A 72089-nucleotide genomic window follows, 5' to 3' on the forward strand; every position below is an offset into this window, starting at 1 on the left:
TTTGCAATTTAACATTAAGTATTTGCAAATATGATCCGTCCCTTTTAGATCACTTTAGGACCAGTTGAAATGAAAATTGATATGTATTAATCACATTTCATGTAATTTTCATACTATACATCCGCATCTTGATCTATATTATTAATGACATTCGTATTATGATTACTGTTGGCATATATAGTAGTTATGACCTCTTTACTCCTATACCAATGAAGTTGATGGACCTGATTGTTTGAAGGTATTTTGTACCCATAAAGTTTGATATCAACTAAAGTTATATTCGTATATAATATAAACATCACATGTAACCAAAATAGGAGATTGTTGAATTTAATCTTTTAAGGTGGGCTTAGTTATAATTTGTATAAGCGAATACGATTTGAACCCATTAAAGTGTTCTAATTTATGTTTATTGGGTTTCGGGTTATTGAATGCGGGTTTAATGTATAGAATATTTTAGCACGATCCATTATTATCTCTGGTCTGATAACAGATCATATTGCCTATATAAGGGGAGGTCCCCGAGAGTTTAGGGCATCTAGACATCTTCCTTCGTTCCCCATTAACGAAGGTTTGGGGCGCCATCATCCTAATTCTCTGGGAAGACTTTCCTCTAGCTTCCGTTTCTTCTCCTTCCTTAGGGATCGGATCATTCAGACGACTACTGGATAAGGACAATGGCTCTTTAATCAAGTTCTGGTCATCTTTAGTTTATGCTTCATGTTGTTATGTCATGTGTTCTGTTTAAACAAGATACACGCTTACTATTGTATTTCTTATGTCGAGTTCTAATTCGGTTTCCGCTTAGGTTTTACAACTTCCATCATTGTGATGTATTTATACTGTTATTTTTTTCCTAAATCAGATTCGTCCATTATCAAGGTGGGAAAGCCACTTAGGCATTGTAAAAGAAATGAATCATAAAACAAAAACCTCAGTTTTGATGGAGGAAGCGCTTCCATGATCGAGCATCGGAAAGTCACTTCCCGCTGTATCAATCATCACGGAGATGCAGAATCCTTTCTCCTCATTCAGCCTTCTGATTGCTTGTATCGCATTCCTGTGCCACTCGCGGGTGCTGTGGCACATGTTGAGCCTCGCAATGTTCATTCCCTCCATGGCAAGCCTCTCCAGCTGTTCCTCCGAGCAGCACGCAGGGCCGATCGTGCATACCAGCTTCGTCTTCCTCATCCCCATGAACCCCCTCGCCTTCAGCTGCATCTCAGAAGCCACATCGAAGGAGAATCTCCCCGTCTGCAAAGCGCACTTCGCTCGGATGTCAGTGCAACGCCCACCGACGTAGGATGCCCGATGGCCGGGAAACGGAATGGGAGTGCGGCGTGACTTGGAACGAGCGACGGGGTTCCTCGGCGAGAAGTGGGGATAGAACGCAAAGGCGGCAGCCGCCATGGATGCGGAGGGAGAAGGGTATGGGAGTTGAATAGGGTTTCAGAAGGCGAAGATGGCGATAGAGTCGTCTTCCGAACTCCCATTTCCATTTGGGTTCGGAGAGATCGATAAGACTTCAGCAAGGCGGACGGAACGAGGCCGCGCGCCTGCATTTCTATTCGTAAGAACCGACATAAGTCACGACTGAAGCAGCTCCAACTAGCCCATTGCCATTATTCATCTTTTATGTTGATATTTTGATTGCTGAAAAAATGAATTTGTTTGGATATTCTTTAAAATAATTTTTTAATGTTTTTTTCGTTGGGTATTATCAAACTAACTGTAAGACCACTAGTGGCACCACTGCTGCTCGCCCGTTCTTTCCCACGTGTTGATTCCTCCTCGTCGTTCTCGAGCGCCAGGCTGTCAACAACTACAAAAGCCGCAACACAATCGCCGTGCTCGAGAATTTGGCCGGAGCTATCGAGATTCGTCGCCATGGACCCCTGTCCCTTCGGCCGGGTCCTAGTGGGCAATCTCGCCCTCAAGATCCCCGTCTCCACCCGCCCTGCTGGCGCCGAAGTTCACAATTCCTCCTTCCCCTGCTTCGCCAAGCTCCACCTTGACAAATTCCACTCCTAGACGGCCACTGTTCCGCTCGTCTCCCCTGAAGAATCTCCCTCCACGCTTCCCACCTCCCTTGCCGCCCGGTTCAACCTCTCCAAGGCCGATCTCAACCGGATTGCTAACAAATCTTCGATCTTTACCGTGGCCGCCGGCAGCGCCAAACTAAGGGTCGCTGTGTATACTGGACGGAGGGGAACTACATGCGGAATCAGCTCCGGCCGTCTCCTCGGCGAGGTCACGGTGACGCTGGACCTGAAGCGCGCGTACTACAGAGGACGGAGGGAGCAGGGCCGTTGCGTTCCACAGCGGGTGGGTCGACATGAGCAAGAAGAAGGCGGAGAAGGGATCGTCGTCGCCTGCGCAGTTGTATCTCATGGTGAGAGCGGATCCGGATCCACGGTTCGTATTTGAGTTCGACGGCGAACCGGAGTGCAGCCCTCAGGTGTTCCAGGTGCAAGGAAACATGAGGCAGCCTGTGTTCTCTTGCAAATTCTGGTGCCGCAGTGCTGGCGACCGCAAATCGAGTGCCAGGTTTTAACCTATTCCCTCTGCTTTTGGTGCTTCTGTCTTCTACAATACGTGTTCGAAGTACATATTTCCGCAACCATTTGTTTTCTACCTCTCGCCTCCTTGAAATCGAGTTATTTGTAAAGATTTTGCAGCAATTCTTTTTCTGTCGATAAAAATATTGATTTTGTTCGATTTGAGGAAGTATTTTCTCCTGCGTTGACGGGAAATTGTCTTTTTGTGGTTCAGACTGATGAATTTGGAGCGAATGAACTCTAAAAGTTGGCTTCCATCGTTCGGATCTGAACAGGCGAGGACGGTGAAGTAGCGCAAAGGATGGTCCGTAACAGTGCATGACCTTTCCGGTTCGCCGGTGGCCCTCGCCTCCATGCTGACCCCCTTCGTTGCCTCCCCCGGCACTGATAGGGTCAGTCGCTCAAACCCCGGCGCATGGCTCGTGCTCCGACCTGGATACGGCGTCTGGAAGCCATGGGGGCGCCCCGAGGCCTGGCGCGAGCGCGGCGGCAGTGGCTCCGGAGACGGCCTAGGTTACCGTTTCGAGCTCCTCGCCAAAACCGCCATGGGCGCTGGCATAAACCTCGCCGAGTCCACCCTGAGCGCCACCAAGGGCAGAAAGTTCACCATCGACCTGACAGCCGCTGCCGGCACGCCTTTAAGCCGGTCGATTTCGCCGGGTTGCAGCCCTAGGGGAAGCAGGGACTTCGGGTACGCGAAATGGCCCTTCTCCAGCTACCGCGGTTTTGTGATGTCCTCAACGGTGGCAGGCGAGGGACGTGGCGGCCGGTCCACCCTCGAGGTTGTTGTGGAGCACGTCGGCTGCACCGAGGACGCCGCTGCCTTGGTGGCACTGGCCGCCGCCATCGACCTTAGCATGGACGCCTGCCGCCTATTCAGCCACAAGCTCAGGAGGGAGCTGAGCTGGCCGGATTTGCTGGGTTGGTAGCCGCCTACCGACTGAGGGGTCCACTTTTTGTTCCTTTCTGGTAGAAGTGTGAGAGATGTCTCATCCACAATTTTTTTGTTTTTTTTTGTATGCTTCCCCGTCTTCCTCGGCTACGAATGTTATTTAGAATCCACTCGCATTGTAATATTTTAATGCCTTTGACAATCTTTTACTAAATCCAATAAATAATTTTATAAAATTATCAAACTACGTTTGTAAGTAAAAAATGACGAAATTATATTCTACTGATTTTACCTCTGTTATAATTTCTAGTTAAATCGATATTTTTTAACAGTTGAATTATTATTTTCATTAGTTGATTTAAATTAAAATCAATTGATAATTAATTTTGAGATCTAGAAATTTAAGAAATATATAAAATCAATTTTTATATGTTCATCTACTTGACCTAATATATTAGGAAATGATTTTTTTTAACATGCAAATAGGTTTGAAAATTAATTTATATTTAAAAAATTATTGTTCTTAATATATTAGATCAAATTAATATTTCAGAGTATGAATATAATCATGAGAACTAGACGAATATATGAAAATTGATTTCATATCAATCATGGATCGTTTGTCTATCAAATGATTTTTCTCAAAATAGATTTTTCAAAAATCGATTTCGAAATCCATTATGAACTATAATATTTTAAAAAAAAATTGATTCGTGTTCAAATGAACAACGTGCTCAATAAATTATGTCAAATTGATATTTAAGGGTATTTATATAATCAGGAGAAATAAATGAATACATAAAGACCTAGTTTCATATTATTCCGAGGTCTCTAGGTCCATCAACCGATTTCGGATAATTTTGGCAAAAAACGACTGATAGACCTAGAGACATTGAAATGACATGAAATCAAATTCTATGTGTTCATCTAGTTCTTTTTATTGTAAAAATATCCTCAAACATCAATTTGACTCAATATATTAATAGCAATAATTTTTTGAACCTAAAAATATGTTCGAAAAACTAATTGATTTTAAAAAATCATTGCTCTCAATATATCGGGTCAAATTGATATTTAAAGGTATGAATATAATCAAGAGAACTAGACGAACACATAAGAATTGATTTCATGTCATTATGAGGTCTCTAGGTCCATCATCCCGTCTATCAACCGATTTTAGTCAAAATCAGTCATTACCACCCTTGCATCTGATCCAATGATCAGTTTGGGGTTCCACCTCTCACCAAGAATCTAGTTGTCGACCTTCTTGGACTTTCTCTACCTTGCATTCGACCTTACGACCTGCAAGAACTTTGTCTTGTCTAGTATTCGATTGACTTCAACTTACTCGGACTTCTTTTGCTTAGCATCTAGTCCATCTTGACTTGCTAAGACTTCCATCATCACCAAGTCTCCAGTCCTCTATGACACACCTGAACTTTCCATCTTATGCTAAGTGTCTGATTTATGACCCATTTGGACTTTCTTTCTCATGCAACGTGTTAGTTCTTCATTACCTACTCCTACTTTCCTTTCTGCACTAATTCCTTATTCGACTTTCAATCACCAAGTATTCGGTTAATCTTGACCCCACTTAGACTTTTCATCTCATGCTAACTCTATGTTGAACTTCCGACTGCCAAGTGTTCAGTTAACCATGATTCACTTGGACTTTTTCTTACAAACTATCTGTTGGACTTTCGATCACTAAGTGTTCAGTCAATCGTACTTAGACTTTCCTATAAGTACTCTAGGTTGGTTTTGATGTGATCAACCAAGTTAAGTTAGGTCCTATTGTGTTTGAACCTTGTGTCTATGTATGCAGGAGTTTAGGAACACAAGAAGTAGAACGGAAGATGCAACTAGCGAAAAGGATGACATGGGAAAGGAGTCGACGAGCTCAGTGCATCCGAGGGATGAGGTGCTACAAAAGAGTACATCGATAGATGAAAAGAATGTGCACGACGTTCAAGGGATAAGAAGCTGGGAAGAAAGCCTACTCAAGGAAAAGGTCGGAGTTAGATTCGAGTGAGCTCAACTCTGGTTAGCCGAAGCATCATCCACATAAAGAGATCAGCTAAGGAGATGATCTGCCTAATGGAAGGTGCCTCATGGCTTGGAAGACTGATGAACAATGTCGAAAGCGTCTTCCAGCCTATAAAAGGTGTCTTCCAGTGACCATTAGTCTAAGATAAAATTTTATCTTTGGCGATAAAATTTCTTTGATTGAAGGTGCCTTGAACCCTATTGAAGACGCCTTCCAACTTCAGATAGAGTTTTCCAGGGGCTATAGACACCTGAAAGTAGGAAATATTCAGCAACTTTTGTATTAATCTCCTAGCAATTTTCTAAATTTTTAAAAAAGTGTAAGAGGCTTTTCCACCTTCATCAAAGGAGATATTTTTGTTGGTTAGTCCTAGGAAAACCGTACCGGCTCCACTGTACAAAAATTTTGTACAAGTGTCGAACATTTCCTTAAATAACCTATTGTGTTCTTTAGAAGTTAAATTAGGAATCTCTGACGGAACTTAACATCATTGATTCCAAATTTAACTTATCTGTTGTTAATGGTTTAGATTTGAATCGCAAGTGGAAATTAACACTATTGATTCAAATCCACCTATGTTATTAATTCATTAAATATTAATTTCCAAAATTGGCTTCCAGGACTGCATGGCGAGGCACATGGCCTTCTTGGATATGGGAGCAACCACCACCGCCTAGACAAAGCCTTTTAAGGAAAGCTAATATTTAATTTCCTTAAATAACTCTAGGTTAACCAAAAAGAACAATCGAATCACAAATTCGACAAAGTAAAAAAAAACACAAACTCGAAAACAAATTTGAAAACTCTAGAATCTTATGCCTCTTGTGTTTGATATTTCCAAAAATAACTATACAAAGAAAACTAGTATGATGCGGAAAACAATTACTAGTTATACCTTTCTTTGTAAGCAAATAACCTCTTGATCTTCTACTGTATTCCTCTTCTAATCTCGGACGTTGTGTGGGCAACGATCTTCCGAGATGAGAACCACCAAGCACCTTCTTCTTCCTTCTAGGTTTCGGCCACAAAAATCTCTTCCAAGGATGAAGAGGTTCGGCCACCACCAAGCTCCAAGGGATGCTAGAAATATCGCCTCCTTTTCTCTCCTTCTTCTCCAAGCAAGATTCGGCCATCACAAGGACTCCAAGGATGAGATGAGGTTCGGCCACAAGATGGAGAAGAGAGAAAGAGGAGGGGCCGACCACACCCAAGGAGAAAAAGAGAGGAGAAAAATAATAGAGTCGTTAGCCATGAAGACACCTCTACCCCCTCTTTTATAATCCTTGATCTTGACAAATAAGGAAATTTTAATAAAAACTTCCTTAATTATTTTGCCATGAAAAAGAAATTTATTTTAATTTAAAAACAATTTTCTTCTCATTAAAATAATGGTCGGCCACTTATTTCCCTAAAACAAGGAGAGTTTTAATTAAAACAAGAATTAAAACTTCCTAATTTGTTTCCGAAAATTTATAAAAAATTTCTCCAATAATTTTTCCCTTCATGGTGGGTTATAAAAAGAAAATTTTATAAATTAAAATATTTCTTTTAAACATGTGGATAATTTTCAAAAGAAAAGTTATCTCAAAAAATTAAAATATCTTTTTAATCGAAAGATATCAAATCTTTTCTTAATCTTTTGTAGAAACTAATAAAAGAGAATATTTAATTTTTAAACTCGCTTTTAAATTATGATCATGGTTAAAAAGGAAAGTTTTCTCAAAATTAAAATCTCCTTTCAATCTACAAATAAGGAGAGATTTCAAATCTTTTCTTAATCTTTTGTAGAAAACTATAAAAGAAAATATTTAAATTTTAAACTCTCTTTTAAAACCATGAAATCTACATAAGAAAAATTTATAAATAAAATCCTTTTTAATATGATGTGGCCGACCACCTAAGCTTGTGCTCCAAGCAATTGGCCGGCCACCTTAAGGCTCAACCTTTAGGCTTGGCCGACCCTAAGCTTGAGCTTCAAGCTTAGCTTGGCCGACCCCTATAGGTTGGGTAAGAAGGTGGGTATGTTGTGGATATAAATTTCTATATACAAGAGGCTACGATAGGGACCGAGAGGAGGAATTGGTTTGGTCTCTCGATGAAATTAAGCATCCCGTGCTCGCCCCGAACACACAACTTAATTTCATCAATAATAATTCATTCCACTAAAGAATTATTATTGAACTACCGCACCAATCTCAAATTACATTTTGGGCTCCTTCTTATTATGAGTATGTTAGTCTCCCTGTGTTTAAGATGTCGAATGTCCATTAATTAAATGAGTTACTGACAACTCACTTAATTAATATCTTAGTCCAAGAGTAGTACCACTCAACCTTATCGTCATGTCGGACTAAGTCCACCTGCAGGGTTTAACATGACAATCCTTATGAGCTCCTCTTGGAAACATTATCAACCTAGATCACTAGGACACAGTTTCCTTCTATAATCAATAATACACACTATAAGTGATATCATTTCCCAACTTATCGGGCTTATTGATTTATCGAACTAAATCTCACCCATTGATAAATTAAAGAAATAAATATCAAATATATGTGCTTGTTATTATATTAGGATTAAGAGCACACACTTCCATAATAACTGAAGTCTTTTTTCCTTTATAAAGTCAGTATAAAAGAAACGACCTCTAATGGTCCTACTCAATATACTCTAAGTGTACTAGTGTAATTATATAATTAAGATAAACTAATATCTAATTGCACTACGACCTTCCAATGGTTTGTTCCTTTCCATCTTAGTCGTGAGCTACTGTTTATAATTTATATGGTACTGATAACATGATCCTCTGTGTGTGGCACCACACACCATATTATCTACAATATAAATTAATTGAACAACTATATTTATCATAAATGTAGACATTTGACCAATGTGATTCTTATTTCTAGATAAATGTTTATACCAAAAGCTAGACTTTTAGTATGCACTCTAACAATATTTAATAGAGTTTTGAAATTACCTTGGATTAATAACTATCTAGATTGCAACAAGTAAAAATCATAGTCTCTTACTTAATTCTTTTTTAAGTTATTATTTATTATGTTATATTTGGTTAACTAATATTGTATCCCTGTTAAAACTAGCTCGAGAATATTCTAATTTATTTTCAAGGTAATTCACCCTTTTCTTGTCGGTCCAACAACACCAACATTTTCATATCATGTTAACTCCATGTTGGACTTTTAATCATAAAGTGTTTAGTCAATCGTGATCCGCTTATACTTTTCATAACTTGTCAAGTATCATTCAACATTGATCTACTTGACTTTTTGCTCAAATTACTTAAAATATTGATTGACTATCAAATATATGGTCAACCATGGCCTATTGAATATTTCAACCAACTAACATATTGATTAAATATTAAAACTCCAACTCGAGCTTGGTTATCTTAGTCAACCTTGACCAGGGAACGATTATACTATACCTCCTTTGTTCTTGTCATGGGGGTGACCTCTTTTAATTTCTCCTTTACCTTAGATGTTATTTTAACTTAATTCTTGACCAATTTTAGACACTTGCTCTTATAGTATCCTTTCTCCTTATACTCAAAGTATATTATATGATCTTTATCTTTATGAATTGAGTTTATTATACCTTCTTTAATCGTTGGAGTCATACATAATTTTTCTTTATTGGTTCTAGATGTCAAGATTTCTTCTCATTCCGGTGTCAATAACCCATACTCTCCCTCAATTCTTAAGGTAGATACTTCTTCAATTTCTTCCTCAGATTTGAATACTTTTCAACTTTTGAATCCTCTTGTTCTTGATCCAAAGAGTCTTCCTCTTTGTATTTGCCTTCAATTTGTATTGAGGTTGGATCTTTATGGAGTTTGGCTAACTTACTCCATAACTCCTTGGTATCTTGATAGATACCTATCTTACACAAAATTTCATTAAGCAGAATATTAACTAGTAATTTAATTATTTTTTCATTGCCATAAACTTTTGAACTTGTTCTTCACTCCATTTGTTCCTTTGAAGAAATTTTCCTATTTGTATTTATCAGAGTTTGAAATTCTTCAATTAGAGCAAATCATTACTCTATATCCATTATCAACAAATTTTCCATTCTTGATGTTGGGTTTTTTGGGCCGTAAAAATTATTTTTTGCGTTGTGGAAACCCCGAAATTCTCATGTCACGGATCCGTGAGAAGATTAAAATTTTGTAAAAACTTTCACGTACGAGTTTTCTAAGCTTAGATATACTAGATAAGAATTTACCCTTGATGCGAAGCCCTTCGCAATTCCGCTCGTCCAAGGTTTGTCGCCGGATCTCGAGAGTATCAAAGTAGATACTCCTCTATGTATATCCACACGAACAACTCGATGGAGAGAACCTCTAAGGATGTGCTAGCAACCTTAGAATATCAGTAATGGTGGAGGAGAGGGAGAGAAGAGAGGAGCTTGAGGAAGAAGAAGGAGTTACTCACCAAGCACACAAATGCACTAACTCCCTCATCTAAAGTGACCAGCCACTTTAAGAGAGATTGTAACCTCCATGGGATGCCAAGAGTCACAACTCTTGGTAACTCCCATAAGGTGACATCTCACTTAAGCAACCATGATGATGTGGAGCATCATCATTGGTCCACTTCTTGCCAACTCACCAATGAGGTGGCAAATGGTCAAGTCAAACTTGACTCTTCATCTTCCTCTCAAGTCAAGTCAAACTTGACCACTTCTCTCCCATGATTGATCAAATCTAACCATTGGTTCAAGTCAATTTTAATTTAATGAATCCCTATTTATTGAATTAAATTGATTCAATGAGTCTAAGTCCAAATTAGACTCATTTAATACATGAACCAAATTGAGTCAAACTCAATTAGCTTAATTTGAATTACTCTTAATCTAATTTGGTTCATCACATGAACCTAATTATTTAGGTTCATCAAATGAACCTAATCTCCATCTAATTGTCCTTTGTGTGTGACTCTATAGGTTCTTGTAATGTTGGCAATGCTCCTAAACCCATTTAGAAGTATAATTAATGAGCGGTATCTAGCAACACATCATTACTACCCAAGTTACAAGAATGTTGAGATCCAACATCACCTTGTGACTACTAGTTGTGACCCTTCACAATATATGACAAATGTTCTTCTATCCTTGACACCTAGATTGATCAATATGAGGCATAGACCGTGTCATCCTCTAATCAATCTAAATCTTGAATCCCAAGTAGACTCACTCAATCAAATGAGCTCAACATCTCATATTGACTCATTTGGGCATGACCATGCACTTAGTGGTCTCACTCTATCAAGAATAATGATGTCATTCCCGTCATATAGGAGGGATAGATCCCATCTACATCACTCACATCTCTCCGCATAATTTGTTACATACCCAGTAATCGCCTTTATAGTCCACCCAATTACGGGTGACGTTTGACGAAGCCAAAGTATGTAACTCCTTATGTAGGGAACCATGGTGACTTCAGGTTCAAGGACTAATAGTCATACTAATAGCCATATGAGAAAGTATATGACACTCATATAACGATCTATGATACTTTCTCATGGCGGGTCATTCAGTATACATTTTCCAATGCATACCCATGTGTCAGCTTGATATCTCCATATCCATGACTTGTGAGATCAAGTAATCGAGTTGACCTACATGCTAGTCTCGTTGCATTAACATTGTCCCTGAATGTTAATACTTGATTAGGAATGATTAAGAGTAGTTTTCTCTATATCATCTCACTATCGATTCACCCAATCGATTGATATAGGTAAGAACCTTCTACTCAAGGACGCTATTATACTTAGTTATTTGGCACCAATACAAGTAAGCATAATAACCATAAACAAATGTCTTTATATATACATAAGAATATGATACAACGAGTCCATACAACAATCATCAAATGATTGGCTCTAGGGCTCTAACTAACAATCTCCCACTAGCACTAGTGTCAATCAGTATAGGCTCTAAGGCCCAATGACCTAGTATGACCATCATGCTTTCTTTGTGACAAAGCCTTGGTCAAGGGATCTGCGATGTTAGCCTCAGTGGGTACTCTGCAAATCTTCACATCTCCTCTATCGATGATCTCTCGAATGAGATGGAAGCGCCGTAGTATGTGTTTGGTCCGTTGGTGTGAGCGAGGTTCCTTAGCCTATGCAATTGCTCCATTGTTGTCACAATAGAGCTCAATTGGATCAGCTATGCTAGGAACCACCCCAAGCTCAGTAATGAACTTGCGGATCCAAACTGCCTCCTTTGCTACTTCTGATGCAGCAATATACTCGGCTTCTGTTGTAGAATCAGTGACTATGTCCTGCTTCGAACTATTCCAGCTCATAACACCACCATTTATGCAAAACACGAACCCAGACTGCAATCGATAATCATCCTGGTCAGTTTGGAAGCTAGCATCACTGTAACCCTTTACAGCTAGCTCGTCATCGCCTCCATATATCAAGAAATATTCTTTACTTCTTCTCAAGTACTTAAGAATATTCTTGACCGCTATCTAGTGACTTTCATCTGGATCTGACTGGTATCTGCTCGTTATGCTCAAAACATACGAGACATCAGGACGAGTACATAGCATGGCGTATATGATAGATCCTATGGCTGAGGCATAAGGGATCTGATCCATGCGATCTCTCTCCTCTCTAAAAGAGGGACATTGAGTCTTCGAAAGACTCACACCATGTGACATAGGCAGAAATCCCTTCTTGGAGTTCTGCATGGCAAACCGAAGGAGTACCTTGTCAATATATGTACTCTGACTTAGGCCAAGAAACCTCTTAGATCTATCTCTATAGATCTGTATGCCTAGAATGCGGGATGCTTCACCTAAGTCCTTCATTGAGAAACAAGTCCCTAGCTAAGTCTTGACAAACTGCAGCAAAGGGATGTCTTTCTTAATAAGTAGTATGTCATCCACATACAATATAAGGAAGACAACTGTGCTCCCAACAACCTTCTTGTAGACACAAGGTTCATCTTCATTCTTGATGAAACCAAACTGTTTGATTGCATCATCGAATTAAAGATTCCAGTTCCGAGAAGCTTGCTTTAGTCCATAAATGGACCTATGCAGCTTGCATACTCTGCTAGTATGCTGTGGATCTACAAAACCCTCAGGTTGTGTCATGTACACATCCTCGAGTAGGATTCCATTCAGAAATACGGTTTTGACATCCATCTGCCAGATCTCATAATCGTGGTACGCTGTAATAGCAAGCATGATCCGAATGGATTTAAACATCGCTACTGGAGAAAAGGTTTCATCATAGTCAATACCATGAATTTGCTTGAACCCTTTAACTACCAAGCGACCCTTATAAATAAGTCCATCCATGTCAGTCTTTCTCTTAAAGGCCCACTTACACCCAATGAGTTTGTCTCCTACAGGTGGATCAACCAAAGTCCATACTTGGTTAGTGTACATGGATTCCATCTCGGATCTCATGGCCTCTAGCCATTTCTCGGAATCTGGACTCATCACAGCTTCCTGATAGGAGGTAGACTCATCCTCAATGAGCACAAAGTCATCATGGTTAGACAAGAGAAATGAGTATCTCTCAGGCTGACGACGTACCCTATCAGATCTGCGAAGAGGTAGGTCTACTTGAACTGGTTGTGGTTCCTCAACTCCTTGTGGAACAACATCATCCACAACACTTTGTGGTTCCAGTTCAACTTCCATCGAGGCTTCAGTGCTATGGTCCATATCTTGAACTTCTTCAAGATCGAATGTACTCCCACTAGTCTTTCTAGAAACAAAGTCCCTTTCTATAAATACCCTAGTCTTAGCCACAACTAGCTTGTGTTGACTGGGAATGTAGAAGTAATATCCCTTTGTTTCCTTGGGATATCCAATGAAATAACACTTGTCGGATTTAGGTCCCAATTTGTCCAAGACTTGACGTCGAACGTAAGCCCCACAACCCCAAATCCTCATAAAAGACACCTGGGCATCTCTCCCAGTCCATATCCTATATAGTGTCTTTATTACAGCCTTAGATGGAACTCGGTTGAGAATGAAGGTTGCTGTGTCTAAAGCATAGCCCCAAAGATACATAGGAAGATCTGTGTGACTCATTATAGATCGTACCATATCTAATAAGGTACGATTCCTCCTTTCGGATACACGATTCCACAGTAGTGTTCCAGGAGGAGTGAGTTGAGATAGAATCTCACACTCAACTAGATAGTCACGAAACTCATGGCTAAGGTATTCACCACCTCGATCTGATCGAAGTATCTTAATACTTTTGCCAAGCTGGTTTTGTACTTCATTCTTGAATTCTTTGAACTTTTCAAAGGATTCTGACTTATGTGTCATCAGGTACACATAACCATATCTACTAAAGTCATCAGTAAATGTAATGAAGTACCTATAACCACCTCTAGCAGTAACATTGAAAGGGCTACATACATCACTATGTATAAGACCTAACAAGTCAGTCGCTCTCTCACTGTGTCCACTAAAGGGAGTTTTGGTCATCTTGCCTAGAAGACATGACTCACATGTCTCATATGATTCAAAATCAAATGAGTCCAGTAAACCATCTTTATGGAGCTGGGATAAGCGTTTGTCATTTATATGACCTAAGCGACAGTGCCAAAGATAGGTTTGGTTCATGTCATTTGACTTGAACCTCTTGGTACTAATGTTATAGATAGGGTTCTCAAGGTCTAGAATATAAAGTCCGTTTATCAAAGGTGCACTACAATAGAATATTTCATTTAAATAAACTGAACAACATTTGTTTTTTATAATAAATGAAAAACCTTTCTTGTCCAAACAAGAAACTGATATAATGTTCTTAGTTAAAGCAAGCACATAACAACAATAATCCAACTCTAGTACAAGCCCAGAGGGCAGAGATAGAGAATAAGTTCCTACAGCAACAGCAGCAACCCGTACTCCATTGCCTACTCGTAGGTCTATCTCGTCCTTCGTCAATGCTCTGCTATTTCTCAGTGCTTGTACATTAGTACAAATGTGAGAAGTACATCCGATATCTAATACCCACGATGAAGAAATAGAGAGGTTGACTTCTATAACATGTATACCTGAAGTAGAAATCTTATTTCTCTTCTTCTTAAGATCTTCCAGGTATCCTGTGCAGTTCCTCTTCCAGTGCCCTGCTTGTCCTTGATACAGTTGACGAAGATGTTCAACCATATCATAAGCAGTCATCAACTCATGTTGCTTCTGAAGCTCAGAGTTCATGGTTGCGAGCATAAGACATGACACATCTAATGCGTCATCTTGATGTTTCTTGTAAGCATCAGGATCAGCTCGCGTGGCAGTGACAGGAGGTGCCTCGGGAATGGCCTGCTCCAGGACGTACAGTTTTCTTTCCTGAGTGAGAACTATTCTCAGATTTCGGTACCAGTCCAGGAAATTAGCTCCGTTGAGCTTGTCCTTCTTAAGGACGGAACGTAGGGAGAAAGAGTTTGTATTTGACGTCATGGTTATCTACAACAGAAAATGTAGAAAAATAAATATCATATTCTATTAATCATCTAATTAGGCATTTAATTAAATGATGCTCCCAATGAATTATAGAATTTTTGTAGAATCAAGTGAGTGATGTGGTCAAACCACACTAACTAGATTCTAACCAACTATCTATAATTCGTGTGGAAAAGATCCATATCATACTACACCTTGAGTTAGCTTTGGCTAAATAGCCCAAGACTCAGTATGATCGATAGGTAACTAATTACCAATTACATCTCTATACAATTCTTGTTTATAGGATCAAGATCCGCATTTATATTAAAACTCGAGTTAGCGTTGGCTAATACGCCCAAGAGTTAATATAAACGTGATTTTGACCTATCTACCAACCATTGGAAAATGCCTATAGCTAAACTCGATCTAATTGAGTTAACTAGTTACTCAATCTAATTGAGTTGTACTCACCCATGCGTTGATAGGCGGGACCAAAATTGTCCCTCCGTACCCTACCAAGATAGTATGCGTTGCTCTGCTTTGGCAAATTCAACAACAACATGCGATCGAGGTAGTGATAGGTATCACGACATGGTAGACATTACGAGTTGACGCGATTGAGATCTAATCTAATCGATGAGGTGTATCATATACACGATTTAGATCTAATCTAATCATTAGGGTGCATCATGTACGCAATTTAGATCTAATATAATCGTTAAGACGCTAATTAATTACTATTCTAGCATGCATCACATATACACACACAAGCAATTAATTAAATATTTTTGTAATTAGTCATGGCCCTACTACGATCTTCTCAAGCCAATGAGAAGATCGGATGGTCAACCTAAGGTCAACAACTTCTCAAACTCCTTCCTTTGACTACCTTGTGTTGCTCGCGCCCTCTTCGTAACTTCGTCTCGAGTTGACCTTCTATCGCTCCATTTTGTACATTACAAAAGTGAAACTCGAGTTACATTCAAGTCTAAACTATTTACAATAGAAATAAATAAATAAATAGAAAGGCACGACGCGTAGGTCGCGTATCAAATATACAACACGCACAATTATATGACGGCACGCAGTCCGTATTATGAATTACAACACACAATATCCAAGCAAATTGGGTCTTTTGGACTATGACCATCACAAAATAATACATAATTCTAAATTATGTAATTTCTATAAATTTATGTAATTTTTCTTACAAGTTTTACAATTTTTATGAGTAAAAATTCCTGACGGTCCCGTTTAGCGATTTTCGGGCGCAATCGCGGAACGAAGCCCCTTGCGGGGTCAGGAGCAGCACCCCTACCCGTGATATAACCATCGCGAGTGTTCCTAAGCGATCCTACAGTGCCTTAGTCCGCTATCCCAAAATGATTTGGGGCGAAACCTTGCTATTTCGGAAATATTTTCTCGGTAGTCGAAGCCTACAAGTGTCTAAACACTTGTGCTTCGCTTCTACGAGAAAATTACCCATAAAATCTATAAAAATCATAAAAACACAAAAACTTATAGATCTGTAGAATTTCATAAAATTCAAAATAAAACTCGTACACGCTTCGCATGTGGCTCTTATACCACTGTTGGGTTTTTCGGGCCGCAAAAACCACTTTTTGCGTTGCGGAAACCCTGAAATTCCCATGCCACGGATCCGTGTGAAGATTAAAATTTCATAAAAACTTTCACGTACGAGTTTTCTAAGCCTAGATCTACTAGATAAGAATTTACCCTTGATGCGAAGCCCTTCGCAATCCCGCTCGTCCAAGGTTCGTCGCCGGATCTCGAGAGTATCAAAGTAGATACTCCTCTATGTGTATCCACACGAACAACTCGATGGAGAGAACCTCTAAAGATGTGCTAGCAACCTTAGAAGATTAGTAATGGTGGAGGAGAGAGAGAGAAGAGAAGAGCTTGAGGAAGAAGAAGAAGTTACTCACCAAGCACACAAATGCACTAACTCCCTCATCTAAAGTGGCCGACCACTTTAAGAGAGATTGTAACCTCCATGGGATGCCAAGAGTCACAACTCTTGGTAACTCCCATGAGGTGACATCTCACTTAAGCAACCATGATGATGTGGAGCATCATCATTGGTCCACTTCTTGCCAACTCACCAATGAGGTGGCAAATGGTCAAGTCAAACTTGACTCTTCATCTTCCTCTCAAGTCAAGTCAAACTTGACCACTTCTCTCCCATGGTTGATCAAATCTAACCATTGGTTCAAGTTAATTTTAATTTAATGAATCCCTATTCATTGAATTAAATTGATTTAATGAGTCTAAGTCAAAATTAGACTCATTTAATACATGAACCAAATTGAGTCAAACTCAATTAGCCTAATTTGGATTACTCTTAATCTAATTTAGTTCATCACATGAACCTAATCCTTTAGGTTCATCAAATGAACCAAATCTCCATCTAATTGTCCTTTGTGTGTGACCCTATAGGTTCTTGTAACGTTGGCAATGCTCCTAAACCCATTTAGAAGCATAAGTAATGAACGGTATCTAGCAACACGTCATTACTACCCAAGTTACAAGAATGTTGAGATCCAACATCACCTTGTGACTACTAATTGTGACCCTTCACAATATATGACAAGTGCCCTTCTATCCTTGACACCTAGATTGATCAATATGAGGCATAGACCGTGTCATCCTCTAATCAATCTAAATCTTGAATCCCAAGTAGACTCACTCAATCAAATGAGCTCAACATCTCATATTGACTCATTTGGGCATGACCATGCACTTAGTGGTATCACTCTATCATGAAAAATGATGTCACTCCCGTCATATAGGAGGGATAGATCCCATCTACATCACTCACATCTCTCCGCATAATTTGTTACATACCAGTAATCGCCTTTATAGTCCACTCAGTTACGGGTGACGTTTGACGAAGCCAAAGTATGTAACTCCTTATGTAGGGAATCATGGTGACTTCAGGTCCAAGGATTAATAGTCATACTAATAGCCACATGAGAAAGTATATGACACTTATATAACGATCCATGATACTTTCTCATGGCGGGTCATTCAGTATACATTTTCTAATGCATACCCATGTGTCAACTTGATATCTCCATATCCATGACTTTTGAGATCAAGTCATCGAGTTGACCTACATGCTAGTCTCGTTGCATTAACATTGTCCCTGAATGTTAATACTTGACTAGGAATGATTAAGAGTAGTGTTCCCTATATCATCTCACTATCGATTCAACCAATCGATTGATATAGGTAAGAACCTTCTACTCAAAGACGCTATTATATTTAGTTATTTGACACCAATACAAGTAAACATAATAACCATAAACAAATGCCTTTATATATACATAAGAATATGATACAACGAGTCCATACAACAATCATCAAATGATTGGCTCTAGGGCTTTAACTAACACTTGATTCCCAATACTCGAAGTTTTCTATTTCGAATGACGGAGGTACTCGGATGTTATATTTGAATCCATCTCAAGGATCCATTTGCAAACTTTATCTTCTTCAATAATCAATTCAATGACTTATTGATATTGGAGAGCCCCAAGAATGTAACTACTTTTTCTCCCTCTGAGATTTTATTTGGTATCCACCTCTTAAAGTGACTAGTTCAAAACATGCTTCTAGTGATCTCCCTCCATTATAATAATCTCCTTCTTGGACATCTTCCGGAGACGGAGAAATCTTTACAAGCTGTTCTACAAGAAAATTAGAAATGAATGTAAATGTAATGAGTACAAACAATTTTATATGAATCTTGCTTTGAATGTTTCTTGTTGCTTGAAATTATCTTTTGTTGGTCTGAAAATGCAGCAACACTTTGCTCCAACCCCCCCCCCCCAAAGAACAGGCACCATCTTCCTCCAAACGAAACCCTCTTATACAATTGTTGTTTGGGATGTTTTCCACCTACCAATCTATTGGCCTTACTCACTAATCAATTGTCACATCAAATACGACCGTTTAAACTTACAAAATGACTATTTTTACTTGAATAATCTATTAGTGAGCCACACAAATCGATTTCTTGCCTTTAGTCGAACTAGTCAGTCGATTCCTAAGTCTTTTGTTCGCTGGCCACAGTCGAGCAATCTGTCAACTCGAAATAGACTTCCAATTGATTGCCAGTAATTGCAACAATCGATTGGTCAAGCAGTTAACCTGGAGTTTTAGGTTTAGGATTTGTCAACCGATTGTTAATTGATAATCCTGATTTCAGCTTTTTTTAAACTGAATTTGCGTCTTTCTTAGTATTAGGTTGACCTTAGCCTACTAAGATTTTCTTTGCTCAACATATGGTGATCCTTGACTCGTCGAGACTTTCCGTTGCCTAATATCCAATTAACCTTGATCTGTTGAGATTTTATCGTTACCTAGAATCCGGTTGACCTCAATCTACCAGGACTTTGCTGTTGTCTAACATTGGATCAACTTTGACCTACCAGAACTTCCTCACTCATACCAAGTGTCCGGTCCTCCATGACCCACTTGAACTTTTCTCTTACTAATTTTATATTGAACTTCCAATTATCAAGTGTCCTGTCAACTTTGACTCACTTGGACTTTCCCCTTGTCAACTTCCCGTTGGACTTCTGATCACTAAGTGTTTGGTCAAACTTGACCCACTTGGACTTTCCTTTTGCTAATTTTCTTGTTAGATTTTCTACTTTTAGTCAAGTATCCGGTCAACCTTAACGTACTTGACTTCTTGTGCCAACTTCCTATTTGACTTCTGATCCGGTTATGTAAGGGGCAGAAAAGGAGATAGGAGAAAGTAGAGGAGCATTTAGGTCTTTTAGGGGGAAGCTAGGGCTTTGAAAGGGAAAAAAGGCTCGGGTTTGAGGGGGGAGGGAGGCGGTGGTAGAGATGAGGGAGAGAAAGAAGAGGCCGCCGCCAGCAGAGATGAAGGGAGGTCTTCTTCCTCCCCATCGGGTACTGTTCGCCGGGGCCATCGCCGGCCGCCACCGCCTAGCCTCTTCTCCTCCTCGCGTTGCCGGCTTTCAGCTTCCCTCGCCTGTAGAGATCTTCGGCCGCTGCTTCCCATCTCACGCACAACCTCCATGTGACGTCGCCTCCGCCGCCGGCGGGCCTCCTGTCGCCATCTCCACACGCTACAGCCACTTCCGGCGGACGCCGTAGTTAGCAGGCGTCGCCGACTTCGAGTCCAGCGGGCGAAGCCGCCTCAGGCAGACGCCAAGGCTTCCTTTAGAGGCTTCCAGCGCCTCCCGCCGGCCATGTGCCTCCTCCAGAGGCTGCCGTTATCGGCATCTCATGCTGTAGCCACCGCCGCAGCCGTCTTTGGCGGCCAGCACCTCCGGTTTCTCGACCGCCGATTCCGACGGCGGTACAGCCGCTGTCCTTGCCGCGTGCGGCACAGATCTGATCCAGTGCAGTGTTTCCGGCCATCGAGCCGTGTGGTGTTTCGTTATTCGGATTGTTATCATGTAGTCGGACCGTGCTCCGTCCTGCGGATCTATATCGCGTCCGGCTTCGAGCTACTGGAGCCAGCTACGCGTTTGGTGGACATTTATCTACTATTCGGGATCGCGACGACTCTGTCAGCTCACTGATCCATCCGAGGGCGCCCCCCTGGGCCAGGTACGTTCTCGTACTCGATATCTGTTTATTTTACTACTATTCTGTTATTATCTGGATATTTATGCATTTGTGGGATTCGCCTCGAGCACCGAGGTACCAGAGACCGGGGGAACCCGGTCACTGGATACAGGTACAGTTGACCGGAGGAGGACTTCTGACGATCTGGTCAACGTAGCGGACAGCTCATCGACCGGGTCATGAGGATGCGGTCAACCTTCCAGACACGTCACACCGGCAGGTTGGTCTTCTCAGCTTCCAGACAGGATCAAATTGGCGCCGTCTGTGGGAACGCGCCTGATCTGGAACGTGAAGATGGATGACGCCGGATAGTTCTGCCATCCTCATGATCACGGTCAGTTTTTCTGGTATTTATCCTATACGATCTCGATAGTCCCGAAGGCCCCAAGCCGATCGGCCGGGTATGGTATTCGAGCCATTGATGTGAAGACCCGAGCTGCCTCGGCGAGATATGGCATCCGAGCCCATGTGAAGACCCGAGCTGCCAGATATGGTATCGAGCCCGGCCGATGTGAAGGCCCGAGCTGCTCGGCCGGTATATGGTATCCGAGCCCGGCGATGGGCCCGAGCCGTTCGGCCGGGAGTATGGTATCCGAGCCCGCTCGATGTGAAGACCCGAGCTGCCTACCGGGTATATGTATCCGAGCCATGTGAAGGCCCGAGCTGCGGTATCCGAGCCAGCCGATGTGAAGGCCCGAGCTGCGATATGGTATTCGAGCCCGCTGATGTGAAGACCCGAGCCGCTCGGTATGGTATTCGAGCCCAGATGTGAAGACCCGAGCTGCTCGGTATGGTATCCGAGCCCGCTCGATGTGAAGGCCCGAGCTGTTCGGCCGGGTATATCGAGCCCGGCCGATGTGAAGGCCGGGTATATGGTATTCGAGCCCACGCCGATGTGAAGGCCCGAGCCGCTCGACCGGGTATATGGTATCCGAGCCCGGCGCTCGATGTGAGCCGTTCGGGCGGGTATATGGTATCCGAGCCCAGTCCGAGCCGCTCGGCCCGGTATATGGTATCCGAGCCTGGCCGATGTGAAGACCCGAGCTGCTCGGCCGAGATGGTATCCGAGCCCAGGCTGATGTGAAGGCCCGAGCTGCCTGCCGAGATGGTATCCGAGCCGGCCGATGTGAAGGCCCGAGCTGCCTCCGGTGATATGGTATCCGAGCCCGGCGCTCGATGTGAAGGCCCGAGCCGTTCGGCCGGGTATATGGTATCCGAGCCCAGGCTCGATGTGACGAGCCGCTCGGCCGAGTATATGGTATCCGAGCCCGCGCTCGATGTGAAGGCTCGGCCGGGTATATAGTCTCACTTGAAGACCGACGAGCACCGTCCGTAAAAGAGAGCCGCCCGACCGGCTATAAATATCCGCTGCCGACGAGCACCGCCGTTAAAATCGAGAGCCGCGCCGACCGGCTATAAATATCCGCGCCGACGAGCACCGTCGTTAAAAATCGAGAGCCGCGCCGACCGGCTATAAATATCCGCGCCGACGAGCACCGTCGTTAAAAATCGAAAGTCGGACCGGCGACTATAAACCTCCCGGGCGACCGACCAAGAGTCGGGACGCAGTCGGGCCAGCGACTATAAACCTCCCGGGCTGAAGACCTCTGCACGGACCAGCATATCATATATTCTATCTCCCCTGTTCAGGGTCGAGTTATCACCGAAGGCCCCCTAGCTGATCGGCCGGGAGGTTTATAGTCGCTGGCCCGACTGCGTCCCGACTCTTGGTCGGTCGCCCGGGAGGTTTATAGTCGCCGGTCCGACTTTCGATTTTTAACGACGGCACGCCGGACATCGTCGCCTATCCGATCGATCGTCGCGGGTGGGGGCGGCTGACCCGGTTGCTCACTCCGGCTGGCCGGCACTCATCTCGAGCGCGCTCGGCGGCTGGCCGGCGGCCTCGCCGGGCGGCGGTCGATCCGCGGCGCGGGGCCGCCCGCTTGCCGCCGCGCCGGCCGCCGGTACAGGCGGCCCGCCTCGAACCGAGCCCGGCCGCTGTGAAGGCCCGAGCCGCCGGCCGATATGGTATCCGAGCCCGGCCGATGTGAAGGCCCGAGCTTCGGCCGATATGGTATTCGAGCCCGCCGATGTGAAGGCCCGAGCTGCTCGGCCGGTATATGGTATCCGAGCCCGGCGCTCGATGTGAAGCCGATCTGCCGGGGATATGGTATCCGAGCCCGGCCTCGATGTGAAGGCCGAGCGGTCGGGTATATGGTATCCGAGCCCGGCGCTCGAAGCCGTTCCGCCGGGTATATGGTATCCGAGCCCGGCGCTCGATGTGAAGCCGATCGGCCGGGGATATGGTATCCGAGCCCCGCTGATGTGAAGGCCGAGCGGTCGGGTATATGGTATCCGAGCCCGCTCGATAGCCGATCGGCGGGGTTTATGGTGTCCGAGCGCCGCGCGCGATGTGAAGGCCCGAGCCGTTCGGCCGGGTATATGGTATCCGAGCCCAGCGCTCGATGTGAAGGCCCGAGCCGTTCGGCCGGGTATATGGTATCCGAGCCCAGCGCTCGATGTGAAGGCCCGAGCCGTTCGGCCGGGTATATAGTCTCACTTGAAGACCGACGAGCACCGTCGTTAAAAATCGAGAGCCGCGCCGACCGGCTATAAATATCCGCGCCGACGAGCACCGTCGTTAAAAATCGAGAGCCGCGCCGACCGGCTATAAATATCCGCGCCGACGAGCACCGTCGTTAAAAATCGAAAGTCGGACCGGCGACTATAAACCTCCCGGGCGACCGACCAAGAGTCGGGACGCAGTCGGGCCAGCGACTATAAACCTCCCGGGCTGAAGACCTCTGCACGGACCAGCATATCATATATTCTATCTCCCCTGTTCAGGGTCGAGTTATCACCGAAGGCCCCCTAGCTGATCGGCCGGGAGGTTTATATCCGAGCCACAGGCTCGAAGAGGTTTATATCCGAGCCACAGGCTCGAAGAGGTTTATATCCGAGCCACAGGCTCGAAGAGGTTTATATTCGAGCCACAGGCTCGAAGAGGTTTATATTCGAGCCACAGGCTCGAAGAGGTTTATATCCGAGCCACAGGCTCGAAGCCGAAGGCCCCCGAGCCGTTCGGCCGGGAGGACCAGTATATCGGACCAGTATATCATACATCTATCTCCCCCGTTCGGGGTCGAGCAGTCCTCGCGGCCCAGCATCTATTTGACCGATCGACGTCACCACGGTCGCACTAGCAGTCCTCGCGGCCCAGCATCTATTTGACCGATCGACGTCACCACGGTCGCACGAGCAGTCCTCGCGGCCCAGCATCTATTTGACCGATCGACGTCACCACGGTCGCACGAGCGGCATCGTCCGCCCAGCATCTATCCATCCGATCGACAGCACTTCGATCGTCCGGTCGGTATTTTCGCGGCTGCGCACTTGGCATTGGTCCAGTTTCCGACTTAGTTTGCTCGGTATCGTGACCATCTCCTGCGACACCATTATTATCGCGACCGCTCGAGGGACATTATATTATTGGTTCAGCGTTTTGGCTTTGACATCGAGAGTGGTTTAATTCTTTGCAATAGACTGTCCAGTCAGTCGGACTCACGCCTCCTTCGACTAGACTTGAAGGGGAGGCTTGTGATCCGGTTGTGTAAGGGGCAGAAAAGGAGATAGGAGAAAGTAGAGGGGCATTTAGGTCTTTTAGGGGGAAGCTAGGGCTTTGAAAGGGAAAAAAGGCTCGGGTTTGAGGGGGGAGGGAGGCGGTAGAGATGAGGGAGAGAAAGAAGAGGCCGCCGCCAGCAGAGATGAAGGGAGGTCTTCTTCCTCCCCATCGGGTACTGTTCACGGGGCCATCGCCGGCCGCCACCGCCTAGCCTCTTCTCCTCCTCGCGTTGCCGGCTTTCAGCTTCCCTCGCCTGTAGAGATCTTCGGCCGCTGCTTCCCATCTCACGCACAACCTCCATGTGACGTCGCCTCCGCCGCCGGCGGGCCTCCTGTCGCCATCTCCACACGCTACAGCCACTTCCGGCGGACGCCGTAGTTAGCAGGCGTCGCCGACTTCGAGTCCAGCCGCGTCCAGCGAGTCTCGACGCCTCTCCCATACTGCCGGCAGCGAATGTCTCCGCCGGCCGCGACTTCCGGTGGCGGTCAGCGCCTCCCGCCGGCCATGTGCCTCCTCCAGAGGCTGCCGTTATCGGCATCTCATGCTGTAGCCACCGCCGCAGCCGTCTTTGGCGGCCAGCACCTCCGGTTTCTCGACCGCCGATTCCGACGGCGGTACAGCCGCTGTCCTTGCCGCGTGCGGCACAGATCTGATCCAGTGCAGTGTTTCCGGCCATCGAGCCGTGTGGTGTTTCGTTATTCGGATTGTTATCATGTAGTCGGACCGTGCTCCGTCCTGCGGATCTATATCGCGTCCGGCTTCGAGCTATTGGAGCCAGCTACGCGTTTGGTGGACATTTATCTACTATTCGGGATCGCGACGACTCCGTCAGCTCACTGATCCATCCGAGGGCGCCCCCTGGGCCAGGGTACGTTCTCGTACTCGATATCTGTTTATTTTACTACTATTCTGTTATTATCTGGATATTTATGTATTTGTGGGATTCGCCTCGAGCACCGAGGTACCAGAGACCGGGGGAACCCGGTCACTGGATACAGGTACAGTTGACCGGAGGAGGACTTCTGACGATCTGGTCAACGTAGCGGACAGCTCATCGACCGGGTCATGAGGATGCGGTCAACCTTCCAGACACGTCACACCGGCAGGTTCGTCTTCTCAGCTTCCAGACAGGATCAACTTCTAATATCGTCAAGTATCCGGTTAACTTTGACCTATTTGACTTATTTATCCTTAAGTATTTGGTTAATTTTGACCTATTTAACTATTTTTTATCATCAAATATCCAGTTAATATGGACTTATTTGACATTTTACTGGTATATTAATTAAATATCGAAGTCCAACTCGAGTCAAACTTGAACTTAATGAACCAATCTGGACCTGAAGTTGATTTTACCAAAAGGGGGTTCTTTTTCATATAAGTAAATTTAACAATAATTTTATTACAAATATGATTCCTTTTCGTTATATCACATTAGATATACAATCAGTCCTTATTGTTGGCCAAAAATTCTTAAAATCTCGCTTATTTTATTATTACAATCAAAGAAATTGACAAACTATTTGGCCATAATTCATGTAGATCAGTAGATGCATGCACACTACAGATGCAACGAACCAGTGAACAGCCCTCGCTGGCTGTGGCCTGTGGCTGTGGGGATTCTCTTTTCTGCCCACCAAACAGCATACATGCATCGGTCTCCTCAACGCAAGGACCAGCAAATTAAACCTGTAATACATAAGCATCTTTACTTTGCATATAATCTTTAGGGTATGTTTCGTCAAATTATTATATATAATCTTAATTATATAATTATTAAATAATCATATAATTAAAATTATGAAGAATAAAATATAACTAAATATTATTTGGTTTAATCTAATTAATAAATAAAAACATATTTATTTAAAAATTTTAATGAATAACCTAATTTAATATTTTACTAGATTATTCTTAGTTACAAAATTAACTATACATCATAATAATAATATTATTATTATTATTAGTATTATTATTATTATTTAAACTCTATTCTTATTTTACTATATTTTCACCTTTTTTTGTTTTTATATATATATATTTTATTTTGTTTTTTAATATTTTTTTTACCTTTTTATTTTTTATTTTTTAGGATTTTTTTACATTCTTCTATTTTTAAATTTTTTAATGTTTTTAACATTTTTTATTTTTTTTACTTTTTTACTTTTTTACGTTTTATCTATTTTTTCCTTTTTTTAATTTTTTTTTAATTTTTATTTTTTTTAATGTTTTTCCTATTTTTTATGTTTTTTGTATTTTTTTTATTTTAAATGTTTTTTCTATTTTTTAAATTTTTTTATTTTTTAAAGATTTTTACCATTTTTTTAATTTTTTTTTTAAAAATTACGTTTTCTTTTATTTTTTTTCTTTTTCATTTTTTTTTTACATTTTACTCTTTTTTTTTTCATATTTTTCTTTTATCCGAGATATTTTGGATAAAAAAAAATCGATAATCCCGGAATCAAGAACAGTTTTTTCCGAAGTTTTTCGATTCCTGATTATATGCCTCACGTGTCAAGTAATGAACATTACTTAGGAATCATCGATTACCTAAATTGATAATCTTAAATAAATAATCAAGATTATTAAAAATAACCCTCAACCAAACACACTCTTACCGTTAAACTATTAATTATTCTTTCCCTTTAGTTTTCCTCCTAAACCAAACAGAAGCAGAAGCAGAAGCAGAAGCAGAAACAGGAACATCCTCTATTTGATTGCCATCTTTTTTTACGATGTTGAAATAATGCATGCGGTATAAACCATAGTTTATAGAATCTGATTCTACGAAGGTTTTGGAGGACATGACATTTCGAGGAAAAGAAATGACTTGCAGATAAAGTAGTAATTTGTAAAGTTCGTGGTGTCTGGTCTTTCACTGGCGATTTCTCAACGTAGTCTTATACTATTTAACTCTGCATCATCTGCAAAAGTTGCTCATTTTATCCCTTGCTCGACCTCGTACTCAAACCGAACAAGCACTAAGGACAAAGAACACCGCGATCATCATCAAATCAAACACATTGAACCTGACGCACAGCGACAAAATGTAAAGGAAAAGATAACAAAAATGAAGGAAAACAACAGCTTCGTTCTCTAAGTGTATTTTTTTATTATCCACAATTCAGCTGGTATTGATTCAGGCTTTGCTTCAGGGATCAAAGACGATGCTTCCACACTTGCATTTCCAACTCAGGGGCTTGTAGTTGGAGTTGAAGTCTCCACTCAAGTTAGAGGCCAAGTCCAGGGATTCCTTCTTAGTTCGAGTCTTGGTCTTTTGTGTGATCACTGGCACCTGTATTGCTTCGCAATGGCTGCATGCCCTGCACCTCTTCTCACACGTCGGCGGCCTTGATCCAATCAAAGCCCTCACCTTTCCCTCTCCCCTCCCCTGCAATATTCGTTATGTTAATCGAAATAGCAGCCAAACGTGACTTTACAGTTTCTGAACGAGAAAAGCTACAAACTTACACTTGCAATTTCCGGAAGGATGGATAACGACCTGCCTGCCAATAAGAACGCAAAGCTTTCAGCTTTACCAATAAAAACAAAAAATGGATTTCGATGAGTTACCTTACCGGCCTCCACTGAGTTGTAGAGTGATGTGGAGCTGCAGAGGAGAAGCAATAAAAGGAGATGGTTGGTAGAGTGGAGAAGTCCCATTTAATTTGTTGAGAAGGAATTGGTGTGTCCAGTGTTGAGATTGTTCTTGGTTTTATAGCACCAAGAGAGGAGGAAGATGGAATTAAATAGAAGTGGAGCCCGCCAAAAGAGTGTCAGCCAGACTAGCTTAAGAAGGACAGGAGTCGGAGAAGAAGAAATGTTGATCCGATGAAAAGGTCACATGGAATCTCTGAGCAGTGCAAGGAAGGAAGAAAAGAGATCTAGGGATGAGGAGGAAGGAAAAGGGGAGAGGGATGCGGCGTGCGTGGGGATTCTAATTTCCAGAAGAAGACACTAGTTAACTATTTTTACGGGATGTGTTTTCACTATGCCATTTGATCGATCGAGCAGTTTGGAGTCAAAATTTGTTACTGCAAGCTCGTGTTGCTCTCTCAGTGGAGACCTGGAATGTGGACGCTTGTGCTTGTTCTGCAAAAAGGTTGGAACCGCCAACCTAGCGGCCCCCTCAACCCGGCCCCACAAATATGAGAGGGAGTAAATCACGGTGAATACGGGCCCAGTTATGACATGGCGGTCTCAGGTATTTAGCACGGACAGATATTGATGTTATCGCATTTGCTGCCGCAGACCCTCGACCTCTTGACTCATTCTGCAAGAATCCATGTCATAACCAGCTGATCCCGCCCGTGGGGGCGGTGCTTGTGTTCTTGCGGTGGCAGGTTTGATCCTCCACCGTAAAAGTAGAAAGCTAGCTGCAGCAGAGGGCATTTAGTGCTGCTTTATACAGTTCTACTATAGAAGATTCGTTGTGATTTATTATGATTTTGTTTTTTTTACCGCGACGTGTAAAATAATTTTTTTATTCGGAACTTATTTATAGTCATAATCACAATGATTGAGTTTCTAGTCATCGCTTTATTTATTTTTTATTATTCTTTTTTTTGGGGTCAATGTCATTACGATAGGCTTGCATATTATAACACAGATCGATAAGAGTTAAATTTTATTTTTAATTTTGATCATGAACTGTCTTTATATTAAAATATTAAACAATATTAAATGATTTTTTAAATAATAATAATAATAATAATAATAATAATAATAATAATATGAGAAGGAGTAGACATGACACACATATATATATATATACAGAATTGTTATCCTACGGACCTTTTTCTACGGAATCATACGGACAAACTCACGTGGCATATCTTTCTCGTTATTTTTTTATCGCGTCCTACTTATTTTCCTTTCCTCTCGTCGCCGAAGCCCCGATCCTCTCCTCCTCCTCTCGCCGAAGCCCCCAAAGCCCCGATCCTCTCCTCTCGCCGAAGCCCCGATCTTCGGCGAGAGGAGGAGGAGAGGATCGGGGCTTTGGGGGCTTCGGCGAGGAGTGGATCGGGGCTTCGACGACGAGAGGAAAGGAAAATAAGTAGGACGCGATAAAAAAATAACGAGAAAGATATGCCACGTGAGTTTGTCCGTATGGTTCCGTAGAAAAAGGTCCGTAGGATAATAATTCTGTATATATATATATATATATATATATATATATATATATATATATATATATATAAAAACTAAAACTGAGCCCCCAAAATGTTTGATAATAAAATTATATGAAAGAATCCAAATGTCTCAAATGAATCAGTTCTTGAGTTGAAATGGACCGTGGAAGAGCTTTAATTTATAAGATCAAATAATGTTAAATCGATGCTAAATAGAAATATAAGAAATGTATCACATAAATGAAATTGAGTTAAAAATTAATTCACTACAAATTAGCTACAAAATATTAATTCAATTATTAAATTAGTGACAAAATATTAAGTTGATCATTAATTATCGATGAAATTAAATATTCATTGTTAATTAACAACAAAATATTAAGTCTGTTGCAAATTATTGACAGAATTAAATATCCACTGCTAACTAGTGATCGAATATTATTTTGGTAGCTAATTTAGCGACAGAATTAATATTTCATCCCAATATTGGTCACCATTAATAAAAAAATCATAGTTAACTATTTAATTAATGACAGAATTAAATTATCATAGCTATGGAATTAAATTTCCATAGCTATTTAGTAATAAAATTATATCTCCGTCGCTAATTTTGTAATGTCATAGTTAATTAACGTGTAATTTAATCCCGCCTCAAAATAAACAATGAATATTTAATTCAAATGCTAAATTAGCAATGGAATTAAATTTTTGTTACTAATTTAGCTAGGAAAAAGAAAATCGTTGCTAACTTAGAATCATTAGGGTTTTCTGATCGTAAATTTTTTCTCTCTAATCTCTCTCTCCTCTCCCTCTTCGATCCCCGTAATTGTAGTTTTGCCGAGGTTGCAAGATCTGCCGCAACCTTGCGTTGTGCTCACAAGGTGGGCCGCAGGCTCTGCCCCGACCTCTCAGCTTAAGAGGTTGCTAGTTTGGCGATAACCTCACGCTTGGCCAGCCTGGCAGTGCAATGTTGGCCATGCGGCCGATTGTGCAGCTCTGGCCTGTCAATGGCAGAGCCACGTTCATGGCTACCCAGGCTACCGCCTGAGTAGCCAATGACAGTACAAGAAAGAAAATTATAGTTGAAGAAAGGAAAAAAAAATGAGAAAAATGGGCGGCTAGCCTTGGGCGATGACAATGACATCGGCGGCTAGCCCAGAGCGACGATGTTGGCATTGATGCTTGTGGCTCACATCCTGAGATTAGCTCGGGTAGTTCACCCAGGTTGGCTCCACCACTATGGTTGGTCAACCAAGCACGCGTACAACCCTAGTCGAACACACAAGAACATGTGTAGCCCTAGCCGAGCGATAGAGTGTGCAACAGTCCTAGCCAAGTAGCCCAGTGTCCAAGCGCAAGTGTGGCTTGGGTGACCGGGTGGTCATGCATGCATGTATGTAGTTTTTGGATAAATATTATCAAAAATTTTATGTTGTTTGTGCACCCCTCTATTTGATTATTGACTTAATAATATTTTGTGTGGAGGTTTCTTTATTTGACGTATTCTTACATTTTTTGAAGATATTCTATAATGAATGTTATTTTAAAAAACTAACAACGACACAGTAAAATTATATGAGAGATTGAAAGAATTAATTAGCAGATTTGAGTTGCATCAGAATAAAATCACCAATAAATTTTCAAAAGCTTTTTATACATTGAATAAAAAAGATAAACATGTTTTATATAGTTGGTTGAAAGAAAATCAAATTCCCTGATGGGTATACCTTGAATATGACTCGACGTGTGAATATGAACAAATTAAAAATATTTGGAATGAAAAGTCATGACTATCACGTGTTCATACAAAGACTTATTGCTATAGCTTCTAATGACCTACTTTCTAATAATGTTTGGTAAGAACTTACAAAATTGAGTATGTTTTTCATGGATTATATGATGATCAATATGTTTTGACTAGAAATAAACATTCCTCTTATACTATGTAAACTTGAGTGCATATTTTTTATCTATTTTTTATTCAATAGAACATTTACTAGTTTATTTACCTTACAAGACACAGCTAACTGGTCTTGTGTATTACAGATGGATATATCCATTTGAATTATTTTTTAGAAGATGAAAGAATAATATTTGTAACAAAGCAAAAGTTGAGAGGTTAACATGTAATGTTTATCTGGTTGAAGAAGTATATTATTTCTGCTCATATTATTTTGCTGATAATATGAAAATCATACAAAGCAAGTGTCTTTAAAATTCTAATTATACTCAACCGATAGACCTAGAGATACTTTCTATTTTCAAGTCTTCTAGTAAGTTAATGGGTGTATTTGTTTGTAGATGATTAAATCGAAAAGAATATCATGCAGCAAAAATATATATACACTTGAACTTTGATGAGGTTAAACATTACGTAAAGCGAGTTAACTTCTATATTCAAACATTTATCCCTTTATATTTATTTCTTTGTTAAATCATATATCTTAAAATTATCTTCCTAGACAATTTTATGAACAATTATAACTAAAAAATTCATTAATAGATACAAGTGAAGTAGAAAAAATTAGAGACAAATTTAAATTTATATTATGATTTGAAATCTATATAAGTTAAAGACTAAGGGGCTGCTTGTTTGGGGGGGGGGGGGTTTGGAATGAGAATGAAACTAAACTTGTGCTTGGTTTGGGGAAATGAAGGTGGGACCCACGGATTCATTCCTCTAAATAGAGGAATGAGTCATTCCCCACTAATATGAGGGGTATGGGTATTATTCCCATTTCAATAATATTTGCAATCATTCCCATATCCTTTCCCATTCCCTTACCCGAACCAAGCACCCCCTAAATTATGTTTCTTCAAGTGTATTATTAGCGAGCAATAATTTATATTATAACTACTTCTGTAGGTGAATGATCGTAGAATATTAAATGTGCAAGATGAAAAGATAATGAATCTTGCATCAGGATTTCTCCGTAATCTAAGAGTCTAGTCTAGTTGCTATATTAATGACTATAAATTTCACGTGGCACAATCCAATTCACACACACTGATCTATAATTCATGTTTGCATAAAAGGATCAGATCTTTTCATAACACTACTATTAAATTTGATTATTATAGTAGACTTGACGAAATCATTGACATTGAATATCATATTTTAACCATAAAAAAGTGTGTGTTATTCAAATATTTATGGTATGATTTAACTCTAAGAATAGGTACCAGAATACATTTAAGCTATAATTTAATTGAGGTTCATGTAAATAAAAAAATTCAACAAGTTTGAACCTTTTATTTTTTTAAATACAAGCTAATCAAGTTTTTTATTTTGAATATTTTAAGAAGAGAAAAAAAATCTAATAAATAGTTAGTAGTTTGTCGAATAAAGTCTCGCTCGACCATAGAAATGTCGAATTCCATCACGACTCAACTATGATGCATTGCAAAATGAGAAAATGTAAATACATTCATTGATTCACAAAATCAATTCACATCCCAATTACTAGTAGATGTAAATATTTCTTATGAGGAAATAAATAATGGAAAGATGTCTAATAGTGAGGGGTTTGATGTACATTTTAGAGTCTAAAAATGAAGATTTAGAAATTATTAATGTTAATGATTCATATTGTAATGATAATTAAAGTTTAAGATATATTTATTTTTTAGTACATATCAATCTCACTAGTTCTACAAGTAAGAAATTATTATTTTGACTTTATTATTATTTGACATGTGTATGTGTATACGTGTTATAATATTATTTTATAAACATGTCAAATATTACAATAGTAGATTATGACCACATTATTTTAAGGATAGTTAGGGATCCATAAATATGGATGCTATTATAAATATTCAAATAGGGGAGGTGATGTATCATAAATTATATGAATTTTGAAGTGGACTGGTGCACTGGTTCGTCTCTGGATGAAACGCCTGGGGAAGGTCTGATTTTTTATCTTGGAACATCCAATCGAACTTTGCTGTTTATAACGTGGTGTTGGGGATTTCTAGTAGGTGTACGTCCTGGTCCGCGGTTGACGTTTGGGGACAATAATCATAATCATCCCTCTAAACCGCCTGGCCTTTGATTTATTTCCAGTTCGTGGGATAAAAATACTTTAATAATAACATGAGAAGCATCCTTGGAAGTTCAACCAAAAGCTGTAGATAACTGATAAGAAACATATGTTAGGATTAAATAGCTGGAGTCGCTTGTAGATTCATTCACACAAGCTTTACATATAGTAGGATACTGGTTCTGTTTGATCATCTTATAATAAATTTCATTGGCAACTCTGTTTTTCCTTTTTTCTTTTATTTCACTGATGAACAAAAGGTGCTTCGATTTTAGTTAGCAAGGTCCATAACATTCCTGTAACATATAAAAATCACAATTCAACAGCTGCCAATGCAGAAAAACTTGAAACAGGAGGAGCTCTTACAGCTCCCCCTTAAATTTATCAAGTACATTTTGTGACGTCAGAAAACTTTCAAGCTATTAGTTACAATAGGCATAATCATATTCCAGGGGCAGTCAAAGAACACTACTGTAGTAGTCATTTACTGCATAATTCAGTGCTTATATATGCATCTCTGCAGACGACAAACCTTTGATAAATTAAATTAGCTAGGGACCAAGGCGGTAAAGGCCATCGCTTCCCATGAATTGCCCTTCCATGTACAAGGGCAAACCAGCAGCGTTATGTGGATGAAAGCTATCCATCACCATGAGTTGCATGTCCTCTGATGGTTTCCAATGCCGCTTCCTTTGGTTGATAAACCAGTTGTTGATTTGCTTCTGATTGAGGCCTGTTGACTCCGCTAGAGCAATCTTTTCAGATTCCTGATTTTTGTTATATATGCACAAATTTTTTTTACTTGTTTTAGAATGTTAGTTAATTAACAAGTTAAAACAAAAGACAATAAATTAAAGAGACTATTAACTCATAATGCAAACACCACATGCCACAGGTGCACCTTTAATTTAATTAATTTATCTATCAACTTGTCAAAGCTAAATGACACAATATTCCATGTTTTTGATAATGTTAATTATCGAGAGGTAATTGCATAACAAAAAGGTTAGTTCACCTGAATTATTTTTCCCTGCAAACAAAAAGTGATATTACAATATATGCGAGGAAGGGACTGCACATAACATACTGTCTTTTCATCTGGATCTATTTGGATTGCTTTGAGGATTATGCATCGACTAAGTTACTGATCATCATAAGGAAAAAAAGATTGAACTCATACCGATGGATATGGCCATTTGTAGTGCAGCTCCCACCACTTGAGTAGTTTTTGCCGGGCTTCCTTTGGCAGCTTTCCTTTCTTTTTCTTCTTGGAGAGCTCCTGCCTGAGGCTGCTCAAGTAGCCACTATATTTCTTTAGAAGATGGTGCTTCAGCTCTTTGTCTTCACCACGCGGGTCAATCTCCAGAAGATCGGTCTCTCCGCCGCTGGCATCAAAGTCTTCTTCAGACGATCCAACGCCTTCACCTTTTTCGTCTGTACCTTTTAATTAGGGGAATGCTCATGGATAGACATTTTAAATTACGATCTGGGAATATTTTCTGGCAATAGTTTATTCATGATAATTGATCAGGCAATTCCATCGTTCCAGTTGTATACTATTCACAGAAACTAGGTTGTTTTTACTAAGCATAACTATAAATTTCCAACTACTGTGGAAAAGGAGTGAGTTCCAACGCATTTAAATAAAGAAATAGACTGATTAAGATTTGACCAGAACTAATCAAAAAATTAATTTCAAGTCCTGATACTTCAAACTGATAACGTCACTATGTTAATCAAGAAACTTTTAATATACCAGCTGGTTCATTCATTGACCGTTATCTTTTTCACTTGCAGGTCTTCGTGGTCTAATCCCAAATTGCACAAAGGAGGGATTTGTGGAACATACATAAAGATCAGTTTCAGTCAGTTTCTAACACCTTAAGCTTTTTCGAAGAATGGCCACTGATGCGGTGCATGAGAAGTGGGTCAGGTGGATGACGTGGCCAAAAGTCAAGCCCAAGGAATGGTCAGAAGTCTAGCCCCTGTGGAAGTCAGAAGTCAGGTTTGCGTGGCCAGGGTCAGAAGTCAAGCTTGCGTGGCTAGGGTCAGAGTCTTAGCTGACGGGGCATTCAAAGGATAGGATTGTAAGTTGGACAAGATCCAACCTCGATAGCAATTAAGGGCAAGGCTCACAGGCCAGATATAGCTAAGGATTGGGCCCACAGGTTGGGCAAAGGCGTGGAGGGAAGGTCCTCCGGCGTAATACGAACTTAGTGTATAGGTCGGGACATACAAGCCACGGATAACAGAGAACAGAAGCAGGTCGGAATACAGACCTGTCGTACAGATCGGGGCATACAAGTGATGGATAACAGAGAACATAAGCAGGTCGGAATACAGACCTGACGTACAGGTCGGGACATACAAGCCATGGATAATAGAGAACAGCAGGTCGGAATACAGACCTGACGTACAGGTTGGGACATACAAGCCATGAATAACAGAGGATCAAAGTAGGTCGGTATATAGACTTGGTGCATGCTTACCGAGAATATAGGTCGGGACTTACATCCTCACGCCATGGAATAAAGGGATCAAAGAGTACAGGTCGGAACTCAAGATTAGCGGAAGCAGACCGATGCACACAAGTCAGGATTTATAACCTTGTGGCTCAGGATACTTGGATCGATAAAACGTACAAGTCGGGATGTGTTCAGGATGTGTTACCCAAGGATACAGATCAGGATTTATATCCTCATGGTCCAAGATAGACAAAGTTGGAGGCAGGTATACAGGTTGGGATAGACAAAGTCAGACGTACAGTGTGGGAGTAGGGATAAACAGAGCCGAACTAAGGTATATAGGGTGCGACACGTAATGCCAATAAGAGGCAAGACCGGTCGGGGTCTGCAATAGGAGGTGCATAGGACAGGGTTAAAAGCACAAGTCTGGAGGTGACGTCAGGTCAGGGTTAGCAAGATATCAGATCGGGGTTAGCAAGTGTAAAGGCCCAGCGTAGCGATCAGAAGTGAAGGAGGCCAGACACTACAGGACAAGCAAGCAAGGGAATCGTAACTGCATGTCAAAGAATAATCAGAGTGTCAGGGAATATGCTAACAGTTGAGGCTCATTACCCCTTTGATGTTGCAGTCGGCCTATGAGAAGGTGCCGCGTGTCATTCCCCGCCAGACAAAGCCTGACATCCAACATTCTCTGACACCCGCCAGACCCCAAAAACATCCGTTATAATATAAAAAGGGATGCTTTGTCCCTTATACAGGTACGCTTACTCGTCATTTTCTCACTCGTCTTTACTTTTCGTCCTTTCTCTGTACTTCTGAGGAAAAAGTACCTGACTTGAGTGTCGGAGGGACTGACCCGGAGACTTTTCCCCTAGTTTCTGGTCTCTAACGACTCGGGGGCTCGTCTGAGTATGCGCAGAGCCGTAACGTCATCATCCCGGTCATCACCTTTCGTCATCCGCTCGTGTGAACCCTTCCGAGGGGTGCCAGGTAGATTGGACGCTGCAACGATTTTCCGTCAACCTCCAGTACATTGAGGCCCGCCTTCATCCGACTCAACTTCCGGACGAGATCAGCCACCAAAACAAATATTTAAACATCTAGTTAGCAAGCAGGTCAAGGGATCAGGATCCTCCTAGCTAGGCTTGCATTCATTAATCTATGATCGCAACTGATCAAGCAATAAAAAAGACTTCTTAAGGCAGGATAGTAATTAATAATCTTACAGTAATATTCAGACTATGCTCTATAAGCTAAACTGGCTTATGGATAATTACTTACTATTTTTAATATGACTATAAATCTAGAAACTTCATATCAGAAACAATTTGGCTAAATTAACTCATTTCTAACTTTCAATAAGAATGAATATGAATCAGAAAAATAGTATCTTATGTTTACTTATTCAATAAGTAATTCATTAGACATGCGTGTGTGTCGAACACAGGTTGAGATGATGAAAATCAATGATGGCAATTTGAATGCAGACTTTTTGTGATCACAAAAAACATTAAACAAGCTCTTCCTAATTGTAAATGTCTAAAAGGGTCACAGGAAGCTGTTCGATACCATTACATTCACTCATATGTAGCAATAATTATCTACCTGCAAATGCATTATCTCAGAGGGAAACTAATGTGGGATCATTTCCACAAAGGTACAAAATATGGTTAACCATTAATTAACTGTTTGTTCGTGATTCAGATGTAATTGCATATCTCCTATTGCTTGAAAACTAGTTAATCGAATCGATTGAACAAAAAAAAAAAACAGAATGAATAATAGTGTATCTAAGTAATTTTAGATGTAGATTCACTTATCGAAGAAGGAAACCACATACATCAGAAACATAAAGCACCTCCAAACGCCGGCTAGTAGTTTTAGGTCAGTAATCAGTACGATATTCTTAGCTAAAATTAGGCAATCTGCTAATTCCATACACATTATAATCATAAACATGGACTAAGCATCTCCACTCTTGGCTATCATCGACAGAAAATAATATATCAATGATAATTGCTGATTCAACAAACATTTTCAACAATCATCAGCTAAGCAGTACAACTTTAACCAAAATTACACGATCATCTGAACTTTGAGGAAAAGACATTTCAGCTCTACATATGGCTAAAGCTTATCTTCATTGAAAATTCAGAAATAAGTAGCTTTAGTTAAGAAAAGATAGTCAATAAACATCTAAATGATTCAATGACCGATCTTTTTCTGCAAGCAATGAAAGAGGGGGGAAAAAATATTTTTTGGCAACTAAAGTAGGTTCGATCGACATGTATACCATGATCACCATTAGTCCATTATACCAATGAAACCATAATGAATAGTGTAAAATTTTGCTTTAACAAAGAACGAATATTTTTTCATGGAAAAACGAAAAACTAATAATGCATATAGAGTATAATGAATCTAAGTGATGCCATTATACATGTACTCAGTTTACTCAAAACACGCATCTGAAGACTTGCATTAAAAGAAACCAGCATGCGCCCTCCTTCATTTTCGATGTTACTAGAACCCCAAGCTAGCTAAAAAGATAATAGAGGTAGGGGAGCAGGAAAGGATCTTAGCAGAGAGAGAGAGAGAGAGAGAGGATTCTCTTTGGAACCCTAAAGATGACCCTTGTGCTCTTGTCTCCTCACTCACTAATATATATATATATATATATATATAAATAGCAGGCTTCTTTAACTTTCTCTGCACACACTCGACTCTATTGAACAAATGGCAACCCAAGGAAAGAGAGGAAGACGATGACCAGCAATGCTTCCACTGTGGGGGCACCTCTTTCTTCCCCAAGCCTCCTCTCCATTTGCCATATATAATAACTTCCCCACATCCACTGAAACAATATTAATTGTAGTAAAAGGTAAGGGTCAGCTTATAGCCTTCGACTCGGAAATAGGAGGAGTTTTTCCCATAGTAAATCTTCCACTGAAACAATATTAATGCATGTCGCCTAAATGGAGAAGAAAATGCACATATCGGCTACGTGAGTATTTCACCTGCCCTTCCACAGTGGCAGAGAGGTGAAAATGAATTATAAAAAATCTTCAATCACACTTGGAACAGCATATAACTATAACTCTCTCTCTCTCTCTCTCTCTCTCCTTTCTATGGAGATACCGAAGGCGTCGCCGACAAAAAAAAGATGAACAGTTGGCATATAAATGAGTGATTGATTAATTACCAGGAGAGAAAAGGCGGGAAGAAGAAGAAGAGGAGGTGGAGTTGTTGGTGAGCGCGTTGAACTGCGACTCCACGCTCTTGAGGAACTCCGTCGCCTCTTGTAACGGTCGATTTAGCTCGTCCCGGTACTTCACCAGTATGTCACAGTAGGCTTCCTGTATATTAATCTCATTTCTATTATATTTCTTAGCTTAATAAACTTTTTTTTTAAAATTTAATTTAATTTAATTTATAGGAGAGATTAATTGAGATTAGATAATGCCATGAACTGGTCGAGCTCGGGGTCGTCGGAGGTCTCTCGCCGGCAGCTCAGCCGCGACTCCAGCTCCCGGGATAACCCCGAGAGCCGTGCCGCCACATCAGGCGGCGCTCCTACCTACAGAAATATGATATTAATTATGTAATTTTAAAGGGAAAAAAAATTTTGATGTACCTTTTGGCAGTCGATATAGGCGGCAATAAGGGCGGAGTACTGGGGGTGGGACATGATCTTGGCTTTGACGCCACTGTCCTCCGCCACGGCCGAAATCTCCCCCTGAGACGGCGCCGCCGATGGCGGGCGGTGGAGATAGGCGGCGTCGGGGTAGTAGTTGTTGTTATGATGGCCATTATGATCCCCCTCTCGGCCATAGAAGGCGGCGGCGGCTGGTGATGAAGTTGGGGCAGTGGATGGGAGATAGAAGAGATCGCTCCCAGCCGCCACCGACCTCCCCGACGCGCCCAACTGCCGCGACAGCTCCTCCATGTATCCGATTCCCGTCTATCCAATACAACGATCGAGAAGGAAAACAGAAAGCCGAAAGCAAAAATGGAGCTGAAATAAAATTTGATTGCACCTATAAAACTAGCTCCTTTTTAACGCAATTTTATGAAAAAAAAATTGAGAGGGTTCGGAGAGGTTGAAAGGGAAGAGAAGGCTGGAAGGGAAGGAAAACAGCACTGGTTCTCCCAAATGGAATGGACAAGGGAAGGGAAGAGAGAGAAGAGGAGAGAGTAGCGTTAGAGAGAGAGAAGAAAGGGAAAGCAAAGTCTGGTGGCTTTCTTTTCCGATGTCAAATCAAGTAGACGGGAGATGGCTGTGCTTTCAGTGGCTACATGGCCTTGGCCTTGTATATTTTTCTGGGAAGGAATATTAATGCATGTAATAAAACCCTAATCAATGGTAACATGTCTGTAATTAAGATCGAGAGGAATGGAAGGAGGCGGGAGTTAAATCGAGCATGTGGTGTGGTGTGGTGTGGTGTGGTGGGACAGGGTGCGATTGAAAGCCAAGCACGAGCACGAAAGCACGCGACGATGACTCCATGCAATTCTGGTTCTACAAATTAATGAACACCACGGTTTAATTTTGGACCGGTCGGGGGGAGCGCCGGCAACCCATTGCCTTGCTTTGGTGTCTGACATGACCTCGATCCATTTGTTTAGTGTTGGACATTCAATTAGATTGTGGTCAAGCCTCCACCGTACGTGTATTCTATATCATATCTTCCCACACATCGATAATCTTTCCTAAATTATTTGCACCTCTACGGGAACAAGCAAAGATTCTTGATAAAGTTTACGCGTTAGTTTAGCGATGAGATAATTAAATATAAAAGATTCTATTAAATAAGCTATAGAGGCACCACAGAGATTAGAAAAACGTAACAATAATTAGGACATTGATCTAAGATTCTGAATATTAGAGCATCGTAATCCATAAGCACGATAACATAGTTCAAGGGCAGTGAAGAGGATGGAAATTAAACAGGTGGTAAACTACAAACCTAGTACATGCATGCTGTGCCGCACAGCACGCTTTCAATGATTCATGCCATGCAATTTAATTTTACGAGCCATCGAATTATAATTACGGTAATGTTAAATGGTCAGAATCTTCAATATATGCAAGTGTACACATGAATATTTTGGTAATATCATCTGTGTACATTAATTACATGCATGTATATACATGTATTTTAATTGGAGCATAAAAAATTTTAGCTGACCAGATTTTGACCAACAAAAATTATCATTATAATTAAATGGTTCATCGTGCATGTCAATGCACCAACCTTTTACCTTTGTAAAAATCAAGTTTGATCATGGAGAAATTATTTCACATTTGTTAATTTGAGCTGATAATTATTCATCATGCATGTTAATTAGTGGAGTCAACGTAACTCAACTATGGAGTAATTAAGTTAGTGGGGTTACAGGGAGAGAAGGTAATAATTAATTTATCATGAATATTTCAATGCAGACAACACCCTAATAATTTATTTTTAATTAACCACGCCCCTCAATATATATACACTGTGCATGTTAAATAGATCGTATCAGCTATGAACTACTAAGCGCCAATTCACTATAAGAAAAAGGCCTAACAACAACGGTTTTTCATCGTTGTCGTAGCCTCTTTCGGACTGTTGTTAAAGGCCGTGTTGTTAAAAGGGGTGCCCAAAGACAACAGTTTTTAACCGTTGTCTTTGAAGGCAAAGACAACAGTTTTACAACGGTGAAAAACCGTTATCTTTTTCTTCAAAGACAACAGTTTTTCACCGTTGTCTTTGAGCGTCTACCTTTAATAACAGAGTCTTCAACAACAGTTTTAAACTATCTACGACAACGGTGATAAACCATTGTCTTTTTTAGATAAAAAATAAAAAAAATTAATGCACAATTTTCCAATATTATAAATCATTCAAAATACTAAATTTCAAAATAAAATTTAATATACAATTTTCTAACATTCAAAAATAATATCTATAACATTCTGAAGAAATTTCATAAGCAACCAACAAAATTTCATAAGCAACCAACAAAATACAACAAAGCTATGACCAAGTGCTTTTGAAGCAAATTCTCCCCTAGGAAGGCTATCACATTATTTGCTCACTTCAGCTAAAATTGCATCAACATTGACACCATCTCCAGCAATGACAAGAACTACCTGACTGTCAGGACCATGTTCTGCCTGTAAAATTAGTGATTTTATAAAAGAAGAGCACCAAACCCATGGAACAACTATCCTTATAGCAATTTGAAAGGTTTCATTGTGGATTTTTATCAAGTCTTCAGGTAATAAATTCTAGCTACTGAAAATTACAACAAAAAACATTAATAACACAGGCACAATAGAACAAAAGACTCTGCACCTGAGAGAGTAGATCTACAGCTATGTGAATTGGATTGGCATGTCTATCGGCGATGACCAGCACCTCTGAAGGGCCAGCAGGCATATCAATGGAAACCATGGCTTCACTATTCTGCAAATCAGCCAAAGTATTCACCAAGGATCATTCTCTTCGTGATCAACAAAATGAACAGCTATGAGGATTGAACAGAAATTTAACTATTGTAGAGACATATCTCTAATACAATATCTATGAGATATATCCATACCAATTGAACACATTACTGGGAATCAAAAATGAAGCCACGACACTGGCAAAGGTTATCGGAATTAGGGAGAAACAAATAAATAACACCCAAGTTGATAGGTCAAAGCAGATTTATCTTTTTAAGTGTCAGAAAATTGATGGTAGATGATTTGTGTATTACAATTGGGCAATGATGTAGTTGTTTCCACTCCAATCCTGAGTCTAGTTTTAACCGCTCAAAAATGATATTTGCATTCACTATTTAGAGGCTATCAATGTCACAATTTTTTAAGCTAAGAACATAAACATTATTATAGTTCCCACTGGCTATGAACCTTTCTTGATAAAATTTGGTTCCTGTGTTTCTGTTAATCACTTTTCCAGGAAATAACAGTACCTGAGGTACAGGATTCAATTTTATTCTTAAGGCAGGGATTTAGCTGAATGATTGTTCCTAACAAATCTTATCTGACCTATAGCTCCAAGTTTCTGATTAACTGCAAAGGGAAAAGAGCTAATAGTTTACAGAAGAGCCAACTGATCTGTCATTTCATTCCTGAAAGATCTAGAAAGGAATGGTCATATTATCTGTTACATTTTGATCTTCTTACTTAACATCTTATCTTCTTCCAAAAATCACCACAAAACAAGATAATTAATACTACAGATTTGATTTGATTTGATCACTACATTTCCAGTACCTCATGACAAGGAAAAAATCATTTGTGCATAAGACTAAAACAAGGTAAGTAGATGTAATCAAATGATAAGAGCAATATTCATAGAAATGTGAGGCTACAGAATTATTATCATACCTGAAGAATCATTTTTGCAGCAGTAACATATTGATTTCCTGGCCCAAAAATTTTTTCAACCTGAAAAAAGCAATTAAAACATAGACGTAAAAGTAAGTGCAATCAATATTACATAATGCTTAAACCAAATGAAGAGGAGTATCAATTAAAAGCTTGACAGAAAACAAAGATTGAGTTAGTAGGGAGATCCTGCACCACAAGAGAATCTCATATAGGTGTATATTTGTTCATGTATGATATATAGGATTGACACAACAGCTAGAGGAGGGGGTAGTGAATAGCTGATGTCTGAAATACACAAATCAAAATCTTGAGTGCAAAGCTTAATTAAATGTTCGTTACTCAATGGAAATAAAATAAGCAACACTAGCAACACTAACTCCGTTGGTTCAGAACGCCTACATTCCAAATGTTTTTGTACTAACTAAATGAGAGATTCAAATATAGAACGCAGCAGAGAAATTTGCACACAATGCTCAGGGAACAAAATCCACCGTAATATAGTATCATATTCATGAAACAAGGCTTAATATATGTATATATATAATTGAAGCATGAGAATAATAGTTTGTGGTCAAGATTGCAAAAATGATGATTTTGTATGCAAGACAGCTCTCCTGTAAAAAAGTTTGTAAAAGTAGAAGATGAGTTAGTGCTAGTGTTCCTAGTTCCTACTCTTTCTAGCCAAGATGCCCACCTATCACTATTAAGTTTCCCAAAATGATAAAGAGATACCACCTAAAAATCAAGCTACATATACAAAGCACAAAATTACAATCCAGATAAAGCAAAGACAGAAGAAACTTGAAAATACTGCCAAACAAGAGATGCAGCTTTCAATGGTGAGGGTTTGCAATCAACGTATTAGATGTTTGTAAGGATTACCTTTGGGCAAGATGATGTTCCCCAAGCCATCGCTGAGATCGCCTAAGATAGAATGCATTGATACCATTGTGAGAAAAGACTTGTTGAAGAAAAAAAGAATGAAAAGGGTTAGAAATTGACGAACCTGAGCTCCCCCAGCTTTTAGAATGTGGGTGACGCCAGCTTTCTTTGCACAATATAACACTTCCTGTTGTCACATAATCATGTTAACCTATGTCTTAACATGGAAAACCAGTGTAGGGATAGTGATGATAGATTATTTTTTAAGGCTACCTTGCAAATACTGCCATCACGACCAGGCGGAGTTGCTAGAACAATGGTTTTGCACCTGACAATCTGTGCAGGCTGGTGCATACATAAATAAATTGAAAGTTAAACCAGATCCTTTTGCCTAAATGTGTCAAAATTCACTATGACTACAACATTGGATATTGTAAACAAGGATACTATACCACCGAGAGCATCAAAGCAGTTGAGGGTAAGACTGCAGTACCCCCTGGAACATAAAGGCCAACAGATGCAATGCACCGTGCTATTCTTTTGCACCTCACCCCCTATGCATGTTCATTCTATGAATTCAGTCACAAGTACAAGGAAAATAAACAAGAGAAAGAAGGCTAGTGCCTTATTCTTACTTTCATATTCTCAATCTCCTTCTCAGGAATCCTTTGAGCAGCATGAAATGCATTAATATTGTCATAGGCCACATCAAACGCTTCTCTTACTATAGGATCAAGATTAACAATGACAGAAAAATAAACCCACGGACAGCAGCTGGATCGAAAGAGAGGAGCTCGACGTCGGTAAGATCGGGAGAGGAACTCGGCGTTGGCTCGGAGAGGAATGCGGCGACACTGCCAGGCTGGGCTCTACACCGTGAACAGATGGTGATGCCCTAGTGCGAGGAGGCGGCGGTAGTCGAGTGGTGCCAGCGTGATCTGCGATGGCGGTTGCGTCGGAGCGACTGTAATAGGAAACTAGGGCACGGGAGAGGGGAAAGGGCGGCGGTGATTGGGAGTAACCGGCAGCACCCTCGACGGCTGGCGATGGCTGTGGCTTCGGGAATGTGAGGGTAGTGGCGGTTGCGTCTTTCGCGAAGAAGTCGCGAAGGAGAAGTGGGTTGTTCGTTTGAAGAGTCATAGAGAAGTGAGTTTTAGGTTTTTTTTCATGAAGTTAAAAAAAACTGTTGTGTTTTTAGGATTCAACAACATTCAATAGACAACAATTTAATAAAACTGTTGTATATTATCACATAAGCAACACCAAAAGACAATAGTTTTTTAAAACCGTTGTCTTTGACACATATTAGACAACAGTGTTTTGAAAAACTGTTGTTATTTAAAAAACACTATGGTGAACAACAACAGTTTTCAATAAAACTGTTGTTAAATGGAAAAAAGACAACAATTTTTTAAAAAATTATTGTCTATTAGGTGTGGTTAAATCCAAAAATTCTTGTAGTGATTAAACATATGCAAGTTGATTTTTTATATATAAAGGCAAGTTGATTTTAAGTAGATTGCAATCGGCCTGTGGACCATTCGGTGCCAATTATTGAAATCGATCAAAATGCATGAATCTTTACTTATTTTTATTCGCAGGCCACTAATATGTGAGAGCATTTAAAATGAATAATTTACATAAGAAAACCCTAAAAGGTCGATTTTGATGCAAAGTTCCTCAAAATGAATATTTTGATGTAAAAAAAAACTGAAATAAATCAATTTTGAAAATATCACACACGCTATATATAGGTTCTACATCTTTAGCAAATTAATTAGATGATAAAAGCTTCATCTCGTATCTAATTTGATGAAGCACATATTCGAAAGAGATGATGAAATGTCTCCGATATATTAAAAAAAAAACAAAGATCAATATGCAACTAAGACTAACTATCAGTAGTTGTTGGCATATAAACTTATTCCAAAGTCAAATTAACTTCTTTAACTATACAAGAACAATGCCAATAACAACTTGACTTCATCCGCGATACAAGAACAATGTCAATAACAACTTGACTTCATCAACCATGCAAGGGAGTTATCAAAATCAATTTGACTTCATATGACTTTTCATGAACAAAGCAAAGTTTAATTATCTTATTAAGTTCAATGAAATTCTTTATGACAAGAGTCATTAGAATAGAAAAGAACAAAATCTAATTATCTTGTGTTTAATGATATAATGTATTAATTGTAGAAGGATGTGGAAGCATCAATCTAAATGTATAAATAGAACCTTATATGATGAAGAATAGCAAGTAATAAACATTTCTCCTCATAGAGTTTTTCTCTCATTTTCATACTTTGTTACAAAATTTCTCTTACTTTCTTGTTTCCTCATCCTAGTTCCACCAAAATTCCAACAAATTTGGTATCAAAGCCATATACACCAATAGCTTAGCTTCAATGAGTTCCCTCCAAGTGTCAAAGTTAACCAAAGACAACTAACAGAACGTGGAGTATACAAATGGAGGCTCTATTAGGTTCCCTTGATGTATGAGACCTTGTGGAGACCGGCTACACTATAGTCGAAACAAGCGATGGGAATGAGCAAACGCTTAAGGCGATGAAGAAAAGAGAGAAGAAAGCTTTATTCACTATCTATCAAGGGGTAGATGAAGTCGCTCTTAAGTTGATTGCTCCAGTAACAACGTCACAAGAGGTTTGGGAGATATTGAAAACAGCATATGATGAAGTAGATAAAGTAAAGAAGATTCGCCTACAAGCCCAACGAGCTCAATTTGAAGCACTACAACAAGAGGCTTCAGAAACAATTTCTGATTATTTCTCCCGAGTTATCTATATTGTTCATCAAATGAGAAGAAATGGCGAGGAGCTAAAAGATGTTCGGGTCGTTGAAAATATCTTAAGGTCTTTAGACTCAGAGTTTGATTTCATAGTTGTGGCGATCGAGGAATCAAAAGATTTAGAGGTGATGGTTGTGGAAGAGGTTATGGGATCCCTTCCAACATATGAACAAAGAATATTGAAGAAAAGTGAAGGAAGAACTTTGGAGCAAACACTCCAAGCTAAACTATCATTCAAGTAGAATGAATCATGAAGAGGAGATCCTCAACGAGAAAGGGCTTCTACATGGAGAGCAAGAGGTGATCGTACTTCTAACTCCAATTGGCACACTCAAAATCAAAATGATGGAAATGAAGGGCATGGACATGGAAAAGGTCGGGATGGAACCCGAGGTCAAGGCCGTGGACGAGGTAGAAACACTGGATGAAGGTATGATAAAACTAAATATCAATGTCGTATTTGCAAGAAGTATGGACATCACTATAATAAATGTTAGTATAATGCTAACAATGGAGAAGAACAAGTGAACCTTATCAATAAGGAGGTGGACAATGAAGGACCAGTATTGTTGATGGCATGTGATGAGCCATAATCTATTTAGCCTATTACATGGTTCTTAGATGCAGGAGCATCAAACCACATGTGTGGGAAAAAGGAGTTATTTACAAAGTTTAATGAGAGACAAATAGACAATATCACCTTAGGAGATCTATTACAAAGGCCAATTAAAGGAAAAGGTGATATTTTGTTTGAATTACAAAATGGAAAAAAGGTATGCATCTCAGATATTTATTATGTTCCTGATATAAAAAATGATCTTTTGAGTATTGGTCAATTATTGGAGAAAGGATATGATATACAAATGAAAGACTTGACTCTTAGTATTCGTGATAAAAGTAATAATCTTATTACTCATGTCATAATGACTACAAATAGAATGTTCCACTGAAGTTAAGCATCAATGACGAGAATTGCTTCAAGACAAACACTATGGATAGTTCCACTCTTTGGCATCTTCGATATGGGCATCTAAACTTTGAAGCATTAAAGCTACTTCCAAAAAATAACATGATATTTGGATTGCTAAAGATTAAAAGTTCCAACCATCTATGTGAAATATATGTTGTAGGAAAGCAGCAAAGGAAGCCATTCAAAAAGTACAATCAGAGGCGAGCATCTTCACAACTTGAACTTGTGCACTTTGATGTTTGTGGACCTATCAAATCTATCTCTTCTAGAGGAAACATGTATTTTTTGACTTTCACTGATGATTATAGTGGAAAAACTTGGGTATATATGTTAAAAGAGAAGAAAGAAGTTTTCACCAAATTTAAGCAATTTAAAATTTTGTTTGAAAAACAAAGTGGATATCAGATAAAATGTCTACGAACTGATCGAGGAGGTGAGTACACCTCGTTAGAGTTTGAAAATTTTTGTAAAGAAAATGGTATTCTTCATTAACTCACAATGCCTCAAACACTACAATAAAATGGTGTTTCAGAAAGAAAAAAATCGAACTATTCTAAATATGGCTCAATGTATGTTGAAAGAGGAAAATATCCCAAAAGAATTTTGGAGAGATATTGTTGCTTGTGCTGTATATTTATTGAATAGGTTTCTCACTAAAAGAATTGGAGACATCACTCCAGAGAAAGATTGGAGTTTACGCAAATCAAAGGTGGATCATTTTCATATATTTGGGAGTGTAGCATATGTAAAAGTACAAGAAGAGAAGCAGACAAAACTTGAAGATAAAAGTCAGAAGTATATTCTCTTGGGCTATTGCGAGAATGCTAGTGGGTACAAATTATACAATCCCATAACTCAAAAACTAGTGGTATCAAGAGATGTGGAATTTGATGAAGAACAAGTATGGAATTGGAACAACAACAATAATGACGACATGAAGCCAATCTCATTTGAAGAAGATTATAAAGACAAGCAAGGAGAGAGTGAAGAAGTATCATCACCCCAACAAGTTGATACTCAGTCAGAAAGTGATGACCTAAATAGTCCAATTGTGAAAAAAATGAAGAGCATCCAAGATATATATGACTCTAGCCGAGCAATTGATGCTGATTTTGCTTTTAATAATTTGTACCTATTTGAAGGATATGATCCTATAACTTATGAAGAAGCCTCCAAGGATACAAAGTGGAGAAAAGCAATGGCATAAGAGATTCATACTATAAAGAAAAATAATACATTGGACCTCACTTCACTTCCACAACGATATAAAACTATTAGAGTCAAATGGATGTTCAAAACAAAGACAAATACAAAAGGATAAATTGAAAGGTACAAAGCAAGGTTGGTTGCTAAAGGATACAAGCAAAAGTACGAGATTGACTATGCAGAAGTCTTCGCACCAGTAGCCCGACTTGAAACAGTAAGGTTACTCATCTCTCTTACAGCTCAAAGAAGATGGAAGATATATCAGATGGACATAAAATCTACCTTCTTAAATGGAAATCTTGAAGAAGAGGTTTATATTGAGCAACTAGGGATGTAAATGAACCAAGCCGCTCACGAGCTATTCGAAGCTCGATTCGATAAAAGCTCGTTTGAGCTCGTTTAATAAGGCTCGTTAAGCTAAACGAACCAAGCTCAAGCATCGCAATATTCGGCTCGTTAGCTCGTGAACACGTTCGTTAAGCTCATTAAGTAACTTTTAAATAAAAATAATAATAGTTTTGATATTGAATTTATAGATTTTACACTCTACTTATGAAAAATATAGACAAATATAATAAATTTATTTATTAGAATAAAATTATAAATTTTAATAATAATATTATAATTTTTCCTAAATATATAATTTAGTTTTTAATGAATATTTAAATTTATGATTTATATTTATTAAGCTCGTTTAGGCTCGATAAAAGCTCGAATAAGCTCGTAAGCCATGAATATATTCGTTAAATAAAGCTCGAGCTCGGCTCGATTATAAACGAGTCAAGCTCAAACATTCAAAAGTTCGGCTCGGCTCGACTCGATTACACCCCTATGAGCAACCACCTGGTTTTATCATCAAAGGGCAAGTAGAAAAGGTATATAAGTTAAAGAAAGCTCTTTACGGACTCAAGCAAGCCCCTAAAGTCTGGAACTCAAGAATTGATGAGCATTTTATAAAGGAAGGCTTCACAAAGTGTCCCTATGAGCATTCTTTATACTTGAAGAAGAATTCATATGGAGATATTTTACTAGTATGCCTTTAATTATGTGGATGATTTAATTTTTACAGGTAATAATATCTCAATGATTCAAAAATTCAAGCAATCAATGGAGAAGGAGTTTGAGATGACAGATCTCGGATTGATAAGATACTTGGAATTGAAGTACAACAAAGAGAAGAGGGTTTGTATCACAAGAAAAATATGCCAAAGAGATTCTGAAAAAATTCTCAATGGAAGATTGATATGCTCTGGATACGCCCGTTGAATATGGCATTAGAGTGACTAAAGACGAGAAGACAAACTTGTGAATCTAACTTATTAAAAGAGTCTTGTGGGTTGCCTCAGGTATCTGACATGTACAAGACCTGATATATTATTTGGAGTTGGTTTGGTAAGCAGATACATGGAAACTCCAAAAACTTCTCACTTATATGCAGCTAAGAGAATTCTTAGATATATTAAAGGAACAATTGATTACGTGCTTCTTTATTCATCAACGAATGATATGGAGTTTTTTGGTTTCACTGATAGCGATTGGGCTGGAAGTTATGATGATTGCAAGAGCACTATTGGATACGTGTTTTATCTTGGTAATACTGCATTTACTTGGTCTTCAAATAAACAATCAATTGTTGCTCTATCAACTTGTGAAGCTGAATATATTGCTGCAGCATCTTGTGTTTGTCATGTTATTTGGCTAAAGAGATTACTCTAGGACCTTATATTGTAACAAGAAGCTACAACCAAGATCTATGTGGATAACAAATCAGCAATTGCTTTAGCCAAAAACCTAGTTCATCATGAAAGATCCAAGCATATCGATACTCGCTTTCATTTCATAAGGGAGTATGTTAAGTCAAAAAAAATAGAATTACTCCATGTGAAGTCAAGTGATCACGTAACTGATATATTTACAAAGTCTCTAAAAGCATAAGCTTTCCAACACCTGAGAAATTTATTGGGAGTTCAAGGAAAAATAAGTTTGGAGAGGGGGGGGGGGGGGGGCGGCAGATGTTGACATATAAATTTATTCCAAAGCCAAATTAACCTTTTCAACTATACAAGAACAATGTCAATAATAATTTGACTTCATCAACCATGTAAGAGAGTTGTGACTCTTCATGAACAAAGCAAAAGTTCAATTATCTTATTAAGTTCACTGAAACTTTTTATGACAAGAGTCATAAGTATAGAAAAAAATAAAATCTAATTATCTTGTGTTTAATGATATAATATATTAATTGTAGAAGGATGTGGAAACATCAATCTAAGTATATAAATAGGACCTTGTATGATGAAAAATAGTAAATAGTAAATATTTTTCTTCATAGAATTTTTCTGTCATTCTTATACTTTATTATAAAATCTCTCTTACATTCTTATTTCCTCATTCTAATTCCACCAAAATTACCATGATAGAATATGCATTGCGTATATTTGTGAGGCACAGCTCAAATAGGGCAGCGAGCCTCTGATCAAAGCCCATTAATTACCCCATCATAATTCCATACAGACCAGTTTCTCCAACAGTGAATAGTAATTAATTAAGGATGTTGTTAATATGGAAGATCAAGATTAATGGCATCATATTCGTGTCACATTTTGACATACAGATGCATTGAAATTATGGTCAAATGATCTCCTCTGCAATTATTGGGTGCATAAATAATTGCACGGGCCCAGCGGCTCGAATATTTTGTTTGTCATGGTCATATCATATCATATCTTGTAAATTTGACTCGCTCTATTCTATTACTTTAAAGCTTTAGGCTTTGCCTTGCATCGGAGCACTGGCTTTGAGTTGAGCCCATTGAAAATGTACTAATCCATCATTAACTTTCGCATCGATCAAGTTCTAAAAAAAAAATAGTTTAGAATCTTGGCATGTGGGGGGCATTATTTTATATATAAATGTTTGCGTAGGTTGTATTTAATTAATAATGTAAGTCCAGTCAGTCGAAAAGGAATTAATTAAGAGAGAAGATAAAAAAAAAAATTGAGTAGAAGAGAAGTGGATGAAAGAAAAAAACAAATATGTGCGTCGTTAGGTTGGAGTGTTTGGTGGAGGGGTAGCAACCGCACTGTGCAGATATTTTAGACGAACAGAAGGGAGATCGCGTAGTGTATATATTTATCTGCGTCTGCTTTCTCCAATTTCCACTGCGAGAATCTCGCGGGTTCAAGCCTCTGCGCCTGCGTGTACGTCTTTCTCTTCCCTCTGCGTTCGACTTGTCTCATCCATCAAATCCCTGACGCTGCTGCAGTCTCTCTCTCTCAAACACTGCACATGCACTGCCTGCGCTGGGATCACAAAAGTAACTCCATCACACTCCAAATATTTTATATATAACTCCATCACACTCCAAATATTATATATATATATATATATGAGTAATGATATATTTTAAAAAAAAATTCAAAAAAAAATTTAAAGATAGATATATAAAGTCATGATCTATGATCTGTCATTTTATTTTTTTGTATGTCCTATTATTTTATATGTCTATCCTTTAATTTTTTTTTTGAATTATTTTTCTTGAGTATATATATATATATATATATATATATATATATATATATATATATGTATATAGAGGAAGAATTCATTCATTTCACAGCGGTGCGGATGTGCATTTCGTTCCATGGAAGAGGGGGATTAACTCGGCCAAACATTGTACGGCTCCACAGAAGGAGTTTCAATTCAGTCGAGGTGGACTTGGTCTCCGAATGTAAGCCTGCCCGGATGTCAATGATCCATTTGTTCTTATGGTCAGGAATTTTTTTATATATAAAAAACTAAATAACTAGTAAATTTTCTTTTATATATATATATATATATACATACGATAAAGTAGAGAAAAATTTTTAATCACAACTTTAATTTTACATGCAATCCTCACTCATAAAAAACTTTGTTTCTATTCTCTGCATGTAAAGTTTTATTTATTTCAACTCCCTCATGTAAATATTGTGACCTAATTACCTTTCAGATTTTTTAGGTACAAAAGATCCAAAAATGAATATAATTCCTCTTAAATTTAATATTTTACATTAGAATCGAATATATTTTCTATTAAATTGAGTATATTTTTTTTCTGTTTTAATATAATTCCTCCTAAATTCAGCACATGTAAAAAAAATCTAGTATATTTTCTATCTAATTGAGTATCATTTAAAGAAAATCTAGTATATTTTCTATTCAATTGAGTATCATTTAAAGAAAATCTAGTATATTCGAGTATATTTTCTATTAAAATTACCCTTCATATTTTTTTAGGTATAAATAGTCTAAAAATGAGTATAATTCCTATTAAATTCAGCATTTTAAACTAGAATCGAGTATATTTTCTATTAAATTGAGTACGATTTTTTTTCTATTTAATATAATTCCTCCTAAGTTCAGTACCATTTGAAAAAAATCTAGTATATTTTTTATCCAATTGAGTATCATTTAAAGAAAATCTATTATATTTTCCATCCAATTGAGTATCATTTAAAGAAAATCTAGTATATTTTCCATCCAATTGAGGTGGAAAAAGAATCGTACTTAATTTGATAGAAAATATACTAGATTTTAGTTTAATGTACTGAATTTAAGAGGATTTATACTCATTTTTAGACTTTTTATACTTAAAATATCAGGGACAATTAGGTAAGTATATTAGACTAAGAAGTGAAAACAAAGAATTTTTCCCATGAGGAATGCATATAAAGTTATGCTTGTCAATAGGGACTATATATATATATATATATATTTATTTATTTGTTATCCTGCGCGATGCTACAGTGTGCGACTGTGCACGTCGCGCAGGATAACAACTGTTTTTATTTTTTTATTTTTTTTTAATTTATGAATTAAAAAATAATTGAAAAAAAATAAAATATAAAATATTTTTTTAAGAGTTTATTTCTAGGGTTCAGACTTTGGTTATAGTGTTAAAGTTATTTTTTTTTTTAGATTTTACCTCTGGGGTTTAGGCTTCCCAATTAGGTTATAGTGTTTGGTTTAAAAAAAATTAAAATAAAATTAATTTAAATATTTATTGAGTATTGTAATATGTTAAGGGGATATATTAAGGTATTAAAAATTTATATAAGGAAATGTTAAAATTTTTAATTGATATTTTAAATTTAAAATATTCAAAAAATCAAAAAAATAATTAAAAAAAAAAATCGAGCAATCTCCTGCACGCGCACAGTCTGGATGGAGCAAAGAGTTGGGTGGCAGTCATGTCATCATCAAAGTCTGAGGTTGGATGGGCGAAAAAAGATACATAATTAATAGGAATCATAAAGTCATATGAATTATCAATTCACAACAGATATGTACAATACAGACATAATTTCTCTGGGGGCCATGCTAGCCAGTTGCTTACTTCCTTTTCTAGTCATTCATTCATTCATTCATCGATGAGATATAGGGATTCGTAGAGCTGCAATGCTTTCGATAGAAGTTTTATGAGTGATTGATTTACCTATCCAAGTTATGCAATACTTTATTAATTACTCTATATATTAATTACTCTGTATTAACTCCTCTATGCCATGTGAATGAGCTAAGTCAGCCTGGTTGGCCGGCCCATGAAAAATTGCATGCAGCCATTGTAACCTATGCTTATTAGACACCCTGTTCCTCGAGTAATGGACATTTAGAATCCAAAACAAACAAACACACTACTTATTTGATATATATGCCGAGTGACATTGATAATATATGGTTTCGAATCAAAACCATCAATCGACATGAATCAAGGCTTGTAGCAAATGTACTATCGTGAGAAACAATTCAATGGTTTCTTGATGATGTAAAGACATATTCAAGCAGAATTAGTAGTTCATTGCCATGCATCTTACAGACGTACTCGTGCTACTGATCAAATGGTATATTCATCATCAGCTACCCAGGTAGCCCCTTACACGTTCAGCATTTATAAAGGGCAATAATTGAGTTTAGCACACCCATATTAGGAAAGAAAATTTCTAGTTCATTCATTAGGGAAGGAAAGGAGAGTAGGTAGAAACGCCCAGTACTCTTCTGTTAGGAGTTGATGTACAACAAGAAAAATAGAAAGTGTAGACTTTTGCTCATATAGATACTTTGGTTTTGTTACACATGGCAAGTAACTTTTGCTCATATAGATCATCTCACTTGGTTACCAGGATTTATAAATTCTAATACTTAAGTCTAGAGGTTTAGAGTTCGAATCCTGGGGGAGATAAAAAATCCACTGACAAGGGGTGGAAAATCCTAGTAAGTAACGACACGGCCAAGGGTCGTCGGTCGACGACATTAGAGATCGCCAAATGGGCCAAGAGGGCCAGGTCATTATCTCACTTGGTTACCAGGATTCATAAACTCTAATACTTAAGCCTGGAGGTTAGAGTTCGAATCATGGGGGAAGCAAAAATCCATTGACCAGGGGTGGAAAGTCCTAGTTAGTAACGGCACAGCCAAAGGGTCGTCGATCGACGACATGAGAGGTCGCCAAATGGGCCGACGACATAAGGGCCAACGGTCGACGACATGAGAGTTCGCCAAATGGGCCGCCAAATGGGTCGGGTCGTTACATTAAAAGGCGCCTTTTTATTATAACGACCCGGCCCTCTTGGCCCATTTGGCGGTCCATTTGGCGACCTCTCATTTCGTCGACCGACGACCCTTTGGCCGTGCCGTTACTTACTAGGACTTTCCACCCCTGGCCAGTGGAGTTTTTGCCTCCCCCAGGATTCGAACTCTAAACCTTCAGGCTTAAGTATTAGAGTTTATGAATCCTGATAACCAAGTGAGATCATCTCACTTGGTTAACATGATTCATAAACTCTAATACTTAAGCCTGGAAGTTTAGAGTTCGAATCCTGGGGGAGGCAAAAATCCACTGCCAGAGGTGGAAAGTCCTAATAAATAACGGCACGGCCAAAGGGTCGTCAGTCGACGACATGAGAGGTCGCCAAATGGGCCGACGACATAAGGGCCGACATAAGGACCGAAAAGTAGCTAGAGGGGGGGGTGAATAGCTCGTCGCATGCTAGGTGCTCGTCGTTGCTTGTTTCTTCAAAGATGCGCAGCGAAAATACAAGAAACAAACCACACAACGCTAATAAGGTTGGTTTACTTGGTATCCACCTCACAAGAGGTGACTAGTCCAAGGATCCACACCTACTCACGCACCCTCCACTAATAAAATCCTCCTTTTCGGTAACTACCGAAGGCGGAGAAGCCCTATAAGTTCACACTACAAGAAGAAGGGGAAAGGATACGAAATACAAGCACAAAGCTTACAATGAGTACAAGAAAATCCTAACCCTAGCTTTCTTCCTCTTGCAATAGATCCGCCTCTTGACTTGGAAGAACCTCCAAGAACTTCAAGAACTGGCATGGAGAGCTCTGTGGAGTCGCTGGTGAAGATCTGAGGTCTGTCGTGGAAGCAATGCCGAAGGAAATAAACGCCTGCGGCTTAAATCGACGCTAACGGTCGAATCCCGATCGATTGGAATGCTCCCAATCGATCGGGGAGGCTTTGGATCGATCCACGGATCGATCCAGAGCGCCTCTGTGCTATGGAAAAACGCCTGGATCGATCCAATCGATCCAGCGCTTATCGCACGAAGTAGCAACGTCCCAATCGATTCACTGATCGATCGATCCACTGATCGATCCAGAGGCTTTCTGTGCGCTGGTAACTGCCTGGATCGATCCACTGATCAATCCACTGATCGATCCACTGATTGATCCAGCTCTTGGTTTTTACCCAAAACCAAGTCCCAAGCCTCCCAAACCAACATTCGGTCAACCTTAACCTGTTGGTACGTCATGCCTAGAATCTAGTCACTTCCTTGACCTGCTAGGACTCCCTCACCAAGTGTCCGGTCAATCCCTTTGACCCACTTGGACTTTTCTTTGTGCCAAGTATCCAGTCAATCTCTTTGACCTACTTGGACTTTTCTTTGTGCCAAGTATCCAGTCAATCTCTTTAACCTACTTGGACTTTTCTTTGTGCCAAGTATTCGGTCAATCCCTTTGACCTACTTGGACTTTTCTTTGTGCCAAGTATCCGGTCAATCCCTTTGACCTACTTGGACTTTTCTTCATCATGCCTGACTTCACTCACCAGGACTTCCAATCTGCCTAGCTTCACTCACTAGGACTTCTCTTCTGCCTGGCTTCACTCACCAGGACTTCTCTTCTGCCTAGCTTCACTCACCAGGACTTTTACCTAGCTTCACCCACTAGGATTTCTCTGCTGCCTGGCTTCACTCACCAGGACTTTCATTTCGCCTAACATCCTAGTTAGGACTTCCTAGTCAAGTATCCGGTCAATCCTTGACCTACTTGACTCTTCTTCAATCAACCTTGTATTGTCAAACATCGAAACTCAAACCAAGACTCAAGCTTGGTCAACCAGGTCAACCTTGACCTGAGAGATGTTGCACCAACAATCTCCCCTTTTTTGATGTTTGACAAAACCACAATAACACTTACAAAACCACATGTAAGTTAGACTAATCCCATAGCCTCATTCTTCTTCATGCCACTAGGTAATGAACACATATGTTAAGCTCTCCATTCTCCCCCTAAAAGGACAAACTCCCTCTAGGTAATGAAAGCCTAACTTACTCCCATTCACAAGTTCTTTCATTCTCCCTCTATTGGCACACATCAACCCATCTTTGAGCACACATCAACCCATGCCCCAATTTCGGGCACACATCAACAAATCCACTTATTGAAAACTCTCCCCCTGAAGAGTTGCTCATCATGGTTCGCAACTTCACTCTTGTGATCAACACGATAATGAAGGACCCATTCCCTTCATTATCAACAATGCTCGCCCTGGAGCAATAACAAAGTCCACTGACCCTAATGAAGGTCTCATACCCTTCATTTATTCTTAACCCTACATTCTTCCTCAATGTAGGCAAATGCCCATCCTTGAGCATTATCTACTTGAAACTAGTTGAACAATGAGGATATCCACTCCCCAGTAAAGTTCAAATGCTCAACCTTGAGCATTTTCTCACACAGAAGGTTAACCACCTTCCAAGGTTCATGAAAAATAATTTTCATGTCTTTAAAGAGTCTCTCCCCCTAAAGACATGGTGATAACTTTTGTCATTGCACTAACAATGACTTGGAATCCCTAAACCTTTAGGAAACCCAAATTTTTAAGTTGTGAGGTTCAAACCTTCAAAATTTGAAACAAATCTCAACCTAAACTTCAATATAGTCTTCCTTAACCAATCCATCATTGTTTTCAACATGAAAACTCCCCTTTTATGTATACAAATGTATTTTGAGGGGTTTGGAATGATTACCTACACTAACATAGGTTCAAAATGCAGAAATCAGGCCTTCCCAGCCAAAATCAGCAACTTGGATCGATTGGAGTTGGGTTCCAATCGATTGAACGTTTCTGAATCGATCCACTGATCGATTCAGGAGGGCTCGATCGATCGGTGGATCGATCTAGACGGCTTCTGTTCGCGAGAAGCCTGCTCTCAATCGATCACCCGATCGATTGAGACCCTTCAATCGATCGGGTAATCGATTGAGGTATGATAGTTGCTGAAATTTCATTTCAGTCATCTTCAGAAACCCCTTGAAAATTCTACAAAATTCCAAAAATCGTGAAAATTTGTGTAGACATTATTTAGGGTATATATTATTAAGGAAAAATAGTTTTCTATGAAAATATATCATATTTTCAAATATTGACACAAACTTAAAAACTTGCAAAGACTTTAGTGTTTTCTTCAAGTTTGTGTCTAACTATTCAATGGTGATTACTATCAAAAGATAGCCTTCACCAAAGTTTTCCAAAATCATTTTAAAAATATTTTCAAAACCAATATCCCACCATGTTCCTTGGGCATAATGCACATGATTTGTACATTAGCTTTCCCAATGATGGGAATGTTGGTGCAACCTTAGGTCAAGGTTGACCTGGTTGACCAGACTCGAGTTGACTTGACTCGAGTTATGTTTTGATGTTTGATGAGTTATGACGATGTTTGACGTGAACAGAAAAGTTGTATCTTGATGTTTGACAAGGATACAAGCTTGGGAGATTGTGGGTGCAACTCGTGGTCAAGGTTGACCTGGTTGACCCGAGGTGAGTTGACCTGACTCGGAAAAGTCCAAGCAGGGAGCTTGGCACGGGAGAAAGTCCAATTATGGAGACTTGGCACGGAGAAGTCCAAGTATGGAAGCTTGGCACATGGGAAGACGGAGAGGGCTCGGAAGCTTGTTCTCCGGACTGTGGTCAGAGAGGGCTCGGTAGCTCGTTCTCTGGACCGGATGTGGAAAGTCCTGGTGAGTGAAGCTAGGTGAAAATCCTAGCGAGTGAAGCTAGGTGAAAGTGAAAGTCCTGGTGAGTGAAGCCAGACAGTTAGAAAGTCCTGGTGAGTGAAGCCAGGCAGTTGGAAAAGTCCTGGTGAGTGAAGTCAGGCAGTTGGGAAGTCCTGGTGAGTGAAGCCAGGCAGATTGGAAATCCTGGTGAGTGAAGCCAGGTGAAAATCCTAGTGAGTGAAGCTAGGTGAAAGTCCTGGTGAGTGAAGCCGGGCAAGGGAAAATCCAGATGGATCAAGGGTGATCGGACATCTGGTGATGGGGAGTCCAAGTAGGTCATAGAAGTGACCGGATACTTGGTACGGAGAGAAAAGTCTAAGTGGGTCAAAGGGATTGACCGGACACTTAGCGGGGAGTCCTAGCAGGTCAAGGGAGTGACTGGATGCTAGGCGCAATGTACCAACAGGTCAAGATTGACCGGATGTTGGTTTGGACTTGGTTTGGGCGAAAACCATGAGCTGGATCGATCTGGTGATCGATCCAGTGATACCGCGAATATTCTGATCGGTCTGGTGACCGATCAGTAACACATCAGTAGCATACTGTGTGATAACTGATCGGTCTGGTGACCGATCAGGAGTCGATCAGAAGCCGAACAGGAGCGAGGCGCAAGAGGGGCTGATCGGTCTAGGGACCGATCAGCACAAAGCCTGATCGGTCCCCAAGACCGATCAGGAAGTTCCCTGATCGGTCTGTGGACCGATCAGTAGGTTCCCTGATCGGTCCACAGACCGATCAGGGCACTAGCCGTTGCGACGCAACGGCTAGATTTCTTCTGTGCTTCTTTCTCCGCAGGTATAAAAGGAGGCTGAGAGCTTCTACATTTTTTTTCTTCTCTCTCGTTCTTCTTCCATTGGATTGAAGCTTCTGCTTCTGTGCTCTGAGGTTCTGAGCTTTGTTGAGCTCGCTTCCGAAGCTTCGCGTGAGCTTCCAGTCGTCGATCAGCTGCTGCGTTTGGGTTGTGAAGTTGCTGCTTCATCGCCTCTGATCGACAGAGAAGGCAAGCGAGTGTTGCATTCATATTGTTGTTTGTATTTGCTTCTTGCTTTCCTTGTACTCCTCTCTTGTTGTTACAAGTATTGTGGCGAGGTTTCTCCACCCACAAGGAGCATTTATTAGCCGGTTCTCCGGGGACTCATCCACCGACGGATTGATAGGCTTTGTCCACCTTACGGACACGCTGAGGATTAGGAGTTTATCTCCGAACCTCGTTACATCGGTTTGTTTGAGGTTTGTCTTCTTTCCCTTTCGTTTCTGTGTTTATTTTCCGCTGCGCTAACACGTTTTGTAGATACGCGACGATTTGGGGTCGGCTATTCACACCCCCCTCTCTAGCCTCCGTACGAAGGATCCTAACAAGTGGTATCAGAGCGAGGTTGCTCTTCGTCGGATTAACACCCGGAGGAGCACAAGCTAGAGAATGGATCGACTCGGAGAAGACATCACGTTTCCACCCTTCTACGAGTGCTGCGACTTCGCGTATTGGAAGGTAAGAATGAGGTATTTTCTTATGACTAACCTTGAAAATTGGAGTTGTGTTCAATTAGGTTTCAAGCCTCCGATGGACAAGAAAGGAGAAATCCTAGAGAACAAGGAGTGGACCAAGGAGCAAATCCACCAATCAACCATCAATGATGAGGTAACAAAAATCATTGAATTTTCTTTACCTAATGATATTTTGTGTAAGATAGGAGGATACAATAATGCCAAGGAGTTGTGGAACAACTTGGCTAAACTCCATGAGGAGAGCCCCACTTCAAGCCATGAAGAGGAGCCTAGTGAGCCAAGTAGCTCACATCGTGGAGGTGAGGAATTAGAAGTTGAGGGCTACTCAACATCTAAAGAAGAAGAGGAGGTAAGTTCTTCTTCAAGATCGGAGCACGAAGAAGAAGCCTCTACCTCCGGGAGGGATGAAGAAGAGAGCATCCATCCATCCTCAACCCTAGGTAACTCAAACACTTTAAGTTCAAGTAAATTGCATATAATGTGTTTTGAGTGTAGGGAATTTGGACATTACAAGAGTAAATGTCCAAAGAAGATTAAGAAGACTCCACCGGCGCCAAAGATCAAGGAAGTCGGAGTCCCAAAACGCAAGGGCAAGGAGCACGTGGTGTGCTTCCAATGCAAGCAACGGGGACACTATAGGAGTCAATGTCCAAGGGGGAGGCAATCTCACAAGGACAAAAGACCAAGCACGTGTAAAGAGGGAGCGAAGGCAAACCCTAAGGTATCCTCTAAGGTTCATTCTTGCACTTCTAATAAGATACATGCTAGTAGTCTTATTGCAATTGTCAAGAATGATAAGCATGATAATCATAGAAATCAACATGTGTGCTTAGGTGCTAAACATCTTAGCCTAGATAAGAACAATACTAGGAAGGCCAACCCTAGGATTAACTCACCTAAGGCTAAGGAGAACCTAGGTAGAAACCCCAAGACAACTAGACATATGCCTAGGAACACCTCAAGAAAGAATGATAAATTAAAACTTGAGGCTTTAGAGAAAGAAAACCAAGTCTTGAGGTCAAGACTTAACACTCTAGAAAAGGTCCTAAAGAATTTAGAGAAGTCAACTCTAGGGTCTAAGGGTCAAATTTCAAAGCCCAAGGACAAGAAAGGTTTGGGTCACAAACCTAAGTCCCAAATGGTCAAGCCCACCTATCATAATGTTCCATTCGATTATGGAACAAAACCTAGGGCTAGGAAGAACAACACCAAGGTCACAAGGGGAGTCACCCCTAGAGTTGATATTGATGAGTCCCAAATGATCAAGGCTTTAAAACCTAAGAGGGTCATTAGGAGGGTTGCTAGGGAAGTCATCCCTAGTGAATATTTAGTGAACTCAATGAGCTCAAATAGGTATTGGGTTCCTAGGAGCGTGATTTCATCACGCTAGATGAGTTAGGGTGTGCCAACCTTACTTGAATAGGTAGTTAACCTAATCATGGCAAAATGTGGCACTTTAGGAAGTTTCAAGGTGCAATCAAGCCTTAAAAATGAAATTGAAAAATATTCCTAAGGTGATTAGGATGTGCCAATCATATTTGAGGAGTTGTCTAGAGTCAATCTAATTGGCACATAGTGATCTAAACATCCTTGATATATGATCTTAGATCTATTACACTTAGGAATATAGAACGTATGACAAGATGATCAAAATTATCAAAAATGGCAACTAAGGCTAGTTTTAGGTATTTTCTATACCTTTATGTGCTATTTGCCATATATTGTTTGCCATATACCATGTCATGACATCATATTTATTTTATGATCATTTAAAATGTCATGATAATGCTTAGGTTAGTTTAAATGTCATGCTTTATTTAAGTTTCACACTTTATGCCATGACATCATGACATTGGCACATGTTTTTACTTATGAAATCATTATATGCCATGTCATCATCTTGTGCATTAATGATCAATGAAATTGATTTAAGGATAAAAACACATTTTGATATTGAGATCAAAGTGTAGTTTAGCAAATGCATGAGAACTTAGCCTAAGATGACCTAAACCCATATCTCACATCAAAATTAACTTGGATGTGTTTGATACACTTTAGATGTGTGTGAGATATTAGGATCATGAGTTAGGATCAAGGTACATAGTTCTTGTACCTAGATGAGCCTAATTCAAGAGATTGGAGGATCATAGGGAAAACTTGTGTACAAGTCATGTACATATAGTCCTAAGATTATGGTCCTAAATTAAAGAGTTTAAAATTATTTTAAAATTGATTTGAAAAACCTTGATGAAGCTTTTCTAGTGATAGCATTCATCATTGAGCAAGATGATACAAAGATGAGTTAAACTTTGAACTATTTCAAAAGTTTTTGAACTTTGTATCAAGATTTGAAAATGGAAGTTATTTTCATCTAAAACTATTTTTCCATGATAGTATATGGTATGAGGAATGTATCCTCAAAATTTTACGATTTTTTGAATTTTCTGTGAATTTCTGAATTTCTCCTGGGGAGAAAAATCAGAGATCTCTGATTTCAGAGGCTAGATCGGTCACCGGACCGATCCAGAGAAGTCCTGATCGGTCTGGTGACCGATCAGTGACGATCCAGAAAGTGAGGATCGATTTGGGAATCGATCCAAGGGGTTCCTGATCGGTCTGGGGACCGATCAGTGCGTGCCGAATTTTTGATTTTCAGCGGGTGTCTGAAATTTCAATTTTTGGGAGTTGAGTTTCGGGTTTCTAAAGGTTTGAAACTCTCCAAGACATTGTTGGTGCAATGGTCAAGGGGGAGTTGACCTTTAGGAGGAGTCTTACCTAATTGTCAAGGGGGAGTTGACTTTTAGGGGGAGTTTTTACTTCTTAAGACTTTTGAGGTTTAGTGATAAGGAATTGTCACTAAGTTGAGTGTTGAGTTTAGTATCAAGGGGGAAATTAAGGGTTTCAATGAAAGATATGAGACTTTCATTGGGAAGAAACTCTTGACCTTGATTCCCTCCTTTTGATGTGTGTCAAAAAGGGGGAGAGATGTCCCAAGGGGGAGAATGGGAGAATGTTTTGGAAAACCTAAGTTAGGTTATCGGGTTAACCTAACTTGTTTATGGGTTTTGTCAAACATCAAAAAGGGGGAGATTGTTGGTGCAACCTTAGGTCAAGGTTGACCTGGTTGACCAGACTCGAGTTGACTTGACTCGAGTTATGTTTTGATGTTTGACGAGTTATGACGATGTTTGACGTGAACAGAAAAGTTGTATCTTGATGTTTGACAAGGATACAAGCTTGGGAGATTGTGGGTGCAACTCGTGGTCAAGGTTGACCTGGTTGACCCGATGTGAGTTGACCTGACTCGGAAAAGTCCAAGCAGGGAGCTTGGCACGGGAGAAAGTCCAAGTATGGAGACTTGGCACGGAGAAGTCCAAGTATGGAAGCTTGGCACATGGGAAGACGGAGAGGGCTCGGTAGCTCATTCTCCGGACTGTGGTCAGAGAGCGCTCGGTAGCTCGTTCTCTGGACCGGATGTGGAAAGTCCTGGTGAGTGAAGTCAGGTGAAAATCCTAGCGAGTGAAGCTAGGTGAAAGTGAAAGTCCTGGTGAGTGAAGCCAGGCAGTTAGAAAGTCCTAGTGAAGCGAGGCAGTTGGAAAAGTCACGGTGAGTGAAGCCAGGTGGAAATCCTGGTGAGTGAAGCAGGTGATGGAAATCTGGTGAATGAAGCGGTGAAACCCTAGTGAGTGAAGCTAGGTGAAAGTCACGGTGAGTGAAGCCGGGCGAGGAAAATCCAGATGGATCAAGGGTGATCGGACATCGGTGATGGGAGTCCAAGTAGGTCATGAAGTGACCGGATACTTGGTACGGAGAGAAAAGTCTAAGTGGGTCAAAGGGATTGACGGACACTTTGGGGAGTCCTAGCAGGTCAAGGAGTGACCGGATGCTGGCGCAATGTACCAACAGTCAAGATTGACCGGATGTTGGTTTGGACTTGGTTTGGGCGAAAACCATGAGTTGGATCGATCGGTGATCGATCCGGTGATACTCAGGATTATCGATCGGTCCGGTGACCGATCAGTAATCGTAGCATACTGTGTGATAACTGATCGATCCGGTGACCGATAAGGAGTCGATCGAAGCCGAACAGGGAGCGGCGAAGGGCTGATCGGTCTAGGGACCGATCAGCCAAAGCTGATCGGTCCCCAAGACCGATCAGAGTTCCGATCGATCGTGGACCGATCGATGGGATTCCTGATCGGTCCACGCATCGATCAGGCACTGCTGCGACGCAACGGCTAGATTTCTTCTGTGCTTCTTTCTCCGCAGGTATAAAAGGAGGCTGAGAGCTTCTACATTTTTTCTTCTTCTCTCTCGTTCTTCTTCCATTAGATTGAAGCTTCTGCTTCTGTGCTTTGAGGTTCTGAGCTTTGTTGAGCTCGCTTCCGAAGCTTCGCGTGAGCTTCCAGTCGTCGATCAGCTGCTGCTTTTGGGTTGTGAAGTTGTTGTTTCATCGCCTCTGATCGACAGAGAAGGCATGCGAGTGTTGCATTCATATTGTTGTTTGTATTTGCTTCTTGCTTTCCTTGTACTCCTCTCTTGTTGTTACAAGTATTGTGGCGAGGTTTCTCTACCCACAAGGAGCATTTATTAGCCGGTTCTCCGGAGACTCATCCACCGACGGATTGATAGGCTTCGTCCACCTTACGGACACGCCGAGGAGTAGGAGTTTATCTCCGAACCTCGTTACATCGGTTTGTTTGAGGTTTGTCTTCTTTCCCTTTCGTTTCTGTGTTTATTTTCCGCTGCGCTAACACGTTTTGTAGATACGCGACGATTTGGGGTCGGCTATTCACACCCCCCTCTCTAGCCTCCGTACGAAGGATCCTAACAGGGAAAAACATATAACTATGTGTTTTGATGAACTTAAAACTCAAACGAATGTACTAAATCAACATCTTGAGTTTTGTTCATCATCCTAACACCTCACTTGTATCTAATGTGCACTAAACCACATACAAGTCATCTTATAGGTCTTTGTGAGATGTAAATTTTGGTTTTGCCCTAATCTAGGGATCATGCATATCTTTCTAGGCATTTTGAGTGGCAAACATCCACCAAGGATGTTACTTGTTGATTTCACTTGTTTATAAATGTCTTTTGTCCTTAATTTTAAGGAAATAAACATAATGCATGATAATGTTATGGTATACATCAAAATGGATTAGCTTTCAAAAGAAAGATTCCTATAATACATGATGTATGTATGACATGACATGATATTTTTGTATTTTTTATAGTAAGTCATGAATACAAAATATAAAACTAAATATGATGTCATGACATATAGTGAGCAAACAATCATGGCAAGGTTTAGCATAAATAAAATACCTAGATTACCTATCTAGGTGTCCTTAAACCTTAGCTAAGTTAGAACTTAAACCTAGATTGCCCTCTAAATGCTCCAAGAAAATGCCAAAACCTAACTTGGCATTTCTAATTCTTTTGATTAACTTATGTCAATTTAAATTAAGCTTATTCTTCAAATGTTGGCATATTTCGTTCTTCCACAAGAGTAGCACTTTGAAATTAAGGCTTAAATTGGCCTTAAATTTCCTAAAAAACATACCATAATCCCAACTTGATAGTTCTTATGATTTTTCAAATTTGTGTCACTTAAAATATCATCCAATTTATCAAATTGTGACACATTTTACTCTTTTCAAGAGTAAACATAAATCCATTTCATTTTCAAAGGTTAATAATAACCTTGAAAATGCTCCTTGAGTGTCAATTTCTTCAAAGTTGGGTTAACTACCCTTCTTCTTAGAATTGACACTCTCTAACCCATCTATGGGGTAGAGAAGATGCTCCTAGGAACCCAAAACCTATTGATGCTCCTTGGATGCTTTAGGTATTCACTAGGGATAACTTCCTTAGATACCTTCCTAGTGACCTTGTTTGGCTTCTTAGAAGCCTTGATCACTTTTTCTAGGTCAACTCTAGGGATTGCTTCCCTTGTGACCTTGTTTGTGACTTTCTTAGACTTCTTAGAAGTCTTAGTCATATTTATTGCAAATATACTCTTAGGGATGACCTCCCTAGTAATTTTTGCTTGCCCACTAGGCTTAGGGTTGGTTCCATAGCTATATAAAACTCTATGGTAAGTAGGTGTATCCCTTTTGATTTTAGGTTTGTATCCCAAACCTCTATGGCCCTTGGATGACCCTTGTGTCATATTTGTGATTTTTCTAAGGGTCTTCTCTAATTTATCAAGTCTTGACCTCAAGACTTGATTTTCCTTCCATAATTCTTCAATCTTAGGTTTTTCACTAAAACCTTGATTTTTCTTCTTCTTAGGCACATACCTAGAATCCTTAAGGTTCTTGCCTAAGTTCCTATCTACCTTTCTAAACCTAGGTTGAGAGGTTTTAGCATGATAAGCTACATAATTTTCTTTAATTTTATCATGCCTCCTATTTTCATGGTAAATAGCATTTAAATGATATAAACTTGAACTATCATGCTTTTTACCATTATTCAAAGGGATAGGCTCAATAAAGGTTACCTTTCTTTTTACCTTGGAGGCTCCCCCTTGAGTTGAGCTTCCTCCTTGAGCCTTGACCACCTTCTTTCCCTTAGGGCATTGGCTTCGGTAATGCCCCTTTTGATTGCAAGAGAAGCACACAATGTGCTCCTTGCTCTTCTTTGTTCCGGGGATGGTCTCCTTGGGCTTCTCCTTGCCCTTTAATGCCACTTGACCCTTCTTTTTGGCCAATTTAGGGCATTTGCTCTTGTAATGCCCATGTTCCCTACATTCAAAGTATATAATATGATTTTTATTATTAATTGAAATGTTTATACCTTTTTGTGTAGGGATGACACTTTCTCCTTTGGATCCGGAGGTAGAAGCTTCCTCTTGATCCGAAGATGATATTCCTCCATTTGATTTTGCTTGACTTGTGGAGGTGGAAGCTTCTTCATCTTTTTCTTCTCTTGACCCAGATGTGGAGGATTCTTCTTGCTCTTGTTCTGGTGTCAATGAAGATTGCTCCCCCTCAATCCTAGAGGTGGAGGCTTCACCTTCTTCTTCATCTTCATCCTCTTGTACATGAAACAAGGAATATACTCCTTCCTTACTCTTTTGATTGCTCTCCTTTGAGTATGAAGCTTCTTGGACCTCCTCTTCGGAGGTTGAGCATCTCTCAACCTCAGAGTCCTCCTCTTCTTGGTTTTGATCCATTGAGTCGCCCTCTTTGGATTCTCCTTGATTTGGTACAGTGGAGGGGATCTCATGAATCCTTGCCAATTTGCTCCAAAGCTCCTTGGCATCTTCAAACTCTCCAATTTGCTCCAAGATGTTGCTTGGCAATAAATTGACCAAAAGCTTGGTCACTTTGTCATTGGCCTCATATCTTTGGAGTTGCTCCTTACTCCATTTGCTTTTCTTGAGAGCTTTGCCCTTGGAGTTCTTTGGAGCTTCAAAACCTTCCATAAGAGCAAACCATTGCTCTATCTCCACCATTAAGAAATTCTCGATCCTTGATCTCCAAAGATCGAAGCTTGTAGATATGTACGGTGGAGCCACCCTTGTGTCAAATCCAAATCCATCTTGGAATTGCATCTTGAAGTTGAGCTTCTTGAATTCTTTGACTTTGATGAATTTGCTCCAACTTCTTCACCCTCTAGCTTTGCTTGTTTTGTTTGCCCCTTCCGGCGATGATTCCGGTGAAGAGCGGCCTCACTCTGATACCACTTGTTGAGACTGAAAAGTAGCTAGAGGGGGGGTGAATAGCTCGTCGCGTGCTAGGTGCTCGTCGTTGCTTGTTTCTTCAAAGATGCACAGCGGAAATACAAGAAACAAACCACACAACGCTAACAAGGTTGGTTTGCTTGGTATCCACCTCACAAGAGGTGACTAGTCTAAGGATCCACACCTACTCACGCACCCTCCACTAATAAAACCCTCTTTTTCGGTAACTACCGAAGGCGGAGAAGCCCTACAAGTTCACACTACAAGAAGAAGGGGAAAGGATACGAAATGCAAGCACAAAGCTTACAATGAGTACAAGAAAACCCTAACCCTAGCTTTCTTCCTCTTGCAATAGATCCGCCTCTTGACTTGGAAGAACCTCCAAGAACTGGCGTGGAGAGCTCTGTGGAGTCGCTGGTGAAGATCTGAGGTCTGTCGTGGAAGCGATGCCGAAGGAAATGAACGCTTGCGGCTTAAATCGCGCTAACGGTCGAATCCCGATCGATTGGAATGCTCCCAATCGATCGGGGAGGCTTTGGATCGATCCACGGATCGATCCAGAGCGCCTCTGTGCTATGGAAAAACACCTGGATCGATCCACGGATCGATCCAGCGCTTATCGCGTGAAGCAGCAACGTCCCAATCGATCCACTGATCGATTGGGACCTCTGGATCGATCCACTGATCGATCCAGAGGCTTTCTGTGCGCTGGTAAACTGCCTGGATCGATCCACTGATCGATCCACTGATCAATCCACTGATCGATCCACCGATTGATCCAGCTCTTGGTTTTTACCCAAAACCAAGTCCCAAGCCTCCCAAACCAACATTCGGTCAACCTTAACCTGTTGGTACGTCATGCCTAGCATCTAGTCACTTCCTTGACCTGCTAGGACTCCCTCACCAAGTGTCCGGTCAATCCCTTTGACCCACTTGGACTTTTCTTTGTGCCAAGTATCCGGTCAATCTCTTTGACCTACTTGGACTTTTCTTTGTGCCAAGTATCCGGTCAATCCCTTTGACCTACTTGGACTTTTCTTTGTGCCAAGTATCCGGTCAATCCCTTTGACCTACTTGGACTTTTCTTCATTATGCCTGGCTTCACTCACTAGGACTTCCAATCTGCCTAGCTTCACTCACTAGGACTTCTCTTCTGCCTGGCTTCACTCACCAGGACTTCTCTTCTGCCTGGCTTCACTCACCAGGACTTTCACCTATCTTCACTCACTAGGATTTCTCTGCTGCCTGACTTCACTCACCAGGACTTTCATTTCGCCTAACATCCCAGTTAGGACTTCCCAGTCAAGTATCCGGTCAATCCTTGACCTACTTGACTCTTCTTCAATCAACCTTGTATTGTCAAACATCGAAACCCAAACCAAGACTCAAGCTTGGTCAACCAGGTCAACCTTGACCTGAGAGATGTTGCACCAACAATCTCCCCCTTTTTGATGTTTGACAATACTACAATAACACTTACAATACCACATGTAAGTTAGGCTAATCTCATAGCCTCATTACAATAATACGACTATTCCAATAGTTTGTTCCTTTCCATCTTAGTCATGAGCAACTATTTATAATTTTTAAAGAACTAATAACATGATCTCCTGTGTGTGACACCACACACCATGTTATCTACAATATAAATTAATTGAACAATTACACTTAACAAATAAAATGTAGACATTTGACCAATGTGATTCTTTTATTTCAAAAATAAATATTTATAAAAGTTAGGTTTTTAGTATACACTCTAATAAAATCCACTTGAGATCCATTGATCATGGGTCCTAATTTGACTCTTTGAGCTCCCCTTAGAGTTGTTAACCTTGTCCATCTCCCTAGGTGACTCCTCCATAATTACTAGGCCACATCGGTACACCTCCGGTGACACTTGACCTACAAACCTAACCATTTTAACCTTGGACACTTTGTCCTTGATTAATTTCTTCTTACCATTAAATGACTTCCCCTTGCCATTTCTTGACTTCTCCTTGCTATAATCATATACAACCCTAGCATAAGACTTTCCCTTAGCTTTGGAGAATCCTCCCTTGCCATGATCATTTGCCACCCTAGCATATGATCTCTCATTGGCCTTAGAGGGACTAGATCAGTATCCCAAATCCGATCTATCGTTGTTGGGTCTTTGACTACCCAACATCATACTTAATTCCTTAGATCTAACAATGAATCACTTAAGGAATTATTCTAACTTATCAAGATTTCCCCTTAAAGCTTGATTCTCCTTCCCTAGGTTCCTAACCCTAGAATTGACTTGTCCACATTAGACATTCCTAGGCCTGCCCATCTTTCTAGGCATATGTCTCCCCTTTTTGGGATTTTTACTTAGGTTCTCCATTACCGTTTTCTCCTTAGGTAATGAGAATCTAACATGTTCAAGTTTATCATGCATAAATTTCCTAGGGTTTTGATTTATATTAACCCTAATCCTATCATGATATTTAAATCCAAAATTATGCATGGGCATACTATTATTAACAAAATCATTTCTCCTAGCATGCATGAGAAAAATATGAATTTAAATAAGGGTATACCTCCCTTACCCTTGAAGCTACCCCTCGACTCGAGCTCCTCTTCTTCTTCTCCCACTTCTTTAGATATGTAAGCTTCTCGATCTCCCTTTTCTTGGGGTATTTGGTGTGGTAGTGACCCTTCTCCCCACATGTGAAGCATTTAATACACATTCTCCTCCTTTGAGTTTCTTCATTCCTACAACCCTTGTTAGTATTTAAATTAACTTGAATGAGTTTAGAATTTACCTTCTTCTTACTCAATGGACAACTACTCTTGTAGTGTCCCTTCTCATTGCACCCGAAACACATAATGTGGTCCTTTATCTTTGCTTCGGTGGAGGTGTTCACTAGGTTGACTTCCAAAACCTCTTCTTCACTTGTCTTGGATTCTTCATCCACACTTGCGGATGACACTTCTTCATCCTTCTCCTCTTTGGATGTTGAGCGTGACTCAACTTCTGGTTGCTCCACCTCCTCTTCTTGAGCAACTAAGTTTATCTCCTTGGGCCATTCTTCTTCTTGTGTAGACATAGGTTCTTCCCATTGAACCTTTTTTATCTTGCTCCACAAATCATGAGTATTCTCGTATTCACATACACAACTCATCACATTAGAAGGCAACATATCAATTAAAATAGATATTATCTTTGAATTTGCCTTCCATTGTGTGGTTTGCTCCTCCGCCCAATATCGTCGTCGGAGCTTCTTCCCTTTCTTATCCTTCAAGACTTCGAATGGTTCCTTTACTACCATCATGGTGTCCCAATCCGTATCGAAAAAGATCTCCATCTTCATCATCCAATAGGTGATGTCCCATAAGCCTCCACCTTCAAACTTCGGCGATTTACTCAAGCCGGTCATCTTTACTTCTTTGGCGGTTAGTCCAATGGAGAGCGTCCTCACTCTGATAC

General features: G+C 40.1%; 2 protein-coding genes, 1 long non-coding RNA gene and 2 pseudogenes across 5 annotated transcripts in view; 1 reads left to right on the forward strand and 4 right to left on the reverse strand.

Annotated features, from left to right (window-relative positions):
* The window catches only part of LOC122007990 (pyruvate kinase isozyme A, chloroplastic-like), a 12778-nt gene extending 11249 nt beyond the window's left edge, over nt 1-1529 (reverse strand). For both annotated transcript variants that reach the window (XM_042563538.1, XM_042563539.1), the window contains exon 1: nt 934-1529. In XM_042563538.1, the coding sequence (XP_042419472.1) occupies nt 934-1410 (477 nt within the window). In that variant the 5' untranslated portion in view covers nt 1411-1529. The remainder of the gene's footprint in view (nt 1-933) is intronic.
* A 205-nt stretch (nt 1530-1734) lies between these two features.
* Nucleotides 1735-3663, forward strand: LOC122011420 (annotated as a pseudogene).
* Nucleotides 3664-33697: 30034 nt separating this feature from the next.
* On the reverse strand, nt 33698-40078 carry LOC122011725 (homeotic protein knotted-1-like). 2 transcript variants are annotated; one of them, XM_042568098.1, is made up of 5 exons: nt 39476-40078; nt 39305-39418; nt 39044-39197; nt 34557-34810; nt 33698-34143 (listed from the first exon to the last, which is right to left on the reverse strand). In XM_042568098.1, the coding sequence occupies exons 1-5, from the start codon at nt 39785-39787 to the stop codon at nt 33928-33930; spliced, it is 1050 nt and encodes a 349-aa protein (XP_042424032.1). In that variant the 5' UTR covers nt 39788-40078; the 3' UTR covers nt 33698-33927. The 2 variants fall into 2 exon arrangements, with proteins under 2 accessions (XP_042424032.1, XP_042424031.1); XM_042568097.1 differs by having other exon boundaries at nt 34557-34816.
* A 568-nt stretch (nt 40079-40646) lies between these two features.
* LOC122009351 lies at nt 40647-44394 on the reverse strand (annotated as a pseudogene).
* A 38-nt stretch (nt 44395-44432) lies between these two features.
* On the reverse strand, nt 44433-44823 carry LOC122011828. Its single transcript, XR_006120041.1, has 3 exons — nt 44740-44823; nt 44557-44658; nt 44433-44449 (listed from the first exon to the last, which is right to left on the reverse strand). It is a non-coding gene; the product is annotated as an uncharacterized LOC122011828 (long non-coding RNA).
* Between the last annotated feature and the right edge of the window lie 27266 nt (nt 44824-72089).

This window comes from Zingiber officinale, chromosome 8A (assembly GCF_018446385.1).
Source record: "Zingiber officinale cultivar Zhangliang chromosome 8A, Zo_v1.1, whole genome shotgun sequence".
NCBI classification, from domain to species: Eukaryota; Viridiplantae; Streptophyta; class Magnoliopsida; order Zingiberales; family Zingiberaceae; genus Zingiber; species Zingiber officinale.

Excerpts from the sequence above, each read along its gene's own strand:
- LOC122011725 (XM_042568097.1), bottom strand. The coding sequence starts at position 39,787 with ATGGAGGAGCTGTCGCGGCAGTTGGGCGCGTCGGGGAGGTCGGTGGCG. Across the intron at positions 39,198-39,304 it reads CCGAGCTCGACCAGTTCATG|GAAGCCTACTGTGACATACT; the intron begins GCATTATCTAAT and ends ATTAATATACAG. Across the intron at positions 34,144-34,556 it reads ACAAATGGCCATATCCATCG|GAATCTGAAAAGATTGCTCT; the intron begins GTATGAGTTCAA and ends AACAAAAATCAG.